At 43.3% G+C, this 60948-nt stretch overlaps 3 protein-coding genes across 5 annotated transcripts; 2 read left to right on the top strand and 1 right to left on the bottom strand.

Annotated features, from left to right (window-relative positions):
* The first annotated feature begins 4779 nt into the window (after positions 1-4779).
* Positions 4780-32751, top strand: LOC115151618 (uncharacterized protein KIAA1614). 2 transcript variants are annotated; one of them, XM_029695697.1, is made up of 10 exons: positions 4780-5018; positions 7735-7804; positions 9027-9167; positions 14689-16031; positions 18775-18846; positions 20942-21092; positions 25913-26159; positions 26474-26595; positions 30425-30600; positions 31565-32751. In XM_029695697.1, the coding sequence occupies exons 1-10, from the start codon at positions 4796-4798 to the stop codon at positions 31771-31773; spliced, it is 2754 nt and encodes a 917-aa protein (XP_029551557.1). In that variant the 5' UTR covers positions 4780-4795; the 3' UTR covers positions 31774-32751. The 2 variants fall into 2 exon arrangements, with proteins under 2 accessions (XP_029551557.1, XP_029551558.1); XM_029695698.1 differs by lacking the exon at positions 18775-18846.
* Positions 32752-36675: 3924 nt separating this feature from the next.
* Positions 36676-47321, bottom strand: LOC115151617 (syntaxin-6-like). 2 transcript variants are annotated; one of them, XM_029695695.1, is made up of 8 exons: positions 46975-47321; positions 46244-46413; positions 45966-46060; positions 45640-45702; positions 45214-45342; positions 40729-40835; positions 40136-40230; positions 36676-39958 (listed from the first exon to the last, which is right to left on the bottom strand). In XM_029695695.1, the coding sequence occupies exons 1-8, from the start codon at positions 47007-47009 to the stop codon at positions 39951-39953; spliced, it is 702 nt and encodes a 233-aa protein (XP_029551555.1). In that variant the 5' UTR covers positions 47010-47321; the 3' UTR covers positions 36676-39950. The 2 variants fall into 2 exon arrangements, with proteins under 2 accessions (XP_029551555.1, XP_029551554.1); XM_029695694.1 differs by having other exon boundaries at positions 36676-39329; positions 46975-47320.
* Positions 47322-51279: 3958 nt separating this feature from the next.
* Positions 51280-53037, top strand: LOC115151616 (immediate early response gene 5 protein-like). Its single transcript, XM_029695693.1, has one exon. The coding sequence runs from the start codon at positions 51601-51603 to the stop codon at positions 52480-52482; it is 882 nt and encodes a 293-aa protein (XP_029551553.1). The 5' UTR covers positions 51280-51600; the 3' UTR covers positions 52483-53037.
* Positions 53038-60948: the final 7911 nt, after the last annotated feature.

Genomic DNA, 60948 nt, shown 5'->3' with positions numbered 1-60948 from the left:
GGAGGACTCACTAAACACAAATCCTTCGTTTGTAAATGATGGCTGCGTGTTGTAGTGTGGCCCTGGCTATCCGAAAAAAAATTGTGCTGTCCGATTTGCTTATTATAAGCAATATAAAATGATTTATACTTTTACATTTGATACGTAAGTATATTTTTGCAATTACATTTACTTTGATACTTACAGTTGAAGTCGGAAGTTGACAAACCTTAGCCAAATACATTTAAACTCAGTTTTTCAAAACTTCTGACATTTAATCCCAATTCCATTTAAATTCCCTGTCTTAGGTCAGTTAGGATCACCCCTTTATTTTAAGAATGTGAAATGTCAGAATAATAGTAGAGAGAATGATTTATTTCAGCTTTTATTTCATCACATTCCCAGTGGGTCAGAAGTTTACATACACTTCATTCGTATTTGGTAGCATTGCCTTTAAGTTGTTTAACTTGGGTCAAACGTTTCGGGTAGCCTTCCACAAGCTTCCCACAATAAGTTGGGTGAATTTTGGGCCATTCCTCCTGACAGAGCTGGTGTAACTGAGTCAGGTTTGTAGGCCTCCTTGCTCGCACAAGCTTTTTCAGTTCTGTCCACAAATGTTCTATGGGATTGAGGTCAGGGCTTTGTGATGGCCACTCCAATACCTTGACTTTGTTGTCCTTAAGCCATTTTGCCACAACTTTGGAAGTATGCTTGGAGTCATTGTTCATTTGGAAGACCCATTTGCGACCAAGCTTTAACTTCCTGACTGATGTCTTGAGATGTTGCTTCACTATATCCACATCAATTGTCTTCCTCATGATGTCATCTATTTTGTGAAGTGCACCAGTCCCTCCTGCAGCAAAGCATGCTGACAACATGATGCTGACGCCCCCATGCTTCACGGTTGGGATTGTGTTCTTCGGCTTGCAAGCCTCCCCCTTTTCCTCCAAACATAATGATGGTCATTATGGCCAAACAGTTCTATTTTTGTTTCATCAGACCGAAGGACATTTCTCCATGTGCAGTTTCAAACTGTAGTCTGGCTTTTTTATGGTGGTTTTGGAGCAGTAGCTTCTTCCTTGCTGAGCGGCCTTTCAGGTTATGTCGATATAGGACTCGTTTTACTGTGGATATAGATACTTTTGTACCCGTTTCGTCCAGCATCTTCACAAGGTCCTTTGCTGTTATTCTGGGATGATTTGCACTTTTTGCACCAAAGTACATTCATCTCTAGGAGACAAAAGGTGTCTCCTTCCTGAGCGGTATGATGGCTGCGTGGTCCCATGGTGTTTATACTTGCGTACTATTGTTTGTACAGATGAACGTGGTACCTTCAGGCGTTTGGAAATTGCTCCCAAGGATGAACCAGACTTGTGGAGGTCTACAATGTTTTTCTGAGGTCTTGGCTGATTTCTTTTGATTTTCTCATGATGTCAGTCAACTTAGTGTATGTAAACTTCTGACCTACTGGAATTGTGATACAGTGAATTATAAGTGAAATAGTCTGCCTGTAAACAATTGTTGGAAAAATTATTTGTGTCATGCACAAAGTAGATGTCCTAACCGACTTGCCAAAACTATAGTTTGTTAACAAGAAATTTGTGGAGTGGTTGAAAAATGAGTTTTAATGACTTCAACCTAAGTGTATGTAAACTTCCGACTTCAACTGTAAGTATATTTAAAACCAAATACTTTTAGACTTTTACTCAAGTAGTATTTTTCTGGGTGACTTTCACTTGAGTCATTTTCTGTAAAGGTATCTTTACTTTTACTCAAGTATGACAATTGGGTACTTTTTCCACCACTGCCTTTGAATGGGGTATAGCAGTAGGTGCCAGGCACACCGGTTTGACTGTGTCAAGAATTGCAACACTGGAGGGTTTTTCACGCTCAACAGTTTCCTGTGTGTGGCCCAGAACCCAATGGACACCCAGCCAATTTAACACATCTGTGGTAAGCATTGGAGTTAACATGGGCCAGCATCCCTGTGGAACGCTTTCAACACCTTGTAGAGTCCATGACCCTGACGAATTTAAGTTTTTTCTTAGGTGCAACTCAATATTAGGAAGGTGTTCCTTATGTTTTGTACACTCGTTTATCTTGTCAGGGAACAAGACTGTGTTTTTCTCTCATGTGAACATGCACTCCACTGAGCTGTAAATGTTTGCAGGGTATGTATCTTCAGAAGTACAGAACTGTGTTGGGGTTTGTTTGGTGACGATGGAATGTATTTCACACAGGCGGCTGGTGGCACCTTAATTTGGGAGGACAGGCTCCTAGTAATGGCAGGAATGGAATCAATGGAATGGTATCAAGCACATTAAACACATGGTTCCATGTATTTGATACCATTCCATTTACTCCATTCCAGACATTATTATCAGCCGTCCTCCCCTCACCAGCCCCCTGTGGTATTTCATGAATTCCGCTCGCTAACATTAAGAAACAGTCATGTGCACAGTAGGCCTATGTTCATAGAGATGGGTAGTTGAATATGGGTGTGATGAGTAGCAAGTCAATTACGGTCAGAGTAAAAATCTGAGTTGTTATTGAAAGGTAACATAGCAACAAACACTATATTAATCAGAACACATGAGGATGACTCTGGCAACCATTCTGCTCTTTTCTTCATACTGTTTGCGAAAGCCTGCCTAGTGTTTAATAAAATATTCTCTAAATTTACTGCAGAAAATTATTCAAATGTAGTGGTTGCAACCCTGTTAACCTCTAACCAGTGATAATAGGATTTATGTTTTAGGTTTGTTGATGTATATCTAATGCCATTTGGACTATTTAGCCAGCAGAGTTAGAGGTCTCCTGTGGATTTGTGGCTGCATAGTGATTGAGAAAAGCAAGCTGCGAATGCCAATAGATCTGAATACTCCTCGAGATAAGAGGAATATGTAGAAATATGTTTTGGAAAGGGGTGACGTATAAATGTTTTTCCATAGTTTTCTATAGCTTTGAGTGCTACACAATTAATTTCAATGCGATATAATAGGATACAGTGGTCTATTACATTCCTCTTAACCTTAAACCTGTTTCCACAGTATCTGGAATGGTCACAATTCATACTGTTAATGTAGTGTTCTTAAGACTGTTCTGCTAGTTATCTTTCGAGCTGGTCTGTTTGTGACATCATTTATCGCCACCGTCATGTTACCCTTGGCGACGAAGTGGTGTCCTCAAAGTGGAGTGAATATCAGAGAGGGTTGCCATAGTAATTAGCTGCCAGGCAATGTTGTACTTCTGCCCACCATGTTCCTTAACAGAAAGGCTAGGTCTCTCTTAAAGGTCCAATGCAGCAGTTTTAATCTCAAGATAAAATCATTTCTAGTACCTTAATGAGATTACTTTCAATTAAAATGGTCAAAAGAAACCGAAATGGCTTCTTAGGGAAGAGTTATTTCTCAAGCAAGAATTTTGCTAGGACTGTCTGGGAGTGGTCTGAGTGGGGAGCAGAAAACTGAAAAATATCTGGCAGAGAGGTTTGAAACTCTTTATTGGTCTATTAACTAATTGACCACCTGGTGATGTTACTAGGCAGGCCAAAACCACCAAAACAGACTTTTCAAACAGCTCTTACATTAAAAAGGCATTATCAAAATTTGTCTGGAAATGTATATAAAACACAGCAAAATCATGTTTTTGACTGCACTTGGCCTTTTACAAACTTCATACAAAGACAGGGGAAAGAGACTTCCTTTGTGTTTATCTCTCTTCTATTGAAGGACAAATAGGTTTATCTCAGGTTGAAGCCCTTTGTGGATTGTAGTTTGATTTAACAGTTATTTGTCATATCAAAGTACAGATTTGAAAGGCTGAAGTTCCAAAAACGGTGACCTTAAAATTAAAAATATTGTTCTCTCTTTTGAATCAACCAACATCTCACATAAAAAAAGTTTAATTGTCACATACACCGGATAAGTAAAGTGAAATGTGTTGTTTTACAGGGTCAGGCATAGTACTATGGCACCCCTGGAGCTAATTAGGATTAAGTGCCTTGCTCAAGGGCACATCGACAGATTTTTAATCTTGTCGGCTCGGGTATTAGAACGTGCAATCTTTCGGTTACTGGCCCAACGCTCCAACCGCTAGGCTACCTGCCATCCCCCCCTAAAAAAATATTGTGTCTTTCTCTTCTCTTTCCTCCATAGCACTAATGCTCCCCTGACTGTGTGATGTGGACATGGAGAAAGTGGCCTCGGCAGACTCCTTTCTCCCCATGCCTCGTGTGCCACAGAGGGCCGAGCCCCAGACCCTCCACCCTGGTACAGAAGACGACCAACCCTCCTACAGCCCCAGACCCACCTCGTCCTCCCCATGCCCCCTCAGACAGCTCCTGCTCCAGCAGCAACCCGGGCCCCCGGGATCAGCCGTGTCGCCTGTGAAATCCAAGGTCAAGGCCCTGTGTGAGCGCAACAAGACAGCCTTCAAAGCTGACATGGATAAGAAGGCCTCCCCTGTGCCCTCCTCCCTATTCAGTCCCTTGCTTGTGAGCTGGGGCTCCAGCAGTAGCGATGACGATGCAGAGTCCCAGGGTTACACGTTCTCGCCAGTTGTGCCTGACAGCCTGATAGAGGGGGCAGGGATGGCTGGGTTGGACTTCAGCCTGCTAGCACTCCCACGCGGCCTGGGCAAGGGCTCCAGCCGAGAGAACCTCTCTGTCATTAGCGCCAACGCTAGTCCCCTGGAGGATAACGTTAGTGCCGCTAACGTGACTAAATCCTGGGGCCAGCTGAGGAAGGCCAAGGGGCACAGCAGGGTGGGCAGGGAGCTGCTACGCAGGGACAGCCTGGAGGGTCTGAGGCGGTATATGGGCGAGCTGGGGTCCCAGGGGGAAACGTTTGTCCTGTGGAGGGCCAACAGCCTGGAGAGTGTGTGCAGCGACCGGAGCTCCATATCTCTGGCAGAGAGGGTGGAGATGAACCGGGGCCTCCTCAAGCAGATACTGAACAAGAGCCAGGGACCGGAGCCAGGGTCCACAAAAAACCTGGAGAGAGAGCAGAAGGCAGAGGTGACCCCATGCAATGGAAGAGGTACAGTAAAGAGCTAAAGATGCTGAGCCTGTATTCTCCACCATATTCCACCCACTAATAAAAAAAAATATATATATATATATATATATTGTTGAATGAGTTTCTCCCCAAAAAAACAATAGCACACTCTACTGCTATTTTCAAGTTCAGCACACTACCTTTTCAGACTAACATTATCTAAACCTTGGATTATATTATCGAATGATAGCAAATGTGTTAGCCTTGTTTAGTGTACCTTCAGATAACAGTAGTGAGATTACAGTGAGTAGAGACAGAGTCTAGACAATAAGGATTTTTTTTTACCCTCAGTGATGTAAGGGATTTACCTGAGACAGACCTGATCTATTTGCAGTCAGGTGGAGTGTATATTTCCACCACGGTGATATTCTTGCAACAGACACCGCCATTTTGATGAGGCTGGAATAAAACATGATTTTCCCACACTATGAGGTTGGAATAATACTGTGAAGTTGTGAAAATGATGATAATAGCCCTGTAATGTAAGAGCTGTTTGAAAAGACAGCCTGAAAATCCAGCCTTTTTGGTGGGATAGGGTTTTGGCCTGCCTAGTAACGTCACTAGGCAGTAAATTAATTAATAGACCAAATATCTCTGCTAATAACTGCTAGTTTTCAGTTTCCCCCTGCCCACTCAGACCACTCCCAGACAGTCCAAGCAAAATTCTTGCTTGAGAAATTGCTCTTTGCTAAGAAGCTATTTTTGTTTATTTTGGACAATTTTAATAAAAAAGAATCTCAGTAAGGTACTTAATTGTTAACAACAAATGTTTTGATATTGAGATGAAAAGGCTGCCTTGGACCTTTATAAACAATCAATGTAATGTGATAAAGGTAATAAATTACAACGGAATGTAGAGATAAAAAAAATAGCAAGGAGAAGGTGGGAGGGAGGGCGATAGTCTATTTCTGACTGTTGACCAGATGTTTAATGATCGTAATGCCCCTCTAATTGTGACCGCCTCACAAACAGAAGTTTTCTTCCACCTGTGAGTTGCTCTGTCCCTCACTTTCATGGCCTCAAATATTCTCATGCTAAATGAATCATGCTTTTTATGGACAAAGTGATAAGTAAACAAATGGGAAAAACTTAATATGGTTCTTCCATACAGTGCATTCGGAAAGTATTCATCCTGTTTCATTGATCATACTTGAGATGTTAGATGTTTCTACAACTTGACTTTACCTGTGGTAAATTCAATTGATTGGACATGATTTGGAAAGGCACACACCTGTCTATATAAGGTCCCACAGTTGACAGTGCATGTCAGAGCAGAAACCAAGCCATGAGGTCGAAGGAGTTGTCCGTAGAGCTCAGAGACAGGATTGTGTCGAGGCACAGATCTGGGGAAGGGTATCAAAACATTTCTGCCAAGACTGTGCAAAGCTGTCAAAGCAAAGGGTGGCTGCTTTGAAGAATCTAAAATATATTTGGATTTGTTTAACATTATTTTGGTTACTACATGATTCCATGTGTGTTATTTAATATTTTTGAAAATACAAAAAATGTAGAGAATAGTAAAAAGTAAAGGAAAACCCTTGAATGAGTAGGTGTCCAAACTTTCGACTGGTACTGTGTGTGTGTGTGTGTGTAGGTGTGTGTGTGTGTGTATGTGTACACACACACACACACACACACACACACACACACACACACACACACACACACACACACACGTTCAAAAGTTTGGGGTCACTTAGCAATGTCCTTGTTTTTGAAAGAAAAGCTAATTTTTGGGTCCATTAAAATAACAACAAATTGATCAGAAATACAGTGTAGACATTGTTAATGTTGTAAATGACTATTGTAGCTGCTAACGACTCTTTAAAAAAAATGGAATATCTACATAGGCGTAGAGGCCCATTATCAGCAACCATCACTCCTGTGTTCCAATGGCACGTTGTGTTAGCTAATTCAAGTTTATCATTTTAAAACGCTAATTGATCATTAGAAAACCCGTTTGCAATTATGTTAGCACAGCTGAAAATTGTTGTTCTGATTAAGGAAGCAATAAAACTGGCCTTCTTTAGACTAGTTGAGTATCTGGAGCATCAGCATTTGCGGGTTCGATTACAGGCTCAAAATGGCCAGAAACAAAGAACTTTCTTCTGAAACTCGTCAGTCTATTCTTGTTCTGAGAAATTAAGGCTATTCCATGAGAAAAACTGCCAAGAAACTAAGATCTCGTACAACACTCTGTACTACTCCCGTCACAGAACAGCACAAACTGGCTCTAACCAGAATAGAAAGAGGAGTGGGAGGTCCCGGTGCACAACTGAGCAAGAGGACAAGTACATTAGGGTGTCTTGTTTGAGAAACAGACGCCTCACAAGTCCTCAACTGGCAGCAAATAGTACCCGCAAAACACCAGTCTCAACATCAACAGTGAAGAGGCGACTCCGGGATGCTGGCCTCCTAGGCGATGTTCCTCTGTCCAGTGTCTGTGTTCTTTTCCCCATCTTAATCTTTTATTTTCATTGGCCAGCCCGAGATATGGCTTTTTCTTTGCAACTCTGCACAAGTATTTCGCTACACCCGTAACAACATCGGCTAAACATGTGATGCGACCGAAAAAAATCGGATTTGATTTGTGCTTTTTGTGTTGTAATTTCTAGAGAAACAGAGACAGACGCATTTCAATCTTGGAGAAAAGTTCTACTTCAACCTGCTAAGCTACAGTTTTCATCTCTCTCCACAGATTTCATTACCCTGCATGACAGTGACTGGGACTCAGGCATCTCCCTCCAAGACAGCGAGCACAGCCGAAGGTACAGTAGAACCTCCTGTATTGCTTCCAGGAATGCAGGCTTTTGCTCTAGCCCTGCTCTAAAACACATGATTTGTGTTCGAGTAGGACTGGAGCAAAACCTGAGCACCCAGGAGCTCTCCAGGGGCCAGGGCAGGGTTGACCACAGACGGATGTATCATAAACTGGGTCTTCTGTTGCTCTAAGAGACGAACTGTCAGTACTGGCCATCAACACAGTCAGTGCTCCATCTTCCTCTTTCCCTGCATTCTTCTATTCATTTTTAATGATGTAAAGTGTGTACTTGTGATCCATGTGAAATTACTTCACTTAAAATAGTATTAACATTTCCTGACTGTAAAATATACATAATCTGATCTTTACCAACTAAATGATGTTTGTTGAGTCGTCTTTTTGCTTATTTTTTGGTTAAGATGTTACGCAAAATCCCAACCTAAGTATTTTCCTCCTGATACATCTACATAGCTTTAATGACACTACCAACACCTATAAGTCTACTGCTTTGCTCTTGTACCTCTCCCTGTTAGAGCCCCAAGCTGCAAAGAGTGACAGGGACACAGTGTTTACAACAGCTGTTACTAAAAGCCCCGCTGTCATCAACAGAGAGGATTAAGGTCATATCGCTCACTTCTCTGTCTAGGTCATTCACTCGTCTGAGTCACAGTCTCAACATAAGAGGAGGGAATCTCAGTACAACAGCTTGTCGTAGAAAGTAGAAACACACTCATTGATGTGTTCCCCCATTGAGTGCCTGTTAAGCAGGTGTCGTTGTGGAACTGAATGGGCAGCTATGTGTGGTTAGTCGTTAAAGCCCTGAGCACTGTGGGTAACTGTGTTTTTGGTGTTTGTAAAATGTTCACGTCTGTAATGCCCATTCACAGAGACGTATACAAGCAAAGGGACTTCTACAGTCACATACTGTATACTCATTCACAAATACACACACAAACACAAAGCACAGGCAAACAGGATAAAAGCTTATGAAAACACACACACACACACACACACACACACACACACAGTAAAAGCTAATTGAAACACACACTCCAAATCTCATTCGCACACACAGACCTTGTCAGCCTAATTAGTAGTGGGCCTGCTCGGCCTAATCCCCTACTCTGAGTGCCTCTCCCGCACAGGCACTGACGTGTGCCTCTACCATCTCTCCCCCTCCCCCCTCCCGCCTGTGTGTGTGTGTGTGAGACGGTCTGTGCGGCAAACAGGGCCTTTGTGTCCAGCGAGAACCTGCCGCTGAGTCAGTGCCATGAGCAGGCCAAGCGGCTCCTGGAGAGAGCCCGCATGAAGGACCGGTCCTTCCCACTCAAGGCCGACCACACTATCCTACCCATACAGAGGGACAACTCGTAAGTACTGCTCCGCAAAAGTGCATGTTTGTTTGTGTGTGTGTGTCTGGGGGGGGGGGGTTTGGAAAGTCGTCAGTGTGTGTGTGTTTACCTACCGAGCTTAGCTGTAGCAGACAACTGTAGCACCATAACCAACCAAACAAGAAACTATTTTTCTCTCCTCTTCTCTCTCCCTTTTCTGTCCCTTTTCCTGATTCTAGAGACATTTGTGCTAGACAGACCGGAAGGGCTGTATTACGTTAGGCTGGTTAAAGTGTGCTGCAGCTCTCTCTTTTCTGTTTACTGACAGTGTCCAGCATAGATAGCTGCAACAGGCAGTGCTCTCTTGTCGTGCTTGTTTCACTGTAATGCTAATATATACCTGTGTGTGTGTGTGTGTGTGTGTGTATGTATATATATATATATATATATATATATATATTACATACTGTCACGCCCTGACCAGGTGAACTCTGCTATTTTGGTCAGGGTGTGGCATTTCTATGCTTTATTTTCTATGTTTTGGTTATAGCCTTTCTTTGTGTTTTATTTCTATGTTGGGCTCGGGGTGATTTCCCAATCAGACAGCTGTCGCTTGTGAAGTCTGATTGGGAATCACATTTAAGTTCCTTTTCCCCCACGATGTTTTGTGGGTTGTTGTCTCGTTATTTGAGCACGTAACGTATTGGCAGTTTTTCCTTGATTTTGTGTACATGTTTAATTCTAGTGTGTTAAATAAACATGTATTCGCTCCCAGCTGCGTTTTGGTCCGCTTCCTCGTCTCCCGACGACAATCGTTACACATACACACACACAGTTGAAGTCGGAAGTTCATACACCTTAGCCAAATACATTTAAACTCAGATTTTCACAATTCCTGACATTTAATCCTTGTAAAAATTTCCTGTCTTAGGTCAGTTAGGATCACCACTGTATTTTAATGTGAAATGTCAGAATAATAGTAGAGAGAATGTTTTTTATTTCTTTCATCACATTCCCAGTGGGTCAGAAGTTTACATGCACTCAATTAGGATTTGGTAGCATTGCCTATAAATTGTTTAACTTGGGTCAAATGTTTTGGGTAGACTTCCACAAGCTTCCCACAATAAGTTGGGTGAATTTTGGCCCATTCCTCCTGACAGAGCCGGTGTAACTGAGTCAGGTTTGTAGGCCTCCTTGCTCGCACACGCTTTTCAGTTCTGCCCACAAATGTTCTATAGGATTGAGGTCAGGGCTTTGTGATGGCCACTCCAATACCTTGACTTTGTTGTCCTTAAGCCATTTTGCCACAACTTTGGAAGTATGCTTGGAGTCATTGTCCATTTGGAAGACCCATTTGCAACCAAGCTTTAACTTCCTGACTGATGTCTTGAGATGTTGCTTCACTATATCCACATAATTTTCCTCCCCCATGAAGCCATCTATTTTGTGAAGTGCACCAGTCCCTCCTGCAGCAAAGCACCACCACAACATAATTCTGCCACCCCCGTGCTTCACGGTTGGGATGGTGTTCTTCGGCTTACAAGCCTCCCCCTTTTTCCTCCAAACATAATGATGGTCATTATGGCCAAACAGTTCTATTTTTGTTTCATCAGACCAGAGGACATTTCTCCAAAAAGTACAATCTTTGTCCCCATCTGTAGTTGCAAACCGTAGTCTGGCTTTTTTATGGCGGTTTTGGAGCAGTGGTTTCTTCCTTGCTGAGCAGCCTTTCAGGTTATGTCGATATAGTACTCATTTTACTGTGGATATAGATACTATTGTACCTGTTTCCTCCAGCATCTTCACAAGGTCCTTTGCTGTTGTTCTTGAATTGATTTGATCTTTTCGCACCAAAGTATGTTCATCTTTAGGAGACAAAACGTGTCTCCTTCCTGAGCGGTATGACGGCTGCGTGGTCCCATGGTGTTTATACTTGCTTACTATTGTTTGTACAAATGAACGTGGTACCTTCAGGCGTTTGGAAATTGCTCCCAAGGATGAACCAGACTTGTGGAGGTCTACAATGTTTTTCTGAGGTCTTGGCTGATTTCTTTGGATTTTCTCATGATGTCAAGCAGTTTGAAGGTAGGCCTTGAAATACATCCACAGGTACACCTCCAATTGACTCAAATTATGTCATTTAGCCTATCAGAAGCTTCTAAAGCCATGACATCATTTTCTGGAATTTTCCAAGTTGTTTAAAGGCACAGTCAACTTAGTGTATGTAAACTTCTGACCTACTGGAATTGTGATACAGTGAATTATAAGTGAAATAATCTGTCTGTAAACAATTGTTGGAAAAATTACGTGTCATGCAAAAAGTAGATGTCCTAACCGACTTGCCAAAACTATAGTTTGTTAACAAGAAATTTGTGGAGTTGTTGAAAAACGAGTTTTAATGACTCCAACCCAAGTGTATGTAAACTTCTGACTTCAACTGTATATATATATATTATTTAGTTGATTTACTGCTTTAAAATGTATAGTTGTTCATCTGTGTTCTGTTAATAGTGCACTTTAGTAGTTTTTAAATGCCTGGTATGTCGCAGATATCTATTATGGGTCACACTTTGTCACCTCTGCTTTAAACTCATTCCATGGGGGGCTGCAGGTTTTTGTTTTTTCCTTTAAATTAAGCCCTAGACAACCAGTCGTGAAGAGTTCCTTACTAATTAGACCTTAATTGACCAATCAAGTACAAAGGAGGAGCAAAAACCAGCAGACACTCGGCCCTCCGTGGAATGAGTTTGACACCTGCGCTTTAAAGTGTGTTACACAGATACTACATTATGTAATAATGTGACATGCTGATATTTACATTTAACTAACTAGTAACTACAGTAACTATACAATATGTCGCTAATGTATCTTATCTGCAGTGACCATGTACAGCTGAGTACATAGTTGTAAACTCAGCAAAAAAAAAGAAATGTCCCTTTTTCAGGACCCTGTCTTTCAAAGATAATTAGTAAAAATCCAAATAACTTCACAGATCTTCATTGTAAAGGGTTTAAACACTGTTTTCCATGCTTGTTAAATGAACCATAAACAATTAATGAACATAAATCTGTGGAATGTTCGTTAAGACATTAACAGCTTACAGACGGTAGGCAATTAAGGTCACAGTTATGAAAACTTAGGACACTAAAGAGGCCTTTCTACTGACTCTGAAAAACACCAAACGAAAGATGCCCAGGGTCCCTGCTCATCTGTGTGAATGTGCCTTAAGCATGCTGCAAGGAGGCATGAGGACTGCAGATGTGGACAGGGCAATACATTGCAATGTCTGTACTGTGAGATGCTTAAGACAGTGCTACAGGGAGACAGGACGGACAGCTGATCGTCCTCGCAGTGGCAGACCATGTGTAACAACACCTGCACAGGATTGGTACATCCGCACATCACACCTGTTGGACAGGTACAGGATGGCAACAACAACAACTACCCGAGTTACACCAGGAATGCACAATCCCTCCATCAGTACTCAGACTGTCCGCAATAGGCTGAGAGAAGCTGGACTGAGGGCTTGTAGGCCTGTTGTAAGTCAGGTCCTCACCAGACATCACCGGCAACAACATCGCCTATGGGCACACACCCACCGTCGCTGGACCAGACAGGACTGGCAAAAATGGCTCTTCACTGACGAGTCACGGTTTTGTCTCACCAGGGGTGATGGTCGGATTCACGTTTATCGTTGAAGGAATGAGCTTTACACCGAGGCCTGTACTTTGGAGTGGGATCGATTTGGAGGTGGAGGGTCCGTCATGGTCTGGGGCGGTGTGTCACAGCATCATCGGACTGAGCTTGTTGTCATTGCAGGCAATCTCAACTCTGTGCGTTACAGGGAAGACATCCTCCTCCCTCATGTGGCCCCCTTCCTGCAGGCTCCTCCTGACATGACCCTCCAGCATGACAATGCCACCAGCCATACTGTTCATTCTGCGCGTGATTTCCTGCAGGACAGGAATGTCAGTGTTCTGCCATGGCCAGCCAAGAGCCTGGATCTCAATCCCATTGAGCACGTCTGGAACCTGTTGGATTGGATTGGAGGGTGAGGGCTAGGGCCATTACCCCCAGAAATGTCCAGGAACTTGCAGGTGCCTTGGTGGAAGAGTGGGGTAACATCTCACAGCAAGAACTGGCAAATCTGGTGCACTCCATGAGGAGGAGATGCACTGCAGTACATAATGCAGCTGGTGACAACACCAGATACTGACTGTTACTTTTGATTTTGACCCCCCCTTTGTTCAGGGACACATTGTTCCATGTCTGTTAGTCACATGTCTTTGGAACTTGTTCAGTTTATGTCTCAGTTGTTGAATCTTATTATGTTCATACAAATATTTACACATGTTAAGTTTGCTGAAAAAAACACAGTTGACAGTGAGAGGACGTTTATTTCTTTGCTGAGTTTAGTATTAGGTAACTTAATGTAAAGCATTGGCCTATACATGATGGCCCATTGGGCTACCTTGGTTGCTATGTCAGGCTCTCTCTCTCGCTCTCTCGCTCTCTCTCTCTCTCCTATTTCCAACATTACACAATCCAGCTGTAATTATACAACACCTCCCCGATCTTAATCCTAATATCATCTGTGGTCCTGGAGCAGATTACTGATTACCTCAGCATATTCATTCTGATCAAGGTGAGATGTTCCCACACATACAGCTGTCAATTACCAGACAGTGTCAACATCCACACCAGATTAGACTGAATGGATGGGAAGTTTTGGATACCGACCAACCACTAGGTGATGTGATATAAAATTGTAATAATGTCCCCTGCAATGACAGCCAACTATTATCAAAATCCTTCTAAATGAAATCCATTTGGATTGATGTGATTGTTTTTATGCATTGGATTGTCTTATGTAAGAACAATTTACTGTATTTACTGTGTTGGGTCTGATTTATTTAGGAAATATATCTGGGTTTGGAGGGAGCTTCCTGGTTGTGATTTGACGCTTGATAAGACTGATTCTTCGTACTGCTTCACTGCACCTGTCATATTTGCCAGCGTCCCCCCACACACACATACACACATTCCCAGGGGTATAAAAGTAGGAGCCCATGCAAGGCAAGAAAAGTACATCACTCCCTTCTTCTCTGGGGAGCTATTTTAACCAGCCATGCAGTTTGATGTTCCCTACCAGTATAGTGCAATAATATAGCCTCTCACCCACTAGAAGTTTTCTGTTCAGTCATTGTAAAAAGGATCATGAAAATAAAATTGACAAACACATTTGTCATTTTACATTTAAAGATCAAGTTGTATCAGGAACAATAGATTGCTTATTTAATGTGTTAATTTCATCAGTAAGATAGAAAAGTCATAAAATAGGCTAGATGATTGGATACAGACAGAGATGACGGCTGTACTGGGGATGACCTTCCCCCTTAGCAAGAGCTGAGCATGTTAGGAATGTAGAGGCTGGGATACACACGTGCCAGAACATGGAGAAGAATCCCACAGCCATGTAACCAATCTGTGTTAGGAGGAAAAATGCTGGATGTTTCTTTATGGGGTTTCTGTCTTTCTGTGTGTGTGTGTCCACCTACAGGGAGCAGCTGTCCACGGCTGGAGCTCCCATTCACCGGGCTCCTCTGGTGGGGAAGGGAGGTGTGTCATCGGCGATAGTTGCCGCGGTTACCTCGTTGTCAGGAAATCTCAGTGACTCCTCCAGTGGCGACTCGGCCTGCGGCCCGCGCCGGCGCCCTGGCCAATCGCCGACACGGGTCCGCTTTGAGGACGAATCAGAGAAAGATGCGGAGGTGCGCTACTTGGAGAGGCTCCATCAGCGGAGGAGGGCCCAGGGTCTGCTCATATCCAAGCCCAACCTCTCTTCCTATGTCAACGGGCGGATGGACACTGATCCAGGAACTGGAATAGTGATCGAGCGAGGACGCTACCTTGAGGGCAGCTTCTTATGGCACAAGAAGGCTCGCAGGACACAGGAGAGCTACGTAAACAGGGGCAGCAGGGGCCATTTTAAAGCTGCGGTAGCACAGGAGGCGCTCAACAGGCAGTGCAACTCGTGCGGGACGTTCCTGGAAGGCGGGGTCCCGAATCTGAAACTCCATCTGAACCCATCACCCCCGAAAGGGCAGAACGGCCCAGTGAACGGAGAGGGGAAGGGGAAGGTGCTCATGTCTTGCTGGGTGGCTCCCAGTGAGCCCAGCCAGGCAGTTCTTACCGAGCTGATCAAGGAGACGTACATTGGGAAGGTAACCGTCCGCGATGTGGTGGATAGCACCGGGACAGGGCGTGGCTGGGCGAGAGAGACGGACAGCAGCAGTGGGAGTGTTCGGGTGTCGACGATGAAGAGGAGGAGTAGGAGAGGGGAGATTCTGGGCACCAATGGGCATGGAGCACCCATCACGGTGCCACCAACACCACCAAGGTCCAATCACAGTTTGGCACCAGTGAGCTTAACTAATGGTATTGTGGTGGTGCCGCCCAATCCTTACACCATTGAGAAACCCGTATCAATGGTGGTGGGTTTGCACACTCACTCCCCCGCTCCCCCAGAAGAACCCACAAACTGTCCCCCGTGCCTCAAGAGCAACCCCTTTCCCCCTTCCTCAGTGCCCATCAAATCAGCTCTGAAAACAGTACCTAAGACTCTGCCCAATGGCCAGCTATCAGTCAAAATCATGTCTTCACCACAGTACCGCCTTTTGCCCCAGGACTCCCTGGAAGACCAGGAGAGAGGGGCTGCACCCAACCCCCAGAACGAGCACTCTGTTTGGGGGAACTTCAAGGAGGTTGGTCTGTCTTTGGGGCTGACTTCCAGCACTGGCACGATAATGCCCTGTATCAGGCTTGCCTCCCTGCTGAAGACCTCCCCATCACCAGCGAAGACAGCAGGAGAGAAGTTGGTGCACCCTGCGCCACAGGCACCGGGTCAGCTTCAAATACACACACACACACACACACACACACACACACACACACACAAATTTGTGTGCTGTGGGACAGTGGATTGGTAAGAAAAAGACATGTTGCTGCTCTTCACAGCTCATCTGCAACTTTTCAGGGAAGTTAGGAACCAATATACACAGGCAGTTAGGAAAGCAAAGGCTAGCTTTTTCCAAGCAGAAATTTTCATCCTGTAGCACAAACTCAAAAAAGTTCTGGGACACTGTAAAGAGCACATCCTCCCAGCTGCCCACTGGACTGAGGCTAGGAAACACTGTCACCACCGATAAATCCACTATAATTGAGAATTTCAATAAGCATTTTTCTACAGCTGGCCACGCTTTCCATCTGGCTACCCCTACCCCGATCAACAGCCCTGCACCCCCCTCAGCAACTCGCCCAAGCCTCCCCCATTTATCCTTCACCCAAATCCAGATAGCTGATGTTCTGAAAGAGCTGCAAAATCTGGACCCCTACAAATCAGCCGGGCTAGACAATCTGGACCCTTTCTTTCTAAAATTATCTGCCAAAATTTTTGCAACCCCTTTTACTAGCCTGTTCAACCTCCCTTTCGTATCGTCTGAGATTCCCAAAGATTGGAAAGCTGCCGCGGTCATCCCCCTCTTCATAGGGGGAGACACTCTTGACCCAAACTGCTGCAGACCAATATCTATCCTACCCTGCCTTTCTAAGGTCTTCGAAAGCCAAGTTAACAAACAGATTACCGACCATTTCGAATCTCACTGTACCTTCTCCGCTATGCAATCTGGTTTCAGAGCTGGTCATGGGTGCACCTCAGGCACGCTCAAGGTCCTAAACCGCCATCGATAAGAGACATTACTGTGCAGCTGTATTCATCAACCTGGCCAAGGCTTTCGACTCTGTCAATCACCACAGTCTTTTTTTCTTTTTTGTTTCTCTCCATTTGGTAGTAATTACAGTCTTGTCTCATCGCTGCAACTCCCGTACGGACTCGGGAGAGGTGAAGGTCGAGAGCCATGTATCCTCCGAAACACAACCCAACCTAGCCGCACTGCTTCTTGACCCAATGCACATCCAACCCGGAAGCCAGCCGCACCAATGTGTCAGAGGAAACACTGTACACCTGGCGACCTGGTCAGCATGCACTGCGCCCGGCCCGACACAGGAGTCGCTAGTGCGCGATGAGACAAGGATATCACCACATTCTTATCGGCAGACTCAACAGCCTTGGTTTCTCAAATGATTGCCTCGCCTGGTTCACCAACTACTTCTCTCTGATAGAGTTCAGTGTGTCAAATCGGAGGGCCTGTTGTCCGGACCTCTGGCAGTCTCTATGGGGGTGCCACAGTCTTCAATTCTCGGGCTGACTCTCTTCTCTGTATACATCAATGATGTTGCTCTTGTTGTTGGTGATTCTCTGATCCACCTCTACGCAGACGACACAATTTTGTATACCTCTGGCCCTTCTTTGGACACTGTGTTAACAACCCTCCAGACGAGCTTCAATGCCATACAACACTCCTTCCGTGGCCTCCAACTGCTCTTAAATGCAAGTAAAACTAAATGCATACTATTCAACCGATCGCTCCCCGCACCTGCCCGCCCGTCCAGCATCACTACTCTGGACGGTTCTGACTTAGAATATGTGGACAACTACAAATACCTAGGTGTCTGGTTAGACTGTAAACTCTCCTTCCAGACTCACATTAAGCATCTCCAATTCAAAATTAAATCTAGAATCGGTTTCCTATTTCGCAACAAAGCATCCTTCACTCATGCTGCCAAACATACCCTCGTAAAACTGACCATCCTACCGATCCTCGACTTGGCGATGTCATTTACAAAATAGCCTCCAACACTCTACTCAACAAATTGGATGCAGTCTATCACAGTGCCATCCGTTTTGTCACCAAAGCCCCATATACTATCCACCACCACGACCTGTACGCTCTCGTTGGCTGGCCCTCACTTCATACTCGCCGCCAAACCCACTGGCTCCAGGTCATCTACAAGTCTCTGCTAGGTAAAGCCCCGTTTTATCTCAGCTCACTGGTCACCATAGCAGCACCCACCCGTAGCACGCGCTCCAGCAGGTATATCTCACTGGTCACCCCCAAAGCCCCGCCTTATCTCAGCTCACTGGTCACCATAGCAGCACCCACTCGTAGAACGTGCTCCAGCAGGTATATCTCACTGCTCACCCCCAAAGCCAATTCCTCCTTTGGCCGCCTTTCCTTCCAGTTCTCTGCTGCCAATGACTGGAACGAACTGCAAAAATCACTGAAGCTGGAGACTCATCTCCCTCACTAGCTTTAAGCACCGGCTGTCAGAGCAGCTCACAGATCACTGCACCTTTACATAGCCCATCTGTAAATAGCCCATCCAACTACCTCATCCCCATACTGTATTTATTTATCTTGCTCCTTGCACCCCAGTATCTCTACTTGCACATTCATCTTCTGCACATCTACCATTCCAGTGTTTAATTGCTATATTGTAATTACTTCGCCACCATGGCCTATTTACCCTTATCCTACCTCATTTGCACAAACTGTATATAGACTTTTTCTACTGTATTATTGGCTGTATGTTTGTTTATTCCATGTGTAACTCTGTTGTTGTATGTGTCGAACTGCTTAGCTTTATCTTGGCCAGGTCGCAGTTGTAAATGAGAACTTGTTCTCAACTAGCCTACCTGGTTAAATAAAGGTAAAATAAATGTTGTTTTTTTTCATCTGAATGGCAGAGGGCAAAGGTGACAGCATCATCTGCATATCAATGGGTGGCGATGATAAATGCCATGTTCAGAGCAAAGGAGGTGAATGCAAATCCAGTGGATTTACTTTGTCACATTTTATTTGTCACACGCGCTGAATACAACAGTACAAGCCCTTAACCAACGATGCAGTTAAGAAAAATAAGAGTTAACAATATTTACTAGATAAACTAAAGTAAAAAAATATATATAAAAAAAGTAACACAATAAAATACAAAAATAATGAGGCTATATACATAATGCAAACATTGCAATCATTGCTTTGACTTGGCTGTGTGCTTAGGGTCGTTGTCCTGTTGGAAGGTAAACCTTTGCCCCAGTCTGAGGTCCTGAGTGCTCTGAAGCAGGTTTTCATCAAAGATCTCTCTGTACTTTGCTCCGTTCATCTTTGCCTCGATCCTGAATAGTCTCCTAGTCCCTACCGCTGAAAAACATCCCCACAGCATGATGCTGCCACCATGCTTCACCATAGGGATGGTGCCAGGTTTCCTCCGGACGTGACACTTGGCATCCAGGCCAAATACTTCTTTCTTGGATTCATCAGACCAGAGAATCGTGTTTCTCATGGTCTGAGAGTCCTTTAGGTGCCTTTTGGCAAACTCCAAGCGGGCTGTCATGTGCCTTTTATTGAGGAGTGGCTTCCGTCTGGCCACTCTACCATAAAGGCCTGATTGGTGGAGTGCTGCAGAGATGGTTGTCCTTCTGAAAGGTTCTCCCATCTCCACAGAGGATCTCTGGAGGTCTGTCAGAGTGACCATCGGGTTCTTGGTCACCTCCCTGACCAAGGCCCTTTTAAAAATGTTTTTTATTTATTTTACCTTTATTTAACTAGGCAAGTCAGTTAAGAACAAATTCTTATTTTCAATGACAGCCTAGGAACAGTGGGTTAACTGCCTTGTTCAGGGGCAGAACGACAGATTTTTACCTTTTTACCTTACCTTGCAACCTTCTGGTTACTAGTCCAATGCTCTAACCACTAGGCTACCTGCCGCCCCTTCTCCCCTGACTGCTCAGTTTGGCAGACAACCTTTAAGTATAATTGTTAAAGGTGATGTGTTAAAGATAACGATTAGAGGTTGTGTTACAAACAGGGTGAGGTGGATTACTTCAAAGTGCAATCTGAACTATAACTGAATTCTAACAATGGAGTCTCATTAGTCAAAATATATACTTTAAAGGACACAATTAAATGTGTTTTCAGTCCCCTAGTAGCCATTGGTAAATGCACTGCCTCATGGGTGGTCAAGTCCATGCTGCTGATGTCAGTGAGGTGTCAGCTCAGTGACTGTGAAGGAGTGTGTGTGTGCGCATCTGTGTGTGCGTGTGCATGCATCTGTGTGTGTGTTTGCTCGTGCATACGTGCGTGTGACTGCATGCATGCGCATGTGTGGGGTGTGTTTGTGTGCGCTACACCCAGGTCCCAGCAGGGATTTTGTAGTCAGCACATCCACCAACCCCAGCCTTGTAGTCCTACCAAGGCCTGTTCCACCCGATTCCACAGCCTGGTTGATTAGATATGTGAAGCATCTGATTGTTCCCACTGTGTGCTCTCGCTCTCTCTCTCTATTTGGTGCAGTATTTCTCAATTAAAAAATGTACATGAAAACGAGTTGTCTCTCGTTGAATGAAGAATCCCCATTGTTGACGAAGGGGCGTAGACTTCGACTTTCGACTTCAGCCTTCCTCTAGAAAAATGCTTATTTACCTGAACAGCCGGAAAACCCCTTAGTGAAGACCAAAACTAACGAAATGTCATCATAATATATGCACAAACTCTTCCGAACTAGTTCTGCTGGGAAGCATGCGGACGCCTTCTCTCTCTCGCTATCTATTTATCTCTGTCTCTCTCCCCTCTGACTCTCTTTATGTCTCTCTCCCCTCTGACTCTCTTTATGTCTCTCTCCCCTCTGACTCTCTTTATGTCTCTCGCTGTGTCTATGCATGATAAATACTCAACAATCCCCGCCAAAAAATATGTAGCAAGAAATTCACATCTCATAAACAATATTCTACAAAAATGTATCATACCACATGCAAATGTCAGTCTAACAAGGCTCTTACTCATTCCTGCTTTTCATTAAAAACATCTGAAAGTTACAGATTCTTCACCTTGTAAACATCCCTCCCTCCCCTCTAGAAGTGGAGCTGCAACATCCATGGATGGGAGAGCTCTCTCTGGGAGGAGCCAACATCATAACCCCTCCCCCATACCACTCTGGGTGTGATGGACTGGTCATGGGGCCAATGAGAGCAGAGCATCAGAGGGAGGAAAGCACTAGTCCAGCTCAGTGAGTACTGGTAACTCCCTCCCTACACCACACTCTTATGCTTAATTCTAAACTGACCTGAAGCTTTATGTTGATTGTAAAGGATTTTCTTCCTTGCCCTCTGATAGGCTTGGTGGGATTTAGCAATCTTTTTACACATTTAGTTATTTCAGGTCAAGGTTAAATTGAGGGTTAGGAGCGGAGCTAGAGCAAGTCTCATCTCTGAGTCTCTAATATCACTGTTTGTATATGGCAGAATTTGGCATGAAAGAGCTCCAGGCCTGCTCATCACAGTACCTTGATTAGGTGAATTACAGTAGGTGTGGCTGGAACAAAGCACAATTTGCAGAGTTGCCCACACAGGGCTCTAAATGAAGAAAACAAAAAATTGGTAGCACTGGTGAACCCAATTTAAAAAGTTAGGAGCTCCACATGAAATTTAGGAGCACCAGAAAATACGATACATTTTTTTTTTAATTATGAAGTCTAGCTACTTTAGAAGCATGTTGTGCACTAGAAACGAATATGTAACACTGTAAATACATTAGTTTATTATAAAAGCTAACATGTTGATACGAATACCTGTCGTTGAAATTACAATGTCATTTGTGGATTATTAGGTTCCTACATTGTGTATAAAGCACTTTTTTCCTATTGGAGATACATTATGTTGACATTTGTACACTGTCTCTTTTAAAAACATCAGGTTTGTGATGATGACAGGTTTGTGATGATGTGTCATTCATTCATTCATTCATTCATTGCTATGATCATAGATCTCCTGAAGAAGCTATCCCTTTTCCTTTCTTTCTGTGCCCCCAAATATTTGGATAAAATGGCAAAGTTACCAGTTAGCTAACTAACCAATGAGGTAACATGACTGAACAAAGTGGAAACAAATGGTTAACTACGCGCACAGTGCCTTCGGAAAGTATTCAAACTCCTTGACTTTTTCCACATTTTGTTATGTTACAGTTATTCTAAAATGGATTAAATTAGTAAAAATCTCAACAAGCTACACACAATACCCCATAATGACAAAGCCAAAACAGGTTTTTAGATTTTTTTGCTAGTTTATTGCAAAAAATAATAAAAAATACCTTATTTACATAAGTATTAGGAACCTTTGCTATGAGACTCGAAATTGAGCTCAGGTGCATCCTGTTTCCACTGATGATCCTTGAGATGTTTCCCCAACTTCATTGGAGTCCACCTGTAGTAAACGACATTGATTGGACATGATTTGGAAAGGCACACACCTGTCTATATAAGGTCCCACAGTTGACAGTGCCTGTCAGAGCAAAAACCAAGCCATGAGGTCAAAGAAATTGTCCGTAGAGCTCCGAGACAGGATTTTGTCGAGGCACATGTTCTGATGAATCCAAGATTGAACTCTTTGGCCTGAATGCCAAGTGTCACGTCTGGAGGAAACCTGGCACCATCCCTACTTTGAAGCATGGTGGTGGCAGCATCATGTTGTGGGGATGTTTTTCAGCAGCATTGACTAGGAGACTAGTCAGGGTCGAGGCAAAGATGAACGAAGCAAAGTACAGAGCGATCCTTGATGAAAACCTACCCCAGAGCGCTCAGGACCTCACTGGGGCAAAGGTTCACCTTCTAACAGGACAACAACCCTAAGCACACAGCCAAGACAAAGCAGGAGTTACTTCGGGAAAAGTCTGAATGTCCTTGAATGGCCCAGCCAGTGCCCATGTTTTTCTTGCAAGGGGTGCGTTCACACAGTATAGAACAGAATGGTAATGTTGGACAAACTAAAGAACTGACTTAAGATAAACTGAGGTCCAATAAATCATCAGACAAGTCATTTTCAATGAGGAAACCCCTTCCAAGTAATCATTCCAATTCGTAGATCAAAGAATGTAATTTCACCATTCTCCATTTGAAAATCATTGGACTCCACTAAACATGTAAAGTACGTGTACATGTAAGACCCTATGTGGCGTTACTGTACAGAGTAACAATTGTTACATTAACACACACATACATACATGCACATACATACAACAACAAAAAAGTACAAAACATTACTCGAGGCTGTAATTGCTGCCAAAGTTGCTTCAACAAAGTACTGAGTAAAGGGTCTGAATATTTATGTAAATGTGATATTTCATTTTTTATGTAAATTAGCAAACATTTATAAAAACCTGTTTTGCTTTGTCATTATGAGGTATTGTGTGCAGATTAATGAGGATAAAAAAATGATTCAATCAATTTTAGAATAAGCCTGTAACCTAACAAAATGTCGAAAAAGTCAAGGGGTCTGAATATTTTTCGAAGGCACTGTAAGTTGTATTCGAACGTCCCACGACATCTATTATGAATGTAAAATGCGTTCCCGGCAACCTGGTTGGGCGCCTACAAGCAAGCCATTTCCGGTCTGATAATGGTGCAACCATGACTCTATCGAATCGGCACTGGGCACTCAGAAACAACGGTACAGCGGAGACTTATCATTACACGTATTACATTTATTATGTAATTATCAACATGTTTCAAGCAGATCCCCATAGAACGCCAAGGTAGCCTGTCTAAATGACTATCGCCCCGTAGCACTCACATCTGTAGCCATGAAATGCTTTGAAAGGCTGGTCATAGCTCACATTAACACCATCATCCCAGACAGCCTGGACCCACTCCAATTCGCATACCACCCCAACAGATCCACAGAGGATGCAATCTATATTGTACTCAACACTACTCTTTCCCACTTGGACAAAAGAAACACCTATGTGAGAATGCTGTTCATTTCCTACAGCTCAGTATTCAATACCATACTGCCCTCAAAGCTAATCACTAAACTAAGGTCCCTGGGACTGAACACCTTCCTTTGCAACCGGATTCTGGACTTCCTGATGGGCCGCCCCCAGGTGGTGAGGCTAGGTAATAACACATCTGATACACAGACCCTCAACACAGGAGCCCCTCGGGTGAGTCCTTAGTCCCTTCCTGTAATCCCTGTTCACCCACAACTGCATGGCTGCACACGACTCCAACACCATTAAGTTTGCCGACGACACGACGGTGGTAGGCCTGATCAACGACAATGATGAGACAGCCTATGGTGAGGTGGTCAGAGAACTGGCAGTGTGGTGCCAGGACAACAACCTCTCAATGTCAGTAAATCAAAGGAGCTGATTGTGGATTACAGGAAACGGAGGGCCGAGCATGCCCCCATTCACATCAACGGGGCTGTAGTGGAACAGGTCGAGAGCTTCAAGTTCCTCGATGTCCACATCACTAAGGATCTATCATTGTTCAAACACACCAAGACAGTTGTGAAGAGGGCACAAAAACACCCCTTCCACCTCAAGAGGCTGAAAAGATTTGGCATGGGCCCTCAGATTCTCCTAAAGTTCTATAGCTACACCATCGAGAGCATCTTGACTGGCTGCATCACCGCTTGGTATGGCAACTGCTTGGCATCCGACTGGAAGGCGCTACAGAGAGTAATGTGTACGGCCCAGTACATCACTGGTGCCGAGCTCCCTGCCATCCAGGACCTCTATACCAGGCGGTGTCAGAGGAAGGCCCAAAAATACTTCAGCCACCCAAGCCACAGGCTGTTCTCTCTGCTACCGCGTGGCAAGCGGTACCAATGCACCAAGTCTGGAACCAACAGGAGCCTGAACAGCTTCTACCCCCAAGCCATAAGACTGCTAAATAGCTAATCAAATGGCTACCCGGACTACCTGCATTTACCCTTTTTTGCACTAACTCTCTTGCTCTGACTCTATGCACACACACTGGACTCTACCCACAAATACTTACATTGGCAACACAACACCCACACACACATACATGAATACTGACGCCACACACACATACACACACACACACACACACTTTTACACTCATTACATATACTGCTGCTACTGTCTTATCTATGCTGTTTCCTAGTCACTTTACCTCAATTACCTCGTACTCCTGGACATCAACTCGGTACTGGTACTCCCTGTATATAGATAGCCATGATATTTTCTACTCATTATTTTTATTTATTATTAACTGTGCATTTCAGTGTCACTAGTTCTATTTTTTATTAAATGTTCCAACTTATCTTTAACTCTGCATTGTTGGGAAAGGACCCGTAAGTAATAATTTTGCTGTTAGTTTACACCTATAGTCTACAAAACATGTGACAAGTAAAATTAGATTTGATTTTTGATCCCAACAATTATTATCTGGAAGATTATTTCCCAAATCGGAGTGTGCTCCCAAAATAAAACTCCTGGTCGTACAGCAAAATATTTTTTTGCATATATGACCAAATATTTTAGAGGTTTGACTGAAAATTAACATCTGTCCTCCTCCCTTTCAGAGAGAGATGTTGAAGAAAGCTATTTTTAGATTCCCACTATGTTCTATTTTACTAAACTATCATCTAATTTGGAGCTCTGCCTGACAGCCAGCCTTAGCCTATAGCCATTAGTGGTATTCCACAGAATGTTAACATTTTTATACAAACTAGGTCAAACCAGGTGGTTTTAGAGTTGTGGTGCAGACATAAACAGAGCACTGCCTCAGTCTAATACTTTTTAACTCAACACTGACCTCTTCTAACCAAATAGTAATAAGTGAATTAATACAAGCATCTGAGGTGAAATTATTATTTCAATTTCCTGGATGAATTCTATCTATTTCAAAAGGTTTTCCCGATCAAATTAAGAACTAGAATTTATAATGGAGTTGAGTCCAACTGAGATGTGACTCATCATGTCTGTACTTGTTTATATGTTGTTATCCATCTCTCAATGTCTTTCTGTTGATCTGTCTCTCCCTCTTTCCTTCCTTCACACCTCTCCCCCCTCTTTCCCTCACAGGATGGTAGGGACAGAGACTGAGCAGCAGGAGGCCAGGTCCAAGCTTTCTCTGCGTCGTTTATTCTCCGCCATCGGCCTGAATGGAGTGGGGAAGCTGGGTAAAGGGCGCTCCAGTAGCATGGAGCAGCTTAGCTTCCAGCCCCGGGGTGTCCCCCCGGCCTTTCCTGGCCCCAGCTCTAACCCCAGTCCTGCACGCCCAGAACCCAGCCAACTGAGGAAAGCCCCGTCGCTCCAGTCCCTACGCATGGTGAGAGGAGATTTATCTTTTGAATTATAGGGAATTATAGCGATTCTAACCTTGATTGTAGTCTGAGAGGTTCTGCTTTATGTTTGTCAAACTGTTTAATCCATAAGGATACTGAGATCTCAGTTAGTTTGAACATTGTTGTGACCGTGTACAAGAAATTGTAATATTTTTCCTCATAACTATACTGTAAAGTGCATATTTGGTCAAGGTATTTGCTGACACCTTGAAAAAAGTAACACCATCTTAAAATGAATCCAAATGCATATTGTGGAAGGTCGCATAGGGCTGCTGTCATGTTCATTTCTCATCTCCAGGGGTCACCCTTTAAGCAGCTGAGGAAATGGTCATCAGTCCAGAATGTACAGTCCTCCAAGAAGAAGGGAGATGGCTCCAGTGCATACACACCTGGAGACAAGCCCAGCAGCCCTGCTCTCAGGTATAACCAGTACGGTGCATCAGTAACATCACTGATAAACTGGGTGGTTCGAGCCCTGAAATCTGATTGGCTGACAGCCGTGGTATACCACGGGTATGACAAAGCATTTATTTTTACTGTTCTAATTACATTGGTAACCCGTTTATAATAGCAATAAGGCACCTCAGGGGTTTGTGGTATATGGCCTGTATACCACGGCTAAGAGCTGTATCCAAGAACAGCCCTTAGCCGTGGTATATTGGCTATATACCACACCTCCTCTGGCCTTATTGCTTAATTTCAACCTATGTTGTGATAATTGCGTTGTTTACTCTATAACCCATTTGTTCAAACTCCACCGTGATGTACAATAAGGCTGTGACAACAAAGACAACAGTCACACAGCGGTGGAATAAATTCAACTACACATACGTTTGTTTCATCACAAAACCGTAAAGAAACATCTGTCCAGTGAAGTCCACAAAGCAAATATTGTAGACAAACATATCACATGCAGCATGGTCAAGCAAGTGAATGCTTTTGACAGTTTACTAAACAACTACTGATTTAGAACCACAGAGTTACCGCAAGTCAGCACAAAGACAACAGGAGCACTGTCTCCACTATTCCAGCACCATTTACACTTAGACATTTAAACATCAAATCAACAAGGCTATATATGCTTAGTTTAAAACACTGAAAGCAAACTTAAAGGTACTGTACCAAAAACTATTCAGTCCAATCAGTGTTGCTAAATATCGTGTGTGTGTGTGTGCGCGAGCGAGTAAAACAAAAAATGGGGACTCACCCTACTTGTAGACTAGTTGAACGCCAATGCCATCCTCCTCTCTTTCATGTTGGCAAAACAGTCTATGGCTCTGTCATACAGTACACTTTAAGTTTTGTTCTCATAGGCTACCTAGCTAAAATGCATGCTAGCCTGCCTTCCTTGCATGGGCAACAATGAACCAGCTATGTTAGCTAGACTACACATTGAAATTCAGTCGTATCTGGCCAGTGGCACAAACTATTAATTTATGGTTAGATCAGAATCGGCGTCATAATCATTGGCCTGTACAGAGAATTATACTGAACAAAGTATAAAATTGTAAAGTGTTGGTCCCATGTTTCATGAGCAGAAATAAAAGATCCCAGAAATGTTCCATATGCACAAAAAGCTTATTTAGCTCAAATTTTGTGCACAAATTTTAGTGAGCATTTCTCCTTTGCCAAAATAATCCATCCACCTGACAGAAGCTGATTAAACAGGATGATCATTACACAGGTGCAATGTCGTTTTAGAGAATTTGGCAGTACTTCCAACTGGCCTCACAACTGCAGACCACATGTAACCAGGCCAGCCCAGGTCCTCCACATCCGGCTTCTTCACCTGCGGGATCATCTGAGACCAGCCACCCGGACAGCTGATGAAACTGAGGAGTATTTCTGTCTGTAATGAAGCCCTTTTGTGGGGAAAAACTCATTCTGATTGGCTGGGCCTTGCTTCCCAGTGGGTGGGCCTATGCCCTCCCAGGCCCACCCATGGCTGCACCCCATCCCAGTCATGTGAAATCCATAGATTAGGGCCTAATTAATTTATTTCAATTGACTTATATGAACTGTAACTCAGTAAAATTGTTGAAATTGTTGCATGTTGCGTTTTATATTTTTGTTCAGTATAAGTCAAAACCGCAAGTCCAAATCCACATCTCCATCCATGCCTTAGGAAAGGGCCAATTTAGCAAGCTAGCTACTGCAGGATATCAACACAAGCAGACAAACGGACACGTTTTTCTGAATATTACATTTAGCAAAGGAAGTGATTTGATTTGTCTGAAGCCAAATCCAAACTGGCCTCCCTTGGTGAGTGTTTTGCTACACCTGGACAACCCACAGTTGAGCTCAGCTAATTATTTTACCCAAAAATTATCAAGGGAGGCCAAATGCTTGCTGGCATCAATCAATCAAATGCTACGGCAGCAACATGTTATGCTCTTTTGGTCCAGACAGCATCAGATACATGGGCTACAAGTACTGAGACAGAGGGGCGCTGGTTCCCTCGCTCTGATGATTTCTCCGGTGAGAATCAGCCACTTGCGAATTGATGGAAAATTATGAAAACACAGAGAGACGAAAGATAAAATTATTTTATAATGTTTATTGGTAAAATTTTGGGGGAAGCCTGGCTTCCCTTGAGGTCCATGAATACATGTCACTGGGTATAACAAACACACACACACACACACACACACACACTAGAACTATGACATCAGCAACATAAAAATAGGCAACTGTTGCAGAAATAACAGTTAATCTAAAATCCAATCTGTCACAATGCAAAGCTTGCACATTGATCTTCTCTAAAGTGGCACCTCATGTCAAAACATTATGAATGAAGTCAACATGGATCCTTCCTGACAGGATGTTACACGGATGGCATGTGCTCAAGGCTCCCTGGAATCTCTGGTATGCATGGATGGCTGCCGTGTGTGTCGTCCATCCGAATAGTTTCCATTCACTGGGTCTGACGGGGTGTTCGGAGTGGACAGATAAAAATAGATTGAGTGCAGTGGTGCTGCCAAAGAAAGACATGGAATTCAGAAGACTATTGTAACATCTTATGATGGATTTGGGAAGGTGGCTTGGAACAGTGATGAAATTGAATGTCGACTGTTTGGGTGATGTTGTTGACACTGCCTGTGTTAGTGACTGTGTGTTTGTTTATTAGTGTGTGTGTGTGTGTGTGTGCTTAAAATGTGAAAGTCACATGCACAACTACAGTGAAATGCCTTTCTTGCAAATTCAAAACCCAACAATGCAATGTGTGTGTGTGTGTGTGTGTGTGTGTGTACGTGAATGTGTGTGTGTGTGTGTGTCTCTACGTGTACGTGAATTTGTGTGTGTGTGTGTCCCAGAAGCTGACACACTAGAGACCAGAGAGGAGGACATTTCAGAGTTGCACTTAACTCACCTTCGTGGAGAGGCAGAAACCTGATAGGCTAGGAGTATGACACAGCCGTGCTATATATGGGCCGCGCTACATGGCTTTCTATGGGGAGTTCTGCCATAGAGACCTTAATATAGGAAGCAGACCATCTCCATTCAATGACTTCATTATTTATATTATAAAACTGGAAATGGCACAAGGCAGCAGACCATCATTTGTCTCTCCATTCACCTACATGGCTTATTACTGAAATCAAATGGCATGTTTGCTATGGTATGAAAGGGAGATACCTAGTCAGTTATACAACTGAATGCATTCAACTGAAATGTGTCTAATGGCAACCCAGCCCCTCTGAATCAGAGAGGTGGGAGGGGCTGCCTTAATCGACATCAACGTCATGTAGACATGGGTCAAAATATCCCCACTGGACAACGACGTCAATTCAACATCTACTCCACGTTGGTTCAACGTAATTTCATTGAAATGACATGGAAACAACGTTGATTCCACAAGGGTGTGCCCAGTATATATTGATTGAAACCCTATTGGCCATACTGAATATGATATTCTATACAACAAGATTACCTACGCTCATCCACAAGTATTGTACAGGTGATCTTAGGTCAAAGGTCAAAGAGTTCCAGTAAAAAGAACCAGCAAAAAGTAATGGGACTTGATGAAGACCTGGGAGTCAAAACGTGTTCAGGAAATCACCTGGGAGTATAGATTGCAGTGTGTATACTGTAAACTCTATATGGATGTATCTGAGCCTGTGTCAATGATTGCAATGTTTGCATTATGTGGCATGGAATTCATATATATATTTATTATTATTTTTTAAATATAGCATGCTACAGTGCCCCATATATGTCACCTCAAAGCTGCTGTTCTGTCTCTCTCCAGTAAGGGCCTCCAGAGGGTTCTGAGTGTGGAGAATGTGGGCAGCCCCAGTGGGGTGCGCTCGGTGGGCAGGGTGGCCCAGGCCTTCCCTGACGGGACCCTCCTGCTGGAGCTCAGCAGACCTCCCATAGGACCCTTCGGCTTCCTCCTCTCCCGGGGCAAAGGACGACCCGACTCAGGTACACAAAATGAGCCTTTACACTGCAGCCATTTACACCGGTACTTGGCCTAAAGTCTAGTGTTTCCATGACTTAGACTGGGGCCAAAAGCCTAGGGTTGGCCCTAGATGACCTACCCTGCTCTAACCCAGGGCCGTCTGGGACCAGATTGGGGACTTGTTGTTTTGGTTGTCTTTCTAATCTAGTGTTGTATAATGATGTCCTGTTCATTAGAATGTTCCCCTTCTGTGTGCTCAAGGTGTATTTTATCATTAACTTACTTCACTCGTGTCCTGCAATTGGATGTGTGTTTAGTGTTGTATTCCGCGTGTGTTTAGTAATATATGTGTCCTGTGTGTGTGTGTGTTAGGATACAGGAGAGCAACGGTTGAATGTTTTATATTAGTTGTGTGTGTGTGTGCCCCTCCCTTACAGTCTGTCCTGTAGGTGTTGGTGTGTATTTATCAGGTGTAATAATACTCCCCTCCCCTACAGTCTGTCCTGTAGGTGTTGGTGTGTATTTATCAGGTGTAATAATACTCCCCTCCCCTACAGTCTGTCCTGTAGGTGTTAGTGTGTATTTATCAGGTGTAATAATACTCCCCTCCCCTACAGTCTGTCCTGTAGGTGTTAGTGTGTATTTATCAGGTGTAATAATACTCCCCTCCCCTACAGTCTGTCCTGTAGGTGTTAGTGTGTATTTATCAGGTGTAATAATACTCCCCTCCCTTACAGTCTGTCCTGTAGGTGTTAGTGTGTATTTATCAGGTGTAATAATACTCCCCTCCCCTACAGTCTGTCCTGTAGGTGTTGGTGTGTAATTATCAGGTGTAATAATACTCCTCGTATGTACCTGGTGCTATCAGTAGCATGCTCCTATACTTTTGCCTGTAGATGTGTGTTATAAAATAAGTGTGTATGTGTGACCCCTACCTGTAACATGCTCCTGTACGTTATCCTGTCTGTTATCCTGTCTGTTTTGTAGGTGTGTATGTTGAAGAGATGGGCGACAGCAGCACAGTGAAGATGTACGGGGGGCTGCTAGGGGTGGGAGACGAGCTGCTGGAGGTGAACGGTGAGAAGGTGGCCGGCCTCAGTCTGGACCTGGTGACACGCCTCATGACCCAGGAGAACATAGCTTCTGTCCGCGTGCTCCGACACAGGATGCTCCCCCCTCCTCGCTACACAACCTGAGGACCGCCGGTCACCGTGGTGACACCATGGCAACCGGCAATGCCATGGAAACCCGCAATGCAATGGCAACCAGACACCACAGCAACCACAAACACAATGGAAACTTGGGGTGTTTGGGGTATGACAGATGGACAGTGTGTGTGACCGGCTCATTGACTGTGAATATGTCTATGGCCGCTTGCTTTGACCGTAGCGTCTTCTCTCAGAAATGTTGCGTTATTCTTCTGAAGACACGTCAAGATGTTTTACACGATTGGGTCATTTTTCTAGATGGTTCAGATGGAGATGCTATTAGAGCAGAAGCTGTCTCACATTTCCTCATGTCCTGTTATATATTTTTCCTTCTTTGGCCTTAGGTGCTCCTTACTTTCGCTGTTGAAAACATAACCAGCAGTGCCAAAATACACCTTAATATTACAGGTAATGCACAAAGCTTTCAGCTGCTCACACAGCAACAATCCAGTCTGGTAGGAGATTCTCTGTTAAATACCTCACACGAATCTCCTCCATTCTATGCATCTTGACTGAGGTCATCTTTATGCAATTAAATCCTATTTTTATTGTGGTAATTGGTTTAGTCAGAAACCAGACCTGGAATTGAGATAATAAATGTATGGGTTTGAAACAGAGAAGACATGAAGCATCTCAACAGTGATACGATTGAAGCAAACCTAACAGTTGTTAGAGAAGACACTGGGCAGTCTCTTCGAGTCCAAGATGCTAATTTTGCTCAGCCAGCCTCATGGAGTGAATGAAACTATAGGAGAGCATCATAACCGATAAATAAGAGTTTGACTTGGACTAGTCATAAAAATAGTATTGGATATGAACTGAAGCACTTAGGGGATAAAGAAGTACACCATATACTGTATACAAGAGTATGTGGATACCCCTTAAAATGAGTGGATTTGGCTATTTCAGCCACATCCATCCCTGATAGGTGTATAAAATCGACCACAGCTGATCAATCTCCATAGACAAACATTGGCAGTAGAATGGCCTCATTGAAGAGCTCAGTGACTTTCAACGTGGCACCGTCATAGGATGCCACTTTTCCAAGTCAGTTCATCAAATTTCTGCCCAGCTAGAGCTGCCCCGTTCGACTGTAAATGCTGTGTGAAGTGGAAACATCTAGGATCAACAACGGCTCAGCCGCAAAGTGGTAGTCCACACAAGCTCACAGAACGGGACCGTTGAGTGCTGAAGAGCATAGCGCGTAAAAATCGTCTGTCCTTTGCAACACTCAGTACCGAGTTCCAAACTGCCTCTGGAAGCAATGTCAGCACAAGAAGTGTTCGTCGGGACCTTCATGTAATGGGTTTCCATGGCCGAGCAGCCGCACGCATGCCTAAGATCACCATGCACAATGCCAAGCGTCAGCTGGAGTGGTGTAAAGTTCGCCGCCATTGGACTCTGGAGCAGTGGAAACACGTTCTCTGGAGTGATGAATCACGCTTCACCATCTGGCAGTCAGACGGACGATTCTGGGTTTGGTGGATGGCAGGAGAACGCTACCTGCCCGAATGCATAGTGTCAAATGTAAAGTTTGGTGGAGGAGGAATAATGGTCTGGGGCTGTTTTTCATGGTTTGGGCTAGGCCCCTTAGTTCCAGTGAAGGGAAATGTTAACGCTATAGCATACAATTACATTCTAGACAATTCTGTGCTTCCAACTTTGCAGCCGTTTGGGGAAGGCCCTTTCCTGTTTCAGCATGACAATACCCCTGTGCACAAAGCAACGTCCATACAGAAATGGTCTGTCGGATCTAAGGCACGAGGCGTCACTACAGACCCAGGTTCGACTACATTTTGTCAATTGCAATAGTAATATAAAACTTGTAAATGACTATTTCATTGTGTTACTAATTATTTGAACTCGTGTGTTCTATCCTAGACTGTTCTTATCTAACATCACTATAAAACCCACACCCATAGCCTTGAACTCTTCCATTTTGTTTGACGTTCTTCCTCGGTCCACGTGGATCAACAACACTCTATATACATGCCAACTTGATTTGTACTGAAGGGTCCTCCACTTTCTTCTTTGCTCGTCTATTTGCCAAACAAAGAAGAATCATTATTTGTTGACATTTTGCCATATAAATGTGCTGTACCCAAATAGGATTAAGTTCCTCTATTGATCAGAAAGGTACTCAGTGACTGAACCCCTCTTATTTTAGCCTGGTCCCAGATCTGTTTATGCTGTCTTGCCAACTCCTATGGTCATTGTCACATCTGATGTGAGATCAGGCTATCTAATCATCTCTCATTTATTAGGTTATTCCTGGTTGGTAGATGTTGTCTGTCTTGGTTCTGAATTCTGGGTTAATCTGTCAATGTACAAAGTCCTTTCCAATGCTGCTGATTTGTTAATGTCATTACAATAATGCACTGTACACAAAGCAATAACTGCCTGGTTGATTGTCTGAAGAAAGGCATTTGAAAACCATAATGTCAAACTATTGGGTTGTAGAGACAACGATGAGAAACGAGATCAGAGAAGTTGATGTCAGACAGACCCATTGGGAAAATGCATAGTCAATTATTTTGACATTTCAACAGTAAGTACACGGTACTAGAGGTCATTACATGGGTGACTGACGATAGGAAAGCACTGAAAGTATCGACATGTGAGGAGTCATGACATCTTCACCAGTATTAAAGCGTACAAAGAACAGACTTTTCACTGTCACGCAATGCATTTTGTATCTATGGTCCAAATAAACATTGTGTACTACTCGTTCTTTCATACCTTGCATGGAATTGCTTCTCATTCAATATTGTCCTCTCCATTATTCAACTTATACACACAGATTGTGTCCTCCTCAATGCAAATGTCAGCTTCACTTCAACAACAAGAAGCATCTACACAGTATCTACCGATGTCAACCAGCTGTATGGGGTCATCTTTCACCACTTGAGTCAATGGCTTCTTTGATAGAGGTATAAGAGGGATGAATTTGGGAAGAGGAGACCGTTGTGTAGAGTTGACTAGCCAGGGCCTCAGGTGGTCTGGAGGAGGGGAGACCGACAGGGGAGTGTGATCAATATCCTTCCCCCCCATATACCCCTGGTAACATGGTTTGTATATCACCACCAACACACCCCGCAAGACCTCTAACTATAGAGGTGTCTCAGGCAGATGATTTGGTGGAGAACAATCCAAGTAGATCAAATAGATGTTAGGATACACTTTTGTGACTCATTGTCCATTTAGAATTCAGCAAAGGAATCACTTCCACTGTTCTTCTCTTGTCTACTAATACTCACAATGTCTGAGCCCTAAACACTTCACCCCCACCATGCATTGCAAAGCCACTGACACCAGCTGTCTAGAGTGGCTGGGTGAACCCCCTCCTTCCTCTCCTCTCTATGGGGGCGTGTGCTTAGCTGGCCCCTCTATTCATCTTTTGTGGAACAAGAGGGGAGCTGGGAACCTGGCACATGCACCTGCGCCCCACTAAGTACACCACCAACCCCCTAGCTGGGTGCTCCTGCACACACACAAACACATGTACACACAGCCAGGCACCACAAGAGGCTACTGAGGGGAGGAAGGCTCATAATAATGGGTAGAATGGAGCAAATGGCATCAAACACCTGGAACCATGTGTTTGATACCATTCCACTTACTCGGCTCCAGCCATTACCACCAGTCCATCCTCCCCAATTAAGGTTCCACCAACCTCCTGGACCAGGCACATATGAACGCACACAGCAATTTCTCTCTTCTTTTATATGGACATTTGCACATTATATCAGTGCCTTCCAAACATCCCCTCATAGCAGTCTCCATCTCTTCCTGGATCCTAGGAAGCTCTTTGCCCTTAGTGGTACAAGCTGAAATCTAGTGGTAAAAATAACACTGTCATTGCTATCAGACAATGTCAGGAGGACAAACTCACAGTGTCAGCGTTATGTTATACTTCTCTGGCTTCCTGTAAACCATTGTCTTTCGACAGATATATGCTGTATTCAGGGGTGAGCGCTGTGTGTGTGTGGTACCCAGGTGTGGATGACTAATAATTTCCTCTCCGGACAAAGGAAAAACGTGGGGGGGGACATGGGAGGAGGGGGCCACCTGTCAAGTGGCAGGGTTCAACCACTGCTCAGTGATGTTCAATAAGAAGCGCTCTGCCCCCTTCTGGCTGTCTGGATCAATAGATGACGTCTGAAACTGCCACCATCGGCCCAGCTGACATTAACCCGGTCTCCCCTTTTCCTCTTGGAACCTTCCCAACATCCAATGAGTGTACAAAACATTAGGAATACCTTCCTAAAAATGAGTCACACCCTGTTAAGCGTGAAAAACCCAGCAACGTTGCAGGTCGACACTCAAACCGGTGCACCTGGCACCTACTACAACATCCTGTTCAAAATGCACTCGTTTGTACTGTCCATTCACCCTCTGAATGGCACAAATACACAATCCATGTTTCAGGGCTTAAAAATATATTTTTAACCAGTCTCATCCCCTTCATCTACACTGATATGGATATAACAGGTGACACCAATAATGGATCACTGCTTTCACCTGGTCAGTCTAAGTCATGGAAAGAGCAGGTGCAATGTTTTGTACACTCATTGTACATCCTAGGACAATTCCATGGAGCCAAATGGACAAGGCTCGAGATTAGTACAACGTAGAACATCTAGAAATGAGGACTTGACTAATCAGGAAGAATAACAACCCTGAGTAGGAAAATGGTGCCCATAACTAATAATACAGGGTCAGATAACTGATCATCCCTCTACATGGATAGGAACAGAGAAGGGTATTCTGATCATAGATCTGTGGCTAGTATCGGTTTCCATCAAGAGCTGTAGACCCTTCTAAAAACACAAGAGAACCAGGCAAATTGAGCACATCATTCATATGTTATTGAAATGAGCTGAAACATAGTGAATCTTCGCAGCATCCCGCTTGCTGTTTTATTTTCAGGACAGACCGCACAGCCATGATACGATGACATGTCAAAGTTCAAGGGTAAAAGCATTTTCATACACTCCAGACGCATGACTACACAAACGAGTACGAGGAACACCAGAGATCTGCATATGATGACGAGATCATGCTTATGTCTCTGCCCTAAAAATGGCAGTCGTTGTCCCAAAGGCGGGCGACAAGCTTAAATCAGATTTTGGCGAGTGAAACCTCTCGCTTCGCCTCCTCCTCTCTGGGAACTCAGTTGTTTCACCCAATCAAACACTCATCATGACTTCCAATGTCATGGACTGTACCCATTCTCCACAAACAGTACTATTTATTATCACATATACCAAATAGGTCTCATCCACCAATCACCAGTGACTTTGTTGTGCATTAAGTACAGTATTTAATACTAAGGGTACTTTGTATCGTAATACAGCATCACAATCACTTGCAACTTCAACAAATGTGACTGACAAGTGATTTTGAGATGGTACATCATTGCCTGGATCATTGTCATGCTTTCAAAATATCCATAATCTGAAATAAATGCCAATATTTCCAACCAAGTCACACCCTTTCGACCAGATATAGCTCTGCTGAAAATGTGTGGACGCTTATAAAAAGAGACCATTTGAAAAAGAAAACAAAGTAAACATGTTAGTAAATGTTTTCTACCTACTGATGTCATATACACTATAAATGCAATACTGTATTCCTATTACAGTAAACTTGTGTTAACTAACCATCATGAAATAATAAATAAACAACAAATAAAAACAATTGACATACAATATTTCTTTCTAACTTCATAAAACCTTTGAAAGAAGATAGTGGAGTGTTTTCAGAAGTCAGATTTGATCACTAGTGTCCATTATATTTCATATAGTAGTACCATCACATGACCCTTATCATTCTGGTGTATTGCATTACTTGACGGTCTTGATTTACTGTCACTTGTGGATTGAGGTGGTACAACCTAAAATAGTCAATTAATGTATTACGTTCATATCAATTCCTCAAATGAGTTGAGGCCTATTCAAATCAAACTGTTATCAGGTTTCTGCGAGCACTGAGTGCAGATTCATTCAAGCCTCAATTTACGACTTATCCTGGAACCCCAGGTAGGGGCGAGGTACAGGGAAGCAAGACCAAAATGAAGTTTCCAGCCCTAGCATAACATACAGCATCAGCCTACTACAGTATCAGCAGACAGCACTGGTTATGCAGATCTCTGTTCTCAGCCTGTCTTATCGCAACTACCAGGGCTGTATTCATTAAGCACCAAACAGAAGAAAGCTGACTGCTGACTGAAATGAAACATTACTTTTCTGTTGCAAATTGTTTTGACCCAGGCATGACAGTCAGCCGATTTCCCCCATGAATCCTTATTACAACAGGGTTCCTGTAACACTGATAAACCATAACACAGGTCAGGCTTCTCAATTAGCGCTTTTTTTTAACACAAGCCTTTGGTATAAGGGCCTTCTAAAAACCACATAACCACATTCCAAAACAAATGCATGACCCTTAGTCGCTGAGATTAACAACCTAAGGTCTGTTGACATGCTAGCTTCAAGTACACCTGGGGGTGTCACACACGGTTCATAAGCAAGTATTGAAGTCTTTAGAATGGCCCTCATGGTGAAATGTTGTCGGACTGAAAGATACCAAACATATAGACATGTGGGCGAAGGACTTCTAGATCATGCCACTTTACGTACAAGACTGCTCACGTTAGACACATACATTCAGGATTGAGCCCTGTTCCAGATGTCTATGGATTTGCTCCAATACGTTCAGTATCGCAGGCAGCAACTTGATCTTGCAGGCGAGTGTATAAGCCAACACCCCAAAATACATATAGTACAAAAGGAAAGAACATAAGACTAAGAAAATATATATAATAACACATTAGGTTGAACCATTTTAGTGTGGTTAGTGATATGTATACCCGCTTAGCAATATATATTATTTTCCTTGTTAGGGAACTCCAGTGTTTTGTTTCAATTACGATTATATATACACAGTTTAATATATCCATATAAACGTTTATGCCGTCAGAGCATCAGGTAGCCGTAGGGGTTTTTCCAGCGAGAAACGATAGACAAGCCCCTTTCAATAAAAACACTAACGATTAGATAAGCGGAGAGGAGTCTTCTTCATACATTATTCTCTGAATATTAACACTAAAATGTCACAAGGAGTATGCACCGACCCTGGTTACACCCTGGTTTACCTCAAATGGGTTTCCGGAAAATATTTTGAGGCCTAGTATTCACATAGGGCCAAATCCTACATAGAGATGCCAAGGAAGGTTTAAGTTTAGTGCTAAAATGACGACTGAGAATGATGCTTGAGAGGAAACTTGCACCAGCTACAGAAGAATCGCTGTATATTCAGCAGTATGTAGTAAAAAGAGGGTTGGGGTAGATAGCCATTTCCCTATGTCAATGGAAACCTTGATGTTTTCACAAGCCCAATGTAAAAGCCATCACTATGGTCAAACGGAGACTGGGGTCGGGGTGTTGTTGTGGTGGTGGACGGTCATCATAGGATGAAGAGGAGCATAACGACCACAAACAGAATGGCCAGTAGAATGCCGATAGCACACCACTGTCGGCGGTCTGCAAGAGAAGGGAAGAGAGAAAGAGGAGGGTGAACTGTATCAAACAACGGGAGGAGCAATTGATCTGCAGATTTTTTTTTTATGTAAATAAACATTTAAAATACAACAAAATTATTTCAGACATATTAAGGCATGAAAGGTCCAAATACATACAATTGTGAGGAATTTATGTTCTATGAAGGCTATCATGTCTTCCAACCTGAAACATATCATATTTTAAAGTTGCAACTGGAGTGGCATGTTGCAAAGGAAGAAAAAAAAATAGCGGGGAAATAATACAATATAAAACCCTAAGAACATTGTCTAGGGGCCGGGGGGAAAGTACCGGCAGGCACATTGTCTAGGGGCTGGGGGGAAAGTACCGGCAGGATATCCTGACAAAAAAAAGGGCCAGATTTCATTTGACTCCCTGTCTCCCAAGTTCTTCCTGTTGAAAGCTTCCTGAGGGTCTTTCCTTATAAGGAGGTGCCACCATTTGTTGGGGTGTGGGGGGGTACTTTTCCTTCCTCTCCAGCCATGACCCTTTATGACTCCAGGTCATCTGGCACAGACGTTCCCTTCAACAGGAAGCCTCCACTCTCAAGTAAAGCATATATCATCTTTAATGACCATCCATACATCAGTGACCTGGACATATTAAAGATCATCAAAAGACATCGACAATAATACCATACTGCCACCTCGGTAACCTCTGTAAGTTGCAGACTTTGATCATTTGCGGTAGCGGAGATGGCTCCTGAACATTGAAGTGTATTCTTCCTCAAGGTAGAAAGTGGTGACTAAAGAAACTGTTGTATTACTCACCGGTGGTCATGTTGGAGACCTTGGCCAGCTTCTTCATGACATTGTCTAGTCTGGAGTGGGTACCTTCCATCTCATTGGAGAAGTCATCCAGCATCCTGCAAGAGAGAAGAGATGCTGCATTGTAGATACCAGGAAAGATATATACCTGTATTGACAAAATGTCTCAGAGTAGGAGTGCTGATCTCCCCCCTCTGCATATAACATTATTCATGATAATCTAAAAGTCAAAACTGATCTTAAAGATGGACTCCTTAATAGTGAAACTACCACGTCCATTTGCGATATTACAACAAATAAAGTTATTGCAAACAATAAAACAGTGCATTCCCTCAGACATCACTGCACCACGATAGAACAGCAGAAAATGGACTGACATTTTTTACCATGTGGCGCAATGCTCCTCACCCATGCTTCGTCAATAAAACAAAATCAAAACAATGGCGGTGGGGCACAGTGACGCCGTTTCCCCTACTGTGAACTCCATCTTTAAATCAGCACTCCTTGTCAGAAACGCTTGATACATACAGCACCTGATTATCTTTGCAGATCTGAAACCCTGTTATTGATTATTGTTGCTGTGGCTGTGTACGTACACGGTCTGTTCATCCAGCTCCATACCAATCCTCTCAGACATGTTCTTCAGCACCCCGATGGTCCCAGACACCAGCTCCAGCTGGTCATCCTGCTGGTCTGCCATGAGCTGACACACACACACACACACACACACACACACACACACACACACACACACACACACACGTCAATGCCGATGTCTTAAGTCACCATCATTAAGTTTGCTGGCGACAACAGTGGTAGGCTTGATCACTGACAAAGATGAGTCTATAGGGAGGTGGTCAGAGGTGCCAGGACAACAACCTCTCCCTCAATGTGAGCAAGACAAAGGAGCTGATCGTGGACAACAGGTGAAGGAGGGCCGAAACAGGCCCCCATTAACATTGAGGGGGCTGTAGTGGAGCGGGTCGAGAGTTTCAAGTTCCTTGGTGTCCACATCACCAACAAACTATTATGGTCCAAACACACCAAGACAGTCGTGAAGAGGGCACGACAACACCTTTTCCCCCTCGGGAGACTGAAAAGATTTGCCATGAGTCCCCAGATCCTCAAAGTTCTACAGTTGCACCTTAGAGAGCATCCTGACCGGTTGCATCACTGCCTGGTATGGCAACTACTCGGCATCTGACCCTAAGGCGCTACAAAGGGTAGTGCAGCTTCCTGCCATCCAGGACCTATATAAATAGGCGGTGGCAGAGGAAGGCCCAAAAAATTGTTTCTAAGACTCCAGTCTAGAGGTCAACCGATTATGATTTTTCAACGCCGATGCCGATTATTGGAGGACCAAAAAAGCCGATACCGATTAATCGGCCGATTTTTAGAAACGTTTTATTTGTAATAATGATAATTACAACAATACTGAATGAACACTTATTTTAACTTAATATAATACATAAATACTATCAATTTAGCCTCAAATAAATAATGAAACATGTTCAATTTGGTTTAAATAATGCAAAAACAAAAGTGTTGGAGAAGAAAGTAAAAGTACAATATGTGCCATGTAAAAAAGCTAACGTTTAAGTTCCTTGCTCAGAACATGAGAACATATGAAAGCTGGTGGTTCCTTTTAACATGAGTCTTCAATACTCCCAGGTAAGAAGTTTTAGGTTGTAGTTATTATAGGAATTATAGGACTATTTCTCTCTATATGATTTGTATTTCATATACCTTTGACTATTGGATGTTCTCATAGGCACTTTAGTATTGCCAGTGTAACAGTATAGCTTCCGTCCCTCTCCTCGCTCCTACCTGGGCCCGAACCAAGAACACATCGACAGCAGCCACCCTCGAAGCAGCGTTACCCATGTAGAGCAAGGGGAACAACCACTCCCAAGTCTCAGAGCAAGTGACGTTTGAAACGCTATTAGCGCGCACCCGGCTAACTAGCTAGCCATTTCACATCGGTTACACCAGCCTAATCTTGGGAGTTGATAGGCTTGAAGTCATAAACAGCGCAATGCTTGAAGAATTGCGAAGAGCTGCTGGCAAACGCACAAAGGTGCTGTTTGAATGAATGCTTACGAGCCTGCTGCTGCCTACCATCGCTCAGTCAGACTGCTCTATGAAATATCAAATCATAGACTTGATTATAATATAATAACACACAGAAATATGAGCCTTTGGTCATTAATATGCTCGAATCCGGAAACTATCATTTCGAAAACGAAACGTTTATTATTTCAGTGAAATACGTACCGTTCCGTATTTTATCTAACGGGTGGCATCCCTAAGTCTAAATATTCCTGTTACATTACACAACCTTCAATGTTATGTCATAATTATGTACAATTCTGGCAAATTAATTACGGCCTTTGTTAGGAATAAATGGACTTCACAGTTCGCAATGAGCCAGGCGGCCCAAACTGCTGTATATACCCTGACTGCTTGCACGGAACGCTAGAGAAGTGATAACTCCCCTAGTTATAAGAAATTCATGTTAGCAGGTAATATTAACTAAATATGCAGGTTTAAAAATATATACTTGTATATTGATTTTAAAGAAAGGCATTGATGTTTATGGTTAGGTACATTGGTGCAACGGCAGTGCTTTCTTTCGCAAATGCGCTTGTTAAATCATCACCCGTTTGTCGAAGTAGGCTGTGATTCGATGAGAAATTAACAGGCACCGCATCGATTATATGCAACGCAGGACACGTTAGATAAACTAGTAATATCAACCATGTGTAGTTAACCAGTGATTATGTTAAGATTGATAGTTTTTTATAAGATAAGTTTAATGCTAGCTAGCAACTTACCTAGGCTTCTTGCTGCCCTCGCGTAACAGGTAGTCAGCCTGCCACGCAGGCTCCTCGTGGAGTGCAATGTAAGGCAGGTGGTTAGAGCGTTGGACTAGTTGCAAAAACGAATCCCCGAGGTGACAAGGTAAAAATCTGTTGTTCTGCCCCTGAACAAGGCAGTTAACCCCCGTTCCTAGGCCGTCATTGAAAATAAGAATGTGTTCTTAATCTGACTTGCCTAGTTAAATAAAGGTGTAAAAAAAAAAAAAAAAAAAAAAACGATTACCGATTGTTATGAAAACTTGAAATCGGCCCTAATTAACCTGTTGGGGCTAGGGGGCAGTATTTTCACGGCCGGATAAAAAACGTACCCGATTTAAACTGGTTACTACTCTTGCCCAGAAACGAGAATATGCATATAATTAGTAGATTTGGATAGAAAACACTCTAAAGTTTCTAAAACTGTTTGAATGGTGTCTGTGAGTATAACAGAACTCATATGGCAGGCCAAAACCTAAGAAGATTCCACAAAGGAAGTGCCCTGTCTGACAATTTGTTGTCCTTCTGTTGCATCTCTATCGAAAATACAGCATCTGTGCTGTAACGTGACACTTTCTAAGGCTTCCATTGGCTCTCTAAAGCCGGCAGAAAGTGGAATGGGGTGTCTGCTGTCTCTGGGAAAAGTACAGCAGCAGAGTTTGTAAGTGGTCAGCCTGGGGACACTGAGACTGAGATGCGCGTTCACGAGACTTGTCCATTTTTTCTTTCAGCCTTTGAATGAATACAACGAATGAATATTTTACGATAGTGACCTGAACGCACGAACAAAACGGAGGTATTTCGATATAACTATGGATTATTTGGAATGAAAACAACATTTGTTGTTGAAGTAGAAGTCCTGGGAGTGCATTCTGACAAAGAACAGCAAAGGTAATCCAATTTTTCTAATAGTAATTCTGAGTTTAGTGAGCCCCAAACTTGGTGGGTGTCAAATTAGCTAGCCTGTGATGGCCGAGCTATGTACTCAGAATATTGCAAAATGTGCTTTCGCCGAAAAGCTATTTTAAAATCTGACATAGTGTTTGCATAAAGGAGTTCTGTATCTATAATTCTTAAAATAATTGTTATGTATTTTGTCAACGTTTATCATGAGTAATTTAGTAAATTCACCGGAGGTTTTCGGTGGGTATGCTAGTTCTGAACATCACATGCTAATGTAAAAAGCTGGTTTTTGATATAAATATGAACTTGATTGAACAAAACATGCATGTATTGTATAACATAATGTCCTAGGAGTGTCATCTGATGAAGATCATCATAGGTTAGTGCATTTAGCTGTGGTTTTGGTTTTTGTGACACATATGCTTGCTTTGAAAATGGCTGGGTGATTATTTTTGGCAGGGTACTCTCCTGACATAATCTAATGTTTTGCTTTCGCTGTAAAGCCTTTTTGAAATCGGACAATGTGGTTAGATTAACGAGAGTCTTGTCTTTAAAATGGTGTAAAATAGTCATATGTTTGAGAAATTGAAGTTATAGCATTTTTGAGGTATTTGTATTTCGCGCCAAGCGATTCCACTGGCTGTTGACTAGGGTGGGACGCAAACGTCCCACCTAGCCCATAGAAGTTAAATTGGCCATTCCGATTAATCGGTCGACCTCTACTCCAGTCACCCAAGTCAGACTGTTCTCTCTGCTACCGCACGGCAAGCGGTACCGGAGCGCCAAGTCTAGGTCCAAAAGGCTCCTAACAGCTTCTACCACCAAGCCATAAGACTGCTGAACAATTAATCAAAATGGCCACCCGGACTATTTACATTGACCCCCCCCCCCTTTGTTTTTACACTGCTGCTACTCGCTGTTTATTAACTATGCAGTCACTTCACCCTTACCTAGATGTACGAATTACCTCGACTAACCCGTACCCCCGCACATTGACTCGGTACCAGTACCCCCTGTATATAGCCTCATTATTGTTATTTTATTGTGCAACTTTTTACTTTAGTTTATTTAGTAAATATTTTCTTAACTCGATTTTTTGAACTGCATTGTTGGTTAAAGGCATGTAAGTAAGCATGTCACAGTAAGGTCTACATTTGAAGTATTCGGTGCCTGTGCAAATTTTTTTCATTTGATGTCACACAAAGGAGGAAAAATGATTAATTTGCTAAAACAATATAAAATCCAGCACATAGTAAGTACAGCAATCAGCAATAGTCGATATCAAACTCATAAGAATGAGTGAAACATTTCTATTAACTATACCTGCTGCTGGGTCTGCTGCTCATCAATGAACATGGAGTTGGCCGTACGTAGCTCTTGGTCCAGACGGGTGTATTTGTCAGGACCTGGTTGCCAGATTGGGCCTTGAGAGCCACTGTTCCCTAACAGAGCCTGGTGGAGAAGTAGACTAGAAATTATTACATATGAGATCTGCTGAAGTATGGTCGCTCAACTACAATGGTGAGGAGGAGTCTTCTGTGCAAGGATCCAGCCAATACAAATGGCACTTATTCTCTGACCTATGTTAATGGAGGATGTTTGCAGTGTTAACGATCCGACAAAGCCGTACGCAACCTGCTGCTTTAAAATGTGCTACATGTTTGACAAGTGCATTCCATCATACTGCACCATTACACGCAAATAGTTCAGTAAGATCTTAGTCCAATAGTTATACAGAGCTACACACACCTGTCTATTTTTCTTGTCTGACATGGCTAAGGCCGTTGGACTGGACATGTGGTCTTTCATTTCCTGAAATAGAAAACAGCAAAGAAATGAATACAAATGTAATAACAAAGGCATACACCATGCATCAGCCATCATATCATTAATGGATATTACAAAACACAACAGCTCTAATTAGGGGTCCTTTTTTAATTTGACCTTTAGGACAGAAGGTGCAGGAACCCTATTATTGTAAGTGTTACTGCTGCTTGCGGTCATATTTTTGTGTGATGGATACTTCAAGTTCAACCGGATTCCTTCCAAGCCCGTGTGCCTCAGGCCTGACTCACCTTAACAGTTTGTCTAGTGCTTGTGATGAAGCCTTTCCGTTTGGTCAGCTCCACTACGTCCAGATTGAACTTCTTAGGGTTTGATTCAACAATACTTGCATTCACTGTTAAGGAATAGCCTATTCAACACTAACATGCACCAAAGACATGACAATCCATTATATGTTATTCTCTATGAAGACTGAACTCTACTACAATTAGAGGAAGTACTGTATTTGTTTTGATAAACCAATACACGTGCAAGTTAAACTAATGTACATTTTATGTTGGAAGGATATTGATGGTCTCATCGAGATCCTCCAGGTCCCATTCGATGGACCGCAGACTGTTTCTCAACTCATTGGTGGTCCAGTCCACCTCCTCCTTGGAAGTACCACTGGGATCCTGTAGCAACTCGCTCCATCTCTGGTACAGCCCTTGAGCAGTGTTCACCGCCTTCTGGACCTCACTGGAGATTAGGAGAGTCAATAATAAAGTGCATGTATCTATATTATATATATCTAGTTAAATCACATAGAAATGCAATACTGTGTATATCAAAGGTAGCTGGCAAGACATAACATTACAGTGGCATATTAATTAACATAACCACACATACAACATCATTAATACAGCTACTGATATAGATAGTTACAAACTGTAAATAACAATTTGCCATAGCTTTCTGTCTTTAACAAATCATACATTGTACAGTAGCTAACAAGCTAAACGTTGTTTACTGCGACAGCGAGTTACCCGTTAGCTAAACATGCTAGCTATAACTATAATGCTAGCTGTATATCCAACCCGTTTAGACAAACGCCACAAAATGCTATCATATGCCTCTCATCATTGTGACAATGGCTGTCAAATACGAATGCAATTTCCTAGACGGATAGCTTCAACAAATCCCATTTGTTACAAGCTAGTTAGCTAGCGTTAGCCATCCTTGCTAAAGCCAGGCTTGATGGAATATAATATAACGTTAGCTAGCTAACGTTACACGGTTGAAGCTGGTTTAGCTACTTACCATTTGACGACGAAAAACGGATCTTCCATAGACATTTTTGCTCAATAATTTACTGCAATACTAATGTTTCAAATTCGTACCCCCTTGAGAGGCATGCATGACCTGTTGATTGTCTTACACCAACAAAACAAGAGGTTTTGTTTACATGCGGGCATCCGACAGAAAACGTTCAAAAGCTTCCATGACCCCACGAAATTTCTTCCGGTTCGAAGATCAGTGTATTATTTGGTGACTGGTTTCTGAACTATTTAGATATGTAATGTGAACAACCAGAAGTATTTATATTTAAAGCTATCTAATCATCACTCGTTACACGTAGGCCTAGATAAGAAACAACCTTCAGCAGGTAGCGGGCCATCAATCGGAGGGTCACTGGTTCGTATCACAGGTAATGGGATAATCTGGTGGGGCACTGGTAACTAAAGGGTGCTATACTGAACAAAAATATAAACGCAACATGTAAAGTGTTGGTCCCATGTTTCATGGGCTGAAATAAAAGATCCCAGAAATGTTCCATACACACAAAAAGCTTATTTCTCTCAAATTTTTCACAAATGTGTTTACATCCCTGTTAGTGAGCATTTCTCCTGGGGACAATAAAAGGCCACTCCAAAATGTGCAGTTTTGTCACACAACACAATATCAAGATGTCTCAAATTTTGAGGGATTGTGCAATTGGCATGCTGACTGCAGGAATGTCCAAAAGAGCTGTTGCCAGCCTAAGACCACGCCAGCCTAGGACCTAGGACAATGGCGTCAGTTCAGCTAAACCTAGGGTATGGCAAAGTGGGTTTGGTAGAAATACACCCACTAGTTTACTGTACTTCTACACAACTAAAAAACTCTAAAATGTCAATTGGAGAACAGCAAAAACAAACAAAAGTCCTCTTGTCCGAGAGAGATTTACATGTTTATTAAAACACCATGGTAAGCCTACACGAAACACAGACATTATTTTAAGTGTTTCTAAAATCCCCTATGGGAAAAATTAATGGTGGAAAAACTATTGGAACCATTTTGACTGCTAGGTTTTATGGGTATTATGACACCTCCACTGTGGGGCTCTATAGGAACCCAGGTTTTTAGTCATCATCTAGGGAATGGGTGCATCTCCATTATTTTCTTAATTCCTCCTGTCCTCTTTCCCCATCTACTTGTTAAAACGCATTGGAGGAGGTCTTAGATTCCTCTCAGAACTTCTACAAGAAAACTATCTGAAAAGGAGGTGATAGACGATGCAAGAAACATTTAGATTCACCCCTCATTTACTAACAACATTTGTTTTTTAATTGGCTCAAGGCTGAAAGGAATCACTGCAGATAAATTCTACATGTTGATTTGGAGAGGTTGGTCACTGCTCTACAAGCCAGTATGGCGGTCCCCCAAACACACCATGGGGACCACAGGTAATGGTTTGCCACTGACTGTTTTTAGAACTTAAACCCCTACAACTGCTTCAGCCACACCTGTGTGGTTACTGATTGGATCCACTATGTTAAGGGAAGTGTTTGACTGAGAGCATTATTTTGCTCATTCGGTGTCTTTGAGATCAACTACTGCAGTTTGCGACTCCAGACTAACTGATCTAAACACATTCTTTGCCCGCTTTGAGGATGCGGCCAGCTTCCAAGGACTGTGGGCCCTCCTTCTCCGTGGAGGACGTGAGTAAAACATATTCAATCTCTCCCTATCCCAGTCTGCCGTCCCCACATGCTTCAAGATGGCCACCATTGTTCCTGTACCCAAGAATGCAAAGGTAAGTGAATTAAATGACTATTGCCCCGTAGCACTCACTTCTGTCATCATGAAATGCTTTGAGAGACTAGTCAAGGATCATATCACCCCCACCTTACCTGTCACCCTAGGCCCATTTCAATTTGCTTACCGCCCCAGTAGGTCCACAGCCGATGCAATCGCCGTCACACTGCACACTGCCCTAGCCCATCTGGACAAGAGGAATACCTATGTAAGAATGCTGTTCATTGACTATAGCTCAGCATTTAACACCATAGTACCTTCCAAGCTCATCATTAAGCTCAAGGCCCTGCGTCTGAATCCCACCCTGTGCAATTGGGTCCTGGATTACCTGAGGGGCCACCCCCAGGTGGTGAAGGTAGGAAACATCATCTCTACTTCGCTGATCCTCAACAGTGGGGCCCCACAAGGGTGCGTGCTCAGCCCCCTCCTGTACTCCCTGTTCACCCATGACTGCGTGGCCATGCACGCCTCCAACTCAACCACTAAGTTTGCAGACGACACAACAGTAATAGGCTTGATTACCAACAACGACGAGACAGCCGACAGGGAGGAGGTGAGGGCTCTGGGGGTGTAGTGTCTGGAAAATAACCTCTCACTCAACGTCAACAAGTTCCTCGGCGTACATATCACTGACAAACTGAAATGGTCCACCCACACAGACAGTGTGGTGAAGAAGGCGCAACCTAAAAACCTCACAAACTTTTACAGATGCACAATCGAGAGCATCCTGACAGTCTGTATCACCGTCTGGTATGGCCACTGCACCACGCACGACCGCAGGGCTCTCCAGAGGATGGTGCGGTCTGCACAACGCATTACTGGGGTCAAACTACCTGCCCTCCAGGACACCGACAGCACCCGATGTCACAGGAAAGCCAAAAAGATCATCAAGGAAAACAACCACCTGAGCCACTGCCTGTTCACCCCCCTACCATCCAGAAGGCGAGGTCAGTACAGGTGCATCAAAGTTGGGACAGAGAGACTGAAAAACAGCTTATATCTGAAGGCTATCAGACTGTTAAATATCCATCACTAGCACAGAGAGGCTGCTGCCTACATACAGACTTGAAATCATTGGCTACTTTTATAAATGAAACACTATTCACTTTAATAATGTCACTTTAATAATGTTTACATATCTTGCATTACTCCTCTCATATGTATATACATATGTATATACTATTCTATACTATCTATTGCATCTTTGTCTATGCCGCTCTGAAATTGCTCATCCATATATTTATATGCTCTTATTCCATTCCTTTACTTAGATTTGCGTGTATTAGGTAGTTGTTGTGGAATTATTAGATATTACTTGTTAGATATTGCTGCACTGTCGGAACTAGAAGCACAAGCATTTTGCAACACTCGCAATAACATCTGCTGAACACGTATATGTGACCTAAATCACAAAATAGAGAGGTGAGGAGTGATATATGCCAATTGGGAATCAGTGGGATGATTAGGTGGCCATGCTTGAAAAGGGCCAGGTTGGGAATTTAGCTCATTATCATTTGAGGATCAGTCAGTTTACTGACTGCAGTAGTCGATCTCAAACTCGAGCACAGTCTGAAAGGGGCCTTTGTGTTCAATATTTGTGATTAAAAAGCATTAATACAAATAAACAATCCTTAATCAATTAGATAATTATTCAACATGCCAAAATGGGGAAATCCTTCTTTAAAGTAGTTTTTTTTTTAAAACACAAACATCATGCAAATTATGACCCACACAATGACTTGACAAATCATCACATTCTTACTGAGCTATAGGCTCAAGAAGGGCTCCCGAGGGGAGAAGCGGTCTAAGGCACTGCATCTCAGTGCCTGAGGCGTTACTACGCCCCTCATCCCACATACCTAACAGTCTCCTGAAACAAAACACCACTACCCCTCCCCCTTCTAACGGTTCCATTCTATAGCGTTAAGCCATTGCCAAGACGCAGCACAAAAGCATCATGTGACCTGGCTGAAAAAAAAAAGTCCAAGCATTACATCAGCCCAGGAAGTCAGCCATCAAAATAAAATATACATACTCTGAAAGGGGACACGGGCATTAGACCTGAAAACAACTGTGTGGATTAGTGTTTTTGTTCTAGCTAAAAGACTCGACAAAAATGTTGGTTGGAGAGAATACAGAATACATTTCTCTAAACTTATTTCTGGTGTTAATGGTATGATAACTGGAAACATTTAGGACTTGGGTAAAACAGCCTATATTAATTGATAGCATTTTTTAAAAATTTAATTATACAATACACGCATTCTTATTGTGAAATATACATGAGTAGCCTACACTATAATAAACTATAGTTTATCTGCACTTTTTTTTTTAGATAGCAATTCCCACCAGTGTTTTAAACGTGTGCTTACGTCTTTAAATCACTCTCCCACGTGTGTATTCAAATTATATTTCTCCTTTTAGAGGACGCCCATTGGTCCATATGAATTTGGCGGGGCGGAATTCGTAGGAATGGTGAAGACGACATGTGTTTTCATTGGATGGCGTGGTTATTACGTTAGGGTATAAAGTAGTGTTAAAACTAGAAACAGTTCCATTCTTCTCAATGTTCAGCTGTTGATTAGGGCGACCCTTTAATTTCTTAGACCCATACACCCATTGGCTTCTCTGCACATTGAAACAATGAAGCACATCTTGCGTTTATCAAATGTCTGTTTCTAAAACAAACAAGCAGTTGCGTCACTGTTGAGAATTCAGTACCATTTGGAAGCAATTAGTCGCTACGTTATTGGACAAACAACTCCGTCGGGGATTTGAGGATTAGGCTACTTTTAACCATTTGTGTTTCCACAAGAACTGAAACACGGGAGACTTAGTGCTTTTGCGTAACAACCTCGGTGTTTAATCATGGAGTATAAAGTTGAGGCGCATCGGATTATGAGTATTTCACTGGGGAAGATTTACAACTCCAGAGTTCAACGTGGTGGGATCAAACTACACAAAAATCTACTGGTCTCCCTGGTTCTACGGAGTGCCCGGCAAGTATACCTTCGTGACTACTACGGCGGGATATGCCTGAGTGCTCAGCAAGCAAGAGCGTGGTGTGAGGGAGAGTATATGGACTCAGAACAAGACAAATTGGTCCCCGGTTCGACAGGGAGCCTGCCTGAATCAGACGGGGAAGGTGAAGTGGCCGTGGACAAGCAGGAGCCCAGCAATGTGGTCGAATCCCACGCGGCACTGGACGTTGAATCTGAAGCGAGTGGTGATCAAGATCACGCCGAAAATGAAGTTTTGGATTCAGGATGCAGCGAACTGAAAACACCGGAAGAGAACCCAGAGGCTAGTCCTACATGTGAAGTCTCCAATGTTGTTACTACTATCTCATCCAACTGTGTTAGTGGTCCCCCTCCGAGTAATCCAAAACAGGCCACAGAGACGCCGAAGGACTGCCAGACGGACGACAGGGAATCAGTGCATAGCTGCACTAACAGGAAACGGAGCGCCTACGAGTCTGAACTCACAGACTCCCTGCCGAAAAGAACGAAAGTCATGTCCCCAACTCAAATTTCTAAAAACGACGAAAAGAAAGCGGAAACCGAAGAAATGGACACCACCAATGTCTCGAGTTTGATAACAATATTTGGTTCCAGTTTTTCTGGACTCTTGAGTAGTGAAGACGGATCGCAGCCCGATTCCGAGGCAGAGGACAGTGACTCAGGACAAATCTGTTGTGATCAAATGTTAAAAAATCTCAACCCTTGGAGTACCGCAATTGTCGCTTTTTAAACATTGAAACAGTGGTTTTGACCTCTTGGGGATATTAATAAAGCTGGAACATGAAGCAAAGTTCCATCGACGACCCCCACAAACACGTGGTGGACTGAGTACCTCGTAAAATTGGAGTTCCCCAAACATCATAATGAAAGTAGGCCTACTGTACTGTACTATTTACATGGGACATCTCTTGAAAGAATGTTCGAGAGGTGCTTTAAGAAGTGATACAAATGTTACCGACGGGCTCTTGATAGTCAACGCTTTGAAACGTGCTTCTACACAAGTCGTCTACATTGTACCAAAAGCGCCAAGTATCAATTGGTAAAATGTAACGTTATCCTTTTTAACGTGGATAATATTATGGGACTGAATGTGACTCAATGCTAACGCAATCTGTTGTGAATTTGCTGGTCACTAGTGTCTTTGTTTTATAAAGACTTGTACATTTAATAGTGTGCCTGTAAATACTGTTTTCCCATGTCCTAATCAATCTATGTATTTTGGTATCTGCCATGGATTATGATAATTGCGTGATGCTCACGTATTAAAAACATTGTCTAACAATTCACTTTTCTGTGCTCTTTTCATGGGGGTTGGTTTGTACATAATGCAGCAAGTGTTGCTACACGGACAGTGGCCAAATGTGAGCAGTAGGATACCATTTGTACTGTAGACAACTTCACAGTATTTATGATACATTATCATATGCAGGTGTATTGTGACCCTTCAAGTAATGTAAAATTAATCAAACAATTCCAGTCATTTAACCATACATTAAATAGATGTTATGTATTTCTCAAAGCCAGTCCAACATGGTTAAATAAGCCCAACTAGTGATCATCAGTCAATTTAAGTTTACAGCTTTTAGATGCTCTGGCTCCATTGTGCCCATTCTTACAGTGGTGTTGCTAGAGACAAATTAATGTTTTGACCTTGATAGAGCAGCTGTTGCTAAGCATCATGTGGATGTGTACAGAAGACCCTATGTCGGTGACATAACCAGCACTGTTCCTCTAGTCTGGTCCGATCATTTTGCAACATCTCAACATACATCACTTTTATAGCTCAGCAGGGAGGGCCAAACTATTTGTCAAGATACGGAAAAGTATTCCGGAATGTCGGTGTCAAACACGTTTTTTTACTCTACACTGTAATCAATTTGCATTGTGTCTACAGGCATGTCTGCTATGCAGTGTCAAGTCTCTACTCTAGCCTCTGTTCAAGCTTATCCTGGCTTGTGCTGCTCAACGTGTAGGTAAACTAATAGCTGTGCTTTTAACCTAAATTATATGTAGCGTTACCTAAACTATTCTCTTACCAACTTGAACCATCTAAACCACACCACTGCTTGTTCAACTTGAACACTTCATTTTACACTTCAATGTCAGTGAGGTAATATTTGGTGGGACCGAGTGGCGCAGTGCTGGAGATGTCACTACAGACCCGTGGTTCGATCCCGGACTGTATCACAACCGGCCGTGTTCGAGAGCCCCATAGGGCGGTGCACAATTGGCCCAGCGTCGTTAGGGGAGGGTTTGGCCAGTGTAGGCTGTCATTGTAAATAACAATTTGTTCTTAACTGACTTGCCCAGTTAAATAAAATTAAAGTGACAAGCTCAAATTTTTTCCACAGAGAAGGAAAGATGTCAACTCAACAAACCTACAGGAGAACTGTTTTCATAAACTCACTACAGTACTGTACACTTGCGGGCGTGACCATAGACTCAGTCTAAAATGAATGTGCAACATGGTGGGTATTAAAGGATAAAACCCTTATATCCCTGTAACATCTCAATGAATACAACATGGTACTATTAAGGAACAGGGTGCAGGTGTGTTATGGATACTACATGGATATCCAAACATATTTCAAATAAAAATATTCATCACACACAGTTTCCAGCAGGTATAAAAGGTGCAGCAAAGTGCCTATATGCTAGCTCCCTCAACAATCCAATACATTTATCAATAATAATATTATTATTGTTATATTTCCAACACCAAATTGATCCAATGCAGCGTGGGCTTAAGTGAGATTTAACCTCCTGTGTCCACATTCTTTCACACGGACACTGGGTATTAATAGCCGGCGCTCCCTGGAGATCCAGCAGGAGGATCTCGGCTAGGCAGGCTAACACAGGGCGGTCCCAGGACAAGGGCTCTTACCAGTCAGCTGGCCATGCATGCAGCAGAACACAAACAGAGAGAAAGGGAGGCGGAGAGCAGTGTACTGGGATGTGCAGGGGTTTTGTTCAAGCCCATTGAGAGAGAAAGGGAGATGGAGAGCAGTGTACTGGGATGTGCAGGGGTTTTGCCCATTGCTACTGTACCACACCGGACTCAACAAATCATCAAGCCCTTGATCAGTTGAATCAGGTGTCTTATTAGTGCTGGGCTGGAACAAAAGCTTGCACACCCTGTGGATCCACAGGGCAAGACTTGAAGAACACCAGAATTAAGATTATTTCATAAATGTGTAGTTTATTTGCCACGGGCATACATTGGCTTGATTACATTGGCTTAATAAGATGGTAGAAATTTGAAAAGGGTTAGGTACAGTATTATAATTTGCATCACCTTTTTCTCAGGAAAAGTAGTGCAAGTGTTTGCATGCGTGAAAGAGAGACGGAGCGATCCAGTAGGCATGAAGGATCTCTACAGGTGTGGGAATGATTTTCTTTTCTGTTTATGTTTCATGACTAATCTGCATGTGATGTGATTACTAAGCACTCATCCTCTCTCCATTCCCTGTATTGGGACAGAGAGAGGAATGGCTGCATACATGTGAGTACATGCCTGGCTCCTTCCAAGCTAAACGCATGCAGCTGTCCGACCCATCACACTCTTAAACTCATTGGCCCCACTTCCAGAATTTCAGATTCCTGGAAAAAGACAGAGGGAGTGAAAGGGAGAGAGGAGAGAAGTGAGTTGCAAAACACTTTTCTGCTGAGCAAGTGTGTGTGAGAGAGAGAGAGAGATTGTAATGTACAGGCTAAACTTGAGGAATTTAAGGGAAATGTTGGTTTGATTAAAAACATTTATTGAGATACTGAGCTAATGCCACAGTAGGCCCAGTGCCAACGAGCAGGATCTGCAACAAAGCTTTTAGTGTGAGAGAGGGCTGGTGAAAAAGAACGCCACAAACTTTACCCTGGTCCTTCTACATTCTTACAATGAGAATAGCCTACATATTATTTAGGAACATACCTCCAAAGGCTTTGTAACAGAAATACACACATATAAAATCAAAGTTTACTGGTCGTAAAGACAGATTTGTAGGCATTATAGCAGGTGCAGTGAAATGCTCATGTTACTAGCTCCTAACAGTGAAGTAGAATGTCTCGCAAATACAATACAAACACACAAATAATAAAACATTTTAACTTGACTGCAAAGTAACCAAATATCTGCAGGCTACAACATACAGTAGAGAAGGAATAGCATGTGAAGATCGATGGGCTTTGACCCCTGACATGTTGGGTTAGAGGTCACAGTCCCTCTGTGTCTTTTCTCTAGTTCATTTGAAACCTCTCCAGAGCAGCATCCACACAGCCAATCACCTGCCCTGAAACATGTCCAGGCAAGTTCTGCTACAATAAACCCTTTATAATCAGGAAAGGAGGAAAGCCAACAAACTCCAGAGTCTAGATTCTCTCAGCAAGATGAATTTCTCTTCTTAACAAAGCCAAAATACAAAGGCCACGAATCCATTTATCAAACTGCCTGCATGTCTATTTCAACCTTAATGGTTATTTGCAAATAACTATATTTCCTTGTTTACTAAGTTCGCTGCTTTCACTGTGTTTGACAAATTAAAAGCTCACCTGATACTCAAATCAAATTTTATTTGTCACATGCGCCGAATACAACAGGTGTAGTAGACCTTACAGTGAAATGCTTACTTACAAGCCCCTAACCAAAATGCTTTAAGAAGTTTTAAGAAAAATAAGTGTTAAGTAAAAAATAGAAAATAACAAATAAAGTAACAAATAATTAAACAGCAGCAGTAAAATATCAATAGCGAGGCAATATAAAGGGGATACCGGTACAGAGTCAATGTGCGGGGGCACCGGTTAGTTGAGATAATTGAGGTAATATGTACATGTAGGTAGAGTTAAAGTGACTATGCATAGATAATAAACGGAGAGTAGCAGCAGCGTAAAAGAGGGGTCTGGATAGCTCTTTGATTAGCTGTTCAGGAGTCTTATGGCTTGGGGGTAGAAGCTGTTAAGAAGCCTGATGGCTTAGACTTGGCGCTCTGGTACCGCTTGTCGTGCAGTAGCAGAGAGAACAGTCTATGACTTGTGTGGCTGGAGTCTTTGACAATTTTTCGGGCCTTTCTCTGACACCGCCTGGCAAAGAGGTCCTGGATGGCAGGAAGCTTGGCCTCAGGGATGTACTGGGCCATACGCACTACCCTCTGTACTGCCTTGCGGTCGGAGGCCGAGCAGTTGCCATACCAGGCGGTGATGCAACTGGTCAGGATGCTCTCGATGGTGCAGCTGTAAAATCTTTTGAGAATCTGAGGACCCATGCTGAATCTATTCAGTCTCCTGAGGGGGAATAGGTTTTGTCGTGCCCTCTTCACGACTGTCTTAGTGTGTTTGGACCATGATAGTTTGTTGGTGATGTGGACACCAAGGAACTTGAAGCTCTCAACCTGCTCCACTACAGCCCTGGCGATGAGAATGGGGGCGTGCTCGGTCATCCTTTTCCTGTAGTCCACAATCATCTCCTTTGTCTTGATCTCGTTGAGGGAGAGGTTGTTGTCCTGGCACCACATGGCCAGGTCTCTGACCTCCTCCCTGTAGGCTGTCTCATCGTTATTGGTGATCAGGCCTACCACTTTTGTGTCATCGGCGAACTTGATGATGGTGTTGGAGTCGTGCCTGGCCATGCAGTCATGGGTGAACAGGGAGTACAGGAGGGACTGAGCACACACCCCTGAGGGGCCCCCGTGTTGAGGATCAGTGTGGCGGATGTGTTGTTACCTTCCCTTACCACCTGGGGGCGGCCCGTCAGGAAATCCAGGATCTAGTTGCAGAGGGAGGTGTTTAGTCCCAGGATCCTTAGCTTAGTGATGAGCTTTGAGGGCACTATGGTGTTGAACACTGAGCTGTAGTCAATGAATAGCATTCTCACATAGGTGTTCCTTTTGTCTAGGTGGGAAAGGGCAGTGTTGAGTGCAATAGAGATTGCATCATCTGTGGATCTGTTGGGGCGGTATGCAAATTGGAGTGGGCCTAGGGTTTCTGGGATAATGATGTTGATGTGAGCCATGACCAGCCTTTCAAAGCACTTCATGGCTACAAAGGTGGTCATTTAGGCAGGTTACCTTAGTGTTCTGCTGGTGGTCTTAGTGTTCTATGGTGGTCTGCTTGAAATATGTTGGCATTACAGACTCAGTCAGGGACAGGTTGAAAATGTCAGTGAAGACACTTGCCAGTTGGTCAGCGCGTACTCGGAGCACACGTCCTGGTAATCCGTCTGGCCCTGCGGCCTTGTGGATGTTGACCTGTGTAAAGGTTTTACTCACATCGGCTACGGAGAGAGTGATCATACAGTCGTCCGGAACAGCTGATGCTCTCATGCATGTTTTAGTGTTACTTGCCTCGAAGCGAGCATAGAAGTAATTTAGCTAGTCTGGTAGGCTCGTGTCACTGGGCAGCTCGTGGCTGTGCTTCCCTTTGTAATCTGTAATAGTTTGCAAGCCCTGCAACATCCAACGAGCGTCGGAGCCGGTGTAGTAAGATTCAATCTTAGTCCTGTATTGACGCTTTGCCTGCTTGATGGTTCTTCGATATTGCCTGTAATCCATGGCTTCTGGTTGGGGTATAAACCTACAGTCACTGTGGGGTCGACGTCATCGAAGCACTTATTGATGAAGCCAACGACTGATGTGGTGTACTCCTCAATGCCATCGGAAGAATCCCGGAACGTATTCCAGTCTGTGCTAGCAAAACAGTCCTGTAGCTTCGCATCTGCTTCATCTGACCTCTTTCTTATTGACCGAGTCACTGGTGCTTCCTGCTTTAGTTTTTGCTTGTAAGCAGGAATCAGGAGGATAGAATTATGGTCAGATTTGCCAAATGGAGGGCGAGGGAGAGCTTTGTACGCGTCTCTGTGTGTGGAGTAAAGGTGGTCTAGAGTTTCTTTTCCCTTTGGTTGCACATTTAACATGCTGATAGAAATTAGGTAAAACGGATTTAAATTTCCCTGCATTAAACTCCCCGGCCACTAGGAGCGCCGCCTCTGGATGAGCATTTTCCTGTTTGCTCATTGAGTATGGTCTTAGTACCAGCATCGGTTTGTGGTGGTAAATAGACAGCTACGAAGAATATAGATGAAAACTCTCTTGGTAAATAGTGTGGTCTACAGCTTATCATGAGATAACAAAACCTTGAGACTTGCTTAGATTTTGTGCACCAGCTGTTGTTTACAAATATACATAGACCACCACCCCTTGTCTTACCAGAGGCCGCTGTTCTATCCTGCCAAAAAAGCGTAAAACCCTCTAGCTGTATGTTATTCATGTCGTTGTTCAGCCAGGACTCGGTGAAACATAAGATATTACAGTTTTTAATGTCCCATTGGTAGGATATACGTGATCGTTGTTTGTCTATTTTATTTTCAATTGATTGTACGTTGGCTAATAGGACCAATAGTAAAGGGAGATTACTCGCTCGGTGTCTAATCCTTTCAAGGCACCCCGATCTTAATCCCCGATATCTCTTCATCCCCGATATCTCTGTCTCTTTCTCCTGCGAATGATGGGGATGAGGGCCTTGTCAGGCATCTGAAGTAAATCCTTCCCATCCGACTTGTCAGGCATCTGAAGTAAATCCTTCCCATCGTTGTCCTGATATCCAGAAACTCTTTTCGGTCATAACACACGGTGGCAGAAACATTATGTACAAAATAAGTTACAAATAACGCAAAAAAACACACACAATAGCACAATTGGTTAGGAGATCGTAAAACGGCAGCCATCTCCTCTGGCGCCATTATCTTCATGCATCTTGTTCCAACACACACCCTTGAGATTGACACACACACACACACATAGAAGAAGAAATTCCTCTTCTTTTCAAAGCTCAATGGTGTCATTGTCCAATTGAAACAATGCTGTGTGTGCTGGAATGGGCAAAACCCTATCAAAGCTTTCCAAAACACAACCAACACAGCATTTTGAGAATACTCTCCCACAAGCTGCAGAGTTCTAGAAATACCAGCAAAAACCAGTTACTCCAAATACAAATACAACCACAATCTTATCTCTGTTTACAGTTGATCTGTATTGTATCAGCCTATAGTATGTTAATGATCTCACATTTAGTACCAACATAATCTCTGAGATTTTTACTAGGTATTAAAAGTCAAATAGTAAAAGTCAGACTAAAGCTGGCAGGTATACAATACAGCCATGCATGCACCCCCCTTTGGGCCGTCACAAAGACAACTCTGCCGTTCCTCCTTTTGTTATAAAAGAAGAGAAAGAGGCTCCTCAATTTGGCCCCTCCATTCACGGCTATGTGACCCCCATTAGAGGCCAGACAAACTGAGGTCTTTGTTTATCTTGGGAACTGGTGGAGGAGAGGGTATGGGAGGGGGAGTGTCAGGGTGGGGTAAAAATGGGATCGGTGACGGGGGAGGGGTATCCTGGGAAAAATGCCAGTGTGGGATCAGTGTCAGGGTTGGGCTTCCTGAATCGGCGGCAGTCAGAGGGAGAGGGGAAAGAAGAGAGGGGTGGTGGGAGGGGGTGTTGGTTGGCTGGCAGGCTGCAGGATGTCCTCATGTATAGATACAACCAAATATATGTGTGTGTTGTTGATATATAAATACATACATATGGTGTGAAGAAAGCCAAGGCGAAGAGTTCCTTTTGAACCCCCATGAAAAGCCCATGAAACGCACTCATTCATGGCCAGCCCTAAGTACAGTGTGTTGGCTGCATGTTCTGTTCTCTGTCTACAGCGGTCTCAGGGGAGGAGGTTAGCATCTCAGGTTTCCTGTTAAAGCGGAACTCCTCAAGTCCGTGTCTGGCCCCGCTTTCTCCACAAGCAGCGACATGTTCAGAGACAGACAAAAATAAAGAGAAAAAGAGAAGAGGGAGAGAGCATGGTGAAGGACATTACAGATGGAGACAAATGAGAGACCCTACATTTTCTTTTTTGGGGGGTGGGAGTGTGGATATGTGGGTTGTCAGGATAAGCAGATCTGTCCTCATGGAGGTGTAGAAACAACTGGCAGGTCAGACAGACCCGGCCCTCGGCATTCCCAGACTGGGTTCACAGAGTTTGCCCCTCAAATAGAAACAACAACTGTTTGTCTTTGTTTGGACACACATTTGCTCCCTAACTGACTTAACATACACAAACATAAATTTAGCTAATGAAAGTGCAGCATCACTTAAAGTTTATGAACTGTGATAAGATACAGTATACATCAGCAACATAAACACTCAAACAGACAGCCAGA

Source organism: Salmo trutta, chromosome 17 (assembly GCF_901001165.1).
Source record: "Salmo trutta chromosome 17, fSalTru1.1, whole genome shotgun sequence".
Lineage (NCBI taxonomy): Eukaryota > Metazoa > Chordata > Actinopteri > Salmoniformes > Salmonidae > Salmo > Salmo trutta.
Note: the sequence above shows the minus strand (reverse complement) of the source record. Positions and strands in the feature narration are given on the sequence as shown.

Coding starts and splice junctions, on each gene's coding strand:
- LOC115151618 (XM_029695697.1), top strand. CDS start 4,796: ATGGGCGAGCTGGGGTCCCAGGGGGAAACGTTTGTCCTGTGGAGGGCC. Junction 9,168..14,688: donor CCCATACAGAGGGACAACTC/GTAAGTACTGCT, acceptor GTCCACCTACAG/GGAGCAGCTGTCCACGGCTG. Junction 21,093..25,912: donor GAAAGCACTAGTCCAGCTCA/GTGAGTACTGGT, acceptor TTTCCCTCACAG/GATGGTAGGGACAGAGACTG.
- LOC115151616 (XM_029695693.1), top strand. CDS start 51,601: ATGGAGTATAAAGTTGAGGCGCATCGGATTATGAGTATTTCACTGGGG.
- LOC115151617 (XM_029695694.1), bottom strand. CDS start 47,009: ATGTCTATGGAAGATCCGTTTTTCGTCGTCAAATG. Junction 46,414..46,974: donor CCGTTTTTCGTCGTCAAATG/GTAAGTAGCTAA, acceptor CCTAATCTCCAG/TGAGGTCCAGAAGGCGGTGA. Junction 39,330..40,135: donor GGTCTCCAACATGACCACCG/GTGAGTAATACA, acceptor CTTCTCTTGCAG/ACCGCCGACAGTGGTGTGCT.